At 40.4% G+C, this 57,247-nt stretch overlaps 1 protein-coding gene across 1 annotated transcript; it reads right to left on the reverse strand.

Annotated features, from left to right (window-relative positions):
• Positions 1-3,852: 3,852 nt before the first annotated feature.
• LOC147648892 (receptor expression-enhancing protein 3-like) lies at positions 3,853-26,791 on the reverse strand. Its single transcript, XM_086865606.1, has 5 exons — positions 26,690-26,791; positions 26,074-26,194; positions 24,668-24,781; positions 9,054-9,201; positions 3,853-5,211 (listed from the first exon to the last, which is right to left on the reverse strand). The coding sequence occupies exons 1-5, from the start codon at positions 26,755-26,757 to the stop codon at positions 5,036-5,038; spliced, it is 627 nt and encodes a 208-aa protein (XP_086721732.1). The 5' UTR covers positions 26,758-26,791; the 3' UTR covers positions 3,853-5,035.
• Between the last annotated feature and the right edge of the window lie 30,456 nt (positions 26,792-57,247).

Here is a 57,247-nt window from a genome sequence, read left to right on the forward strand (position 1 = left end):
ATTTACGCCTGCCTGTATCAAAACAGCAGTCAGAGATGCACTTTCCACCCATTATGACATCACTGCACTGACAGGCCAAATTTCACCCTTTCTGTCACCTCACAGATTGAACAAGTCCAACTTACAGTTACTTGAGTTTTGGTAGGGGTGTTAACAGATGACTTGAAGGGAGGTTTGAAAAAGGAAAAGGCCAAATTCACCTGTGCATGTCCTCCTCTGGACTACCTGGAGAACCCTGACTAGGGAATACAGAACAAAATCAGTTTCATGTCCAGCAGTTCCACAGGAAGTTACACTCTTTTGGGACATTTAGCAATTTAATTTTAATTTACTCTGAACCAAGCACCTAATCAAACCAGGTGACACTATAGTATGTTCAAGTTGCCTCTGGCAGGGTACATTTTATTTCAGCCTAAATCAGCTTCAAACTTAGTGGCAGAAAATCAAGAGTAGCTTAGTCATAATTCAACGAGTATTAAAAGTTTCTCCAAACTTCAGATAGATTGTTTTTGTGTTTGAACCATTATAATAAGTAACAGAATACAGATTACATAGTGACTAGGTTTATAATAGTAATTCAGATAATAAAATATCCACTTCATCATGCTCAAAGCAGTATTTATTAAAGAGAGCATCAAGGTAAGTCAATGCCTAATGAAGTTTCTATCCTACAAATATGTAAACAAGTTGACAGCAAGTTATTACTATAATATAAAAATTAAAGCTTACATTGCATTTTTTTAAAGCTACTACCTTCAGTCCAAATGTATATTCTGTGGTTTGTAGCATTTAACAGTATAAGTTCTTGAAAAATGTTAAAGTATTGCCTTTGCACATACATTTTTGTAGAAAAAATACCTTAAAATACCAACTTCCCATTAATAAAAGCAACACCAAAAGTAAAACATATTTTTGTCATGAACAGTACGTTGAATGCGTCCAGAATTTTCTCCACCATTCTCTTTTACTAAGTTATCTTCTATTTTAAAATTCATTATATTTTGCAAATTGTATGTTGGATATTATTTGGTTAGTTTCACATACCAAAGGAATTAGCAATATTGGCAATTACATTGTAATCAAAGTCCAGCCTAAGCTTATTTGCAGCTGAGGCCACCAATTTAATCCTCATCTCAGAGTGGGTATTTTAGAAGTACAGTAGGCTCTTGCTAAGAAAGCTGTCAGTTCAGATATATTTTGGAAAGGCTTCAAACCTTTATACGATTTAAATGGAAATACATATTCCCCTTTAAAACACTTTTAAACCCCAAGTCTTTAAGTACACCAGCAGTCCTGTTGGTGGCAGTCAGTCAGTTCTCAGAAAACACTTTTATCAGAAGATTAGATAATTTGGCATGAACTACATTTTACATTCCAAATCCACAATGAATAATAAACATCAATTTTTAACATTTTTTTCAAGAAGTTTTCTGTAAGAGCTAGACAGATGACTTCTGCAGTTGCTAAGGCAAGAAAAGTTTGAAAATTTCCTGTAACTAAAGTTAAAAGATTGTAATATTTCAAACCCAAACTAAACTAAATTCAGTAAGGAGAACTATTTATCACTGGGATGAAAGCTAATCATGCCATTGTGTGCATTGTTAGCATCAGCTCACAATGAACAGTAAGAGGAAAAAAATTAAGATAATCCAGTGAACAAGTTTGAGGATGAATTCAAAGATCAAAATCAGTCTGAGATATAAAAAGAAAATATTTTTATAGTTGGCTATTTAGAATGAAGACAACAGCTAGGAAAACATTGAAGATTTGATCATGTAAGATCTGAAAGAAGTACATTTTTATGCAAACAGTAATGAATATTAATAACACTGCCAGCTTTCCTAATTCCATACAAGTTCCAGATAGAGGAGTATTTATTTAGTCTTTATCACTACTGAGCTGGCAAGTTAAATCTGCCAGAAGTTACAGCCTCAGGTACATAGAGACACATAGAGCAACTTCCTGACAAGAGTGTGGTAGAGCCTAAAATACTGCAATGATCTCTAGTCCTAGAGATGGGGTAAAAACACAACTCCCCAAACAGGATCTACATGAACTTGTAAGAGGAACTGTAATTCTGAAAAAATGGCTTACCCTACTCCTTCATGCAGGATTATGACTTGTAGAAAGAGGATCTTTTTTTGCAATGCTTGCTGGTAAAACAAGCATGATTAGTTACAGAAAAATGTGTCAGCAAATGCTCAGCTATACAGTAAGAGTGTCCATCTCAGGCCCTGGTCAGTCTACTATTCAGAGACTGGTGAGATGCAAATACAAGAGCTCTAGGTTCCTTAATTTCTTATGTACCTTAACATACAGACAAGCCTCAGGGAAACAGATGAGAAGCACAAACACTCCTGGGGCAGAAGTCCCACACTCCCAGGGAGGTTTTTTTTTTGATCACTCCTTGCCTACAGCTCCTTAGAAAAGCTGGATAACTAAGTACAGTTTTGTTTAGGGGATGGGAGTTTTGCACTGTACTCATTTGGGAGACAGCAGCCTTCCTGTCTTCTGGTATCAAACTGTGTTTCTGAGTTAAGTATTACAAACTCCATCCTTTTAATCACACATGGCCTGCTGGGACTTCTCACTAAAGCACCGAGGTTCCTCAGAGATGCTCTAAGTGCTGTTGCATTTTGAGCACAGCTTTGCACATGGCTTGCAGACATTTCCCACAGCTAGAGAGCAACAACACCAACAGCAGATGATTGTCAATACCTGAGGAAGGTCAGAGATTGAAGGATATGAGGAATCCATGCTATGTTCTCTTTGAGGCAAGTAACAAGGTCTGTCCCAAAGATACATAATAAAGTACTGTCTGCAAGAAATGGGTTGTTTCTCCCTAAAGCCACAGTAGAAATATGGTCACACAGAAAATTAGAATCAGTCTAATTCTCAGAACTGCAGAAAATAATACCAAAGGTGACCTAAAAAAGTAATTTTGACAAATCACTGCATTGAAAGTCATTTCAAAATTAATCTCTGTGTAGATATGCCATGGGATTCTAGGTTATAAAATGATTGACTAAATCAACTAGATCTTTAGAAGGAGCTATTTATATGCAAATATTTTAGTAATAACTTTAGCAATAAAATAAAGTACTACACAGACCATCTTAGAATCCACATATAGTATGAAATATACACTCATACATGTTCTAAAGTACATATATATAAAAACATATTTTTTCTTAAAGCAATTTAGAGCAAAACTAAACCAGGGCCTTACTAACCTATCATATATGACTTTACGGCAGCATGACTTGAACACACAGCTCATGGGCTGATAAGATCCCTGAGGTGCATCACTGGAATTGCTACAAGTTTTACTTACCACAATTTTAACCAAAATCTGACTTAAATCATGTTATATCTCTTTAGAAGGAGGAAGACAGACACGAACAAAACAACCCACAAACAAAAAAAAAAAAAAAAAAAAAAAACCACAAAACCACAAAATCTACACAGCCCAGTAATACATAGAAAGGCACCTGATAATATCATTAGTAGCAGATATCTACAGCATCCTAAGTGTACTTAAGGAATCAAGATGAATTTTAAAAATATCATGAAATACAAGAATTGCTGGCATTCAAAATGTAACTCTAGCCTATGTAGCAAGTCACTAAAATGAAGTGCAGTTGTAAATCATTAAGAGTGTGCAAAACTATACAGTTTTGCATAAAGTGCTGTATGTACCCCAGTTTGCTAAGCTTGGCAATATGACACAAAATGATGAAGTTAAGGATGTATCCTACCTACCTCATCTTTCCTTTTCCTTTCCCACCATCACCCACTGTCCTTTAAACTGTACATTTAAAAATTACACAAAGGCCTTTTCAGGAATTGTAGTTCAGAAAAATGTTTCAAGTATATTTATCTTTCAGTGTAAACTTGGGGACACTATGGTTCAATTTTCACAAGCTCTACATACTTACAGCTTCTCTTAATTCAATTTGATTTGCAATTATTTCAATCTGTTCAATACCTCTGGCAAAGGAGTATTTCCTATTACTCATTTTACTCCTATTTAAGCAGTGCTGAAATCCATGCTGTAACTTGTCCAGATTTAAATCTAAACATGACACAATTATAGAAAAACAGAGTAATACTTTATCTGATCACTTGGGCTTACAAAACCAAGTCCTACCATATCTGTTCATACAGACTCATTCTAGGCATTGTACACAGATCTTTAACACTTGAATTCAAGTTACTATAGTACAGCAGTTTCTCTTGCAGGAATTGTGCAGTACACTTAAAAGTATACAACGGGTCTCTTCTTTACTCTGTATTTTAGTGACCCGTATCGTATCTGAGGGGAAAAACTAAATTATAATGAAGTACTAAGTCACATGAAATGGAAATGTGATTCACCTCCCCACTAATCCTATTTAGCAAATGTCTTCCAATGTGCTTTGGACACCTGGTTTCACTAAGAGAATCTACCTATGACTGAATAAGATAAAGTTTCAACAGAATTGGGCAAGAAGAGTCAGTATCAATTGTTTTCCTGGAATGACCCAAAAACTTTTATGAGACTTCACAGAGATTTATACTGGAGTATCTTTAAATTTTGTGATGCATGCACTAGGATGCTAAGTAGGATCTTCTCTTTGTAGATCACAAAGAGTCAGGCTGTTTGTCTATGGCAACTAAAAAATTCTGAATATTCTTTATCTATTAAACAGCAGATGTTTAAGTGTGCACAACACACAGATAATATTATTGTTATCCATACCCCTTTCAAGGCGAACACTTCCTGAAATTAGGCTTGGTGGTGCCAAAATTAGCATTTCAAATACAGAGTCTGTTTCGTCTCCTCTCCCTTGCTCCTTGCTTCATTAATTTCATACATATATTTCCCCTAAACACATCAAACTACAAAAGCTCCAAACTTAGATATTGTTGTCACATGCTTTCTTCCCCATTTAGCATTCTGGAACCCAGTTATTGTTGACAACTTCTCCAATATTAAAAATAAAAATAAATTTCTGCACTATGAATAATGCCAATATACACTGAAAGAACAAACTCAATTAACCAGGATTATACTTGCCTCTTTACGGCCTTTAATAGTTTTCACAGACTTCATACTCTGAGTCCTGCGAAGGCCTCTCTGAGCAAACATTTCATCCTCTGAATGTGTCCCCTCCATCTCTTCATCTGTTTTATCATCTCCAGGATTTTTTTCCAGTGGGGTTTTGTAACCTTTAGAAAAAAAATATTTAAAAAATAGTAGCTGTAACTTTTTGACTTCTAAGAAAGCAGTGATTTTTATCTTGATTTATGCTTTTAGATGATGTGCTTATTTCAAAACAGAAACATCTACTTTGCCACGAGTTTGGTACTTCTAATCCTGCCACTTGGTTCTACAGGTATGTAATGCAGTGCTTCTTCAGTTGTCAAAACTGAAATCACAAGTTTGCTGACATCTTCTGCTTTACACTGAACTGCAAAAACTTGAGTGATCGTCTAAAGAAGTACCTAAGATTTTAGGACACAATCCACATGAGAAGGTGGTTACACTTATAATAAACCTTTAAAGATCCCTCCCAATACAAACCATTTGATGACTTGCATTCATAGGATCTTTCTTCATACACTCATCCTCCTGCATTTTTAATACCAAAGCTTCTTTCATTTCGGTAACACACCAAAGTACTGTTAAGAGTTGTTAACATACTACAAAACCAGGACCAAGATTATTACCTAAGACTCTCACTAGAGGGCACTAACTGCTTAAAAATACACTCCGAAAGCTCCTTGGGGTCCAACAGCCCCGAATCTCCACCACAGACCTATCGCAAAGCTACCAAATCCAGTCTGATTCCTTCCTCCACTGAACACTCCTTTTATCCCAGAATCTACTGGCTGTAACACTCAGGAACACCTTTTAGACTCTAAACCAAATTTTATCAATGACCTGTGTACATTTTATCTTAAGCCAATATTTTATTTAGGCTTATCTAATTTTTTTCATCAATTTTTTCCCTAGAAATTAGAATCACATCATCCATTCCACAGCTACTTGAGACAAACATTCGGTCATTCTCTTCTGCCATTTTAGAGGCAACATGTCTCTGCTTCCAGTACAGTTTCAATTAATCTTTTTCAATACAGAAGATTTGAATCACATCTCTTTCTCTGTTTCAGAGTAGCAGTGTTTGCAGTGACATCAATACTTTTTTATCTGCATTTGTAATACCTGATGCATCGGCATCCCATCTGCCTTTTTCACAGCAAGAGCACTGCCAGCTCAGCATCATCCTACAATCCACATCCTACAACTAGGCCTTTTAAATCAATTTGCACAGAACTCCTGGCCCAGACAAAAAATAAGATCCAGACAAAAAATAAGATCCAGCTCAGCACAAGAGAATATTGCTACACAGTGTTCCTAAATCTACGTGTGCTTTTGATCTTTTTTAAGTTCCTAATGCTGAAGAAAATTCAAAGAAAACATGAGAGGTGTATGCTAGATGAGACCAGGACCAGAAAAAATTAATTAAGTTCAACCAGCTGTAAGAAAGCTTTTTGACATTTGAGATTGAATCTCACAATCGGTGATTATTTATATAGTATAAACTGAAGAATTTTTTTAAAAAAATTAGAGCATTTTTAAGCTATTTCAGACAGGTAAATAATGCTCTCTTACTGAGGAACAGATCCTGCACAACAGCTGCAGTGACATTATCTCTAGTGCAGCTCTTTGTGAATTCTTGGCTTTCTCTCCAGCCAGAGGCTTCAGTTCACACTGCCCTGCACAGGATACTTTTTGGAAACTCCAATTCAGATTAGGTCCCTTCAGCTGGTCACCTATTCCTTAGAATGGGCTAGCACACTATTCATGAAATTCCTTGGACCCCACAAATGCTATCCCTCCCCAAAATGGAAGGATGAGAAGGAATGACAGTCTTAGGTGAAAAGAAATATGCCAGACCCACTTCTTTTGTGGGAAACAGCAGTTCCTATACATCACAGTCTTGCTATTTAAAAAATACGTAGTTAGCAGACCTTCAGCAAAACCTTCCTTCAAGCATCACAAGCTCAAGGGCAAAGTGATGATGACAATAACAGTATATGTAACATAATAATGAAATAATACTATCTTTCAACAAAACCATATATTGATCACCACACACCATCTTCTGAGTGTTAATAGGCATCAGTCTATTATGACAACTTGATGCCTTTATTATTCGTATCACCGTATACAGTTTTACATTTTGATCTATTACTACAAACCTGGTGTTGTGGTTTTAAAGCAGTAACTAAAAAATCACTAGAAAACTTACTTATTTCTTGCTGCGAGATGTGGATTAGAACAAGAGCAAAACAGGCTTAAAACTTAAAAGGAATAGTTTATTAACAAAAACTACAAGAATAAGAAACCAGAATAAAACCTCCAGAACAACCCTTTTCTGCCTCACTACCCAACCATTCCCTTCTTCACATGACAACATAGAGACAAAAAAAACTCTTTTGTTTAAAACAGTCCCAATTCTTGCTAGAGTTTTTTCATCAGTCTTTGTAGAGAAACAGAAGTCTTCTTCTGCTATCTATGGAGTTTCTCACAAGAAAACTATTTCTTTTATAGCTTTTTATTTCTCTGATGCCAGCTGCCTGGAAATTCTGCCATCGGTTCTCTCCTCTCGTTTCACATCACTCTGAGGTGTGTTATGCGTCAAATGAGTCTAGGGATGTCATTTTTAAGGATGAGTTATTCAAAGGCAAAAGTTCTCTTCATGTGTCTCTGTGGGCTACTCTGGAAACAGAAGTGTTCTCTTTGCCTCTTAAAGGCTGCAAATCTTCAACTATTACTTCTCCCCCTCTGTTCCAGCATCTCACAGTACCACAACCACTTCACCATTTGCTCAAAATCCTCACTTTGAAACACTCCATTCCTCCCAATATACTGTCATGAATTAAAGTTTTTTTTTCAGAACATTACTGTCCATCTCCATAGCTTTAACAGAAAAATATTTCAGCTTATTAAAGCATCTTCTTCTTTCTCTACCTCCTCTGAGGCTTAATTCCTTTCTTCACTATCTTTGATAGTTTATAGGGTCTCTTTTACATGCTGATCACTTTCTCTCTCTGGAAAAAAGGATTAATCTGCAAGTCCCATCTGGGTAATGAAAGGGTTAAAATCTTGCCCAGGCCTGGTAGGTGGTTCTGTTATCTCTGCCAGAGCGCCGGCTAGAGCTGTCTGCGATGGCCTCTCCTTACTTGGCAGTCTCTGGTAAAACTCAGCAGTGGCAGAAACTGCAGCCGAGCCGGGGGAACTGGCCTGACCTGGCCTGGGCCTGCTCACCTCCCCGCCACTCCCCTCCGCGGCCTTGTCTGGCCTGCTGTGGGGGAGGAGGAGGCTGAGCCGGAACCTGTTACTTATTCAAAAGCCAGAAACCAAAGTGAACAAGAAATTCTCGGGTTTAGGTCTTAAAGTAGGTGTTCACAGGTTGATCTCACTTTTCAATGGTCAAAACCACTGTCAGTTCTCAGAAATAGCTAGTTATTGGTCGGAGAAAAAACTCCCATCAGCCTCCAGCAGTTTTAACTTCCCTGGCTCTCAAAGCTAATATTAAAGGTGAAGAACTTAACAGATATATATAAAGCAGGAGATTGGGAATACTAGTATCATAAAGTCACCCCAGGACACCTGGTGAAGTAATTTCTATTAATTTTCTCTTTTATTTACTGAGCTTCCATATGTTTTCATGTTTAACTTCTTTTGCATTTGTCACAGAAACACTACTTAATCATATAACATTTGACTTCCAATTAAGTTTTACTTTGGTAATAAGTTCTTGTTGCCAATTGGCAATGACAAGAGTAATGAATACAGTGTGATTACACTGGGAGTGGATGAGAGAAGAAAGTAATTCAGGAAGAATTGAACTGCCATAATTTACTTTGAGTGTACTCTGTTTAAGTCTACTGCAGTTCTTTGAGGCCTTTTCCATTCAGAAACAGGGTAAATGTATTTCTGCTCTTCCACTTTTGCTTTGGGTGAATTGTTCTTTTAGGCAGGGAAAAGTAAAGATACATACCTGAAGATTCACTTGCAGAGGCTCTGGTTTTCTTTTTAGCTTCTGGCAATGTCTGATAAGGTCTCTGTCCAACAGACTCATCTCCTTGTATAGTAGTCAAATCATGCATACTGAAACTTCTCAGTTTCTCAGTTATTGCACCTTGGCTCTGAAATACAACAACAGTATCTTCGGAAACCAGGCAGAGGTTTAACTTTGCTGCTCAGCTTGGGTTAAGATGTTTAAGCCCATGCTTCCTTGCTGCACAACAAAATACATTGAAGATACACATGCAGCTGCTTTACATCTGATTTAGGTATTACTTTTACCCATGCTTAACTGTACATTGCTTGCAGATGACAAAGTTACACAAGCTAGCAGCTTAATTACAAATGCTGCACTTCACTCCTTTAATCAGAGCAAATAAAGACATGGGCGAGGGCAAGTGTTTAAAAGAAACACACATCAGAAATGTTAACTTCAAACATAGCAGCTCAAGGTATCATGACAGTAACACCTGCATTTTAAAGAGTATGGTTGAAGATAGTTTTCTTCTGCTATTTTATATTTTATCCTCCACAAATCTGAATAAAGTGAAGGGGAAACATGTTAAAAATACACTCTGTAACATTAATTCAAATAACTGAGAAACTGGCAGCACTACAAAAGGAGCTCCAGTTGACAGAAACTTGAAACTACAAACCAAAGAGGTCCAGCCTGGACTACAGGATAGCAAGTTCTCTTACTAGTATAGCTTTACTGACATAATACCAATGCAAAATCGAATGCTACACAGGAGAATAGTTAATCACATATGAACATTAAGTATTCCTTCTCCAATTGTCTTCACTTCTTTTCTGTATGGAACATATGGAAATTTCCCTGTTGGAAAGAAAGGCCATCCAGCAGCTCTTTCATCTTACATTAGATGATGTTACTACTAAAGCATTAAAGATTAATTTATTACACAAGCAACTAAAAGAATATGACCACGAGTAAAGTACTCAAAGTCATGTTAAAATAACACCTAATTCTTCCCTCTCTGGCATAAGGCAAAAAATAACCATTTTAGGGAAAGGTTAACAAGCCTGTGCATGAATTCCACTTCAAGCAAGTGTTAAAATAGTTAATTTCATTCTTACAAATGAAGATTTTAAGTAAAATTCTTTGTTTGATCAGCGTGTTAGCTAGCAGGAGCAGAAACCTGGGTACAATTCCATACAACTTTTTCTGCAACAGCACCAGCAGAAGGCAATTCTGGTGTTGCTGGCCACAGCCGTTTGTTCCCGCACTTATGACAACAACTGTTTGCCATTGGTAGACCAGCATACTGAGTTATTCCATGCTAAGAATAGCCATGTAAAGTGAAGAGACAATTGAATGAAAGCTATTTGAGTTTGCTTGGGTACCAAAGGGCAGGAGGGAAAAGTGGCTGAAACCTAATTTTAATTTTCTAATGACTAGCTATTAGTACAGTATATAAAATTAACATAGTGAACAGAGTGCTATTTAAGCACAAGAAACCTATTATAATTCTTACTCCACCATTCATACATTGTCACCAAACAATAACAAAGAAAAGGTTTCTTGTGAGAGAAGCAGGAGCCTTAACTTTTCTCTCTCTTTCTACAAACTTGTATGATTACTCAGTTCTCAAAAACTTAAGTACAGCTTGCCTTTGAGTTAAAAATGCACTATGAATGCTGTACAGTGTCTGTATTAAAGGTTATAGAAATTCTGAAGTCAAATTTATTTCCCCAAAATGGCTTAAGACAGGTCTCCTAAGGTTCCTCCTAAGGCAGGAAAAATCCTGCCCTTCCACTACTCCACTTCTTGCACTGAAAAGCATTTCAAGTAAAATACATCAGGAACCAGCTATACTTTATCAGCTGCTAGGACATGGAGAAGAGGACTGGAGAAAGAACTGCTTCTTTTGACAAGTAACAGCTTACAGTATATACATTACTCTGCTATAGCATAAAGACTGTTCATCAGTCCATGTCCAATGCTTGAAGAGGACTTAAGTCTCAGTCACTGAATGCTGGTGAATATGTAAAATGGGCCTAGTTGGTTCACAGCAGAATCCATACAAATTCAGCACAATTCCACTCACCAAATATGAAGAGTCTACTTAAAATAGTGACAGAAGCTGGTTTTGGCCAGCAGCAGAAGTATAGAAAGACACTTGTTTAGCTGCCCAGAAAGTTCATTCATCATGTGATATACTACAAAAAGACATTTGGAAATTGCATAGCAACTAAACATAACAACTAAAATACTAAGAATTCACATTACAAGCCTGTAGTTCTTATTCCACTGTAGATAAAGGACTAGATCCAAGCTAGGAACATTCAACCCTATTTTCCAGTGAAGCTTTTGGATACAGAATTTTGTTTTTCAAAGGGAAAAAAAAAGTCAAGTATGTGCCATAAAATAACATAGTGCCCTTAACCAAACTGCATGGTTGAGCTGGAGCTCCTGTGGCACCTCAGAGAGGACATAAATGGTCCCTTCGTTTCAGAACTACTTGCCAAGATGGAAAGTTTTACTCAAGTTACACACAGTTACACACAGAAAACATTGAGAAGTTTGAAAGGATATATATACAAGTAATGATGCAGTACACATGCCTGAGAGTCACAGTAGGAATGGGAGTTGCACAACAACTGGACAGTCCCCATCACACATACTAACCCTATGTAGATACTCCCCACAGTGCCTCCAGTCTCTATCCCACCCCTGGGAACATCCAGTCTAGCCAAATCAAGATTGATATCTACTTTAACTCCACTGCATAGAGTGAAGGACAAATTCAAGGTGTTCTGTGGGAGTGTACATATCACTGTGCTCACACTGCATGTAAGACTTAAGATTCTTCCAACCCCATGCTCAAAAGCACCTGTTAATTGCTTTCTGCTGAAGCAAAGCGTTCTGTGAAGGTCTGGATTACTATCAGCTTAGGATAAAAGTCTGGCTGAAAAATATTAAATTCTTTCCTACTGCAGGAAATGTGTGATTAAATGTTCTCCACTGCAGGAAATGTGAGAGTAACATTCACATTTAAAATAATGCTTTAAGAGCTTTGATATTTTCTTTGAAAAGTCAGAGTTACAGCTTGAAAGCAACATGTTTGCCCTAAAAACTGAAATTCAGTTGTAGGTGGAGCTGAAGAGGACCTCCTGCTTCCACTCCCATGCCATGGATATGGCAGAAGCTGCCAGCTCTCCCCAGATATACACACTCAAAGATGCTGCTCAGGAGAAGATGGCAGAGCAGTTACCACTGGTGGCCTGTTATACTGACAGTCCCTGCCAGTAAGGAAGGTATACATTAGGTTGCACTCAGGCCAGAGGCTGGTGACTAAATTACAGCATAAAAGATTGAGACACATATATTTACAATGCCAGGGGAAGAAAAAAAAATTAAAAAAAAATCACACAACTTAGCACTAAAATTTCTATGTATGCAAACACTGAAGAGGGATGAACTGTGAAGTCTGTGTGTTGTCTTAAAGAAAATGCAAGTCTTTGAGAATGATTTTTCTTCATTATTCAATAGCATTTCCTAAAACATACTAACCATTTTTTGGAGTCCACATTCATTAACAGTGACCAATGTGACCAATTAAAGTCATAATATGTTTTTAAATCAATTTTTAAAAATAAATAAAGCCTATTTAAGGGTCTCCTTTCAAGACTACTCAGCCTCTGGTATGTTATTAGTATGCAGTCTCATCAGCTGACCCTCATAAATGAAATTACATTTTCTATTCTGTTATTGAGCATGTGCTTTTACAGTCTGTATGCTTAACCCAGGGAAGTAAACAAACACCACTTTGTCTGCTTCAGGGACTCTTGGTTCTTTAAATTGGACTTGCACCCCCCACTGGCCAGGATCACTGACAGAAGCTGCCTGCCTCCCTTGGACGAGTCCTCAATGGACTCTACAGCATGCAGTACCCACATTCTCAGCTGTTCTCTCCCTGATCCAATCCAAGCTGACAGGGAATGACTTCTGTTCCCTCTCAACCTGGAGAGGGACTCCTGTCCCGTGAATGACCTCCGCAGCATGACAGGCTGTCCCAGCAGGGAGGAGGATGAAAGCAGTACTGCTCCCCATAGTGATACTGGCTGTGTGCCACAGCTGGCTGCAAGACACCTCCTTCCTCTGCCATGTCCTGAGTGGGAACAAGGGGAAGTGTGAGCAAGGACAGGAGAATAACACTCAATTAGCAAAAGGGCAGCAGATTCAGGATGACTAGAACACATTCAGAAAACACAGCCCTCAAAACATATTATCATCACCAATAACACTTTACAAATTAACACTATTTGTGTAACCCCATAAGCTGTGAAATACCCCCCGAGTATTTCACAGCTTAATTAGCAGTCCCCCTGCTCATAATGATAAAGACACCAGATTTCACTAGTAGCTCAAGAAATCTGAATGCATGGGTTGGCAGAAATTGAAACACAGAGGTGTCAGGAAAATTAATCCACGAACACCAGAGGTTTATGTCCAAAAAGGAGACAGAGGAGTCCTTTTTCTTTATTCGAATAAAGGGAGAGGCCATGGGGCATTCCCCTGGGGTCTCTCAAATTTTTGGAGGGCGCAGCCTCCTTTTTATCCTAATTCCCGGCCGCTTGTCCCTTCTCTCTTTCCCCATAGGCTGAGGTACTTGAGAGGTACAGGCTTCCCGGAACGCCTGATACCTGGGGTGCCTTCCCCCCCCCACCCCCAATGCATAATCCCTTCTTAACTTTTTGGAATTCATAGTGTTCTTTCAGTGCCTCTTTGATCTTCTACTGGAATCCATCCCATTGTTTCTGTCGTCTCTCACTGATAGCTACATCTTATCAACTGACCCACAGCTTGTTTGTAAAGACAAGCTCATCATTCCTCTCAATCCCTCCTCTTTTAATTTTTTGTTAATAATTGTCTTTACAAACCTTAGTTATCATTGACCTAATTTCTTGTTCTTGGGTCTTTTTTGGCTTTGCAATTATTTGCAGTGGCATTACTTTCTGCCCTTTTGTAGCTATCTCTGGATCAGTAGGCAGGGCTACTACTTGCATTCTTTTGATCACATGTTGAATGAGTTGTATTAAGCAAGGGATCATGCATGGTAAAAAGATTAGAGTTGCTACAACACATGAGAGGAAAAAAAGCATTTGTTTGACCCATAGGCCACCAGGTAACCATGAAAACATGTCCCATTCCCGTCTTTTCCACGTTTGGACCGGTACATGGGCTAACTTTCTTATTCTTTTTGTTATTTGTTTTACCACTTTTCTATTGTCATCTATTTGCAAACAGCAGTTTGAGTCATTCACTTTTCCACACACCCCCCCTTTTTCTGCTAATAAATAGTCTAATACCATCCGGTGTTGAAATATTGCATTTCTCATCTGAGTAGACTGGTCAGCGAGAAGGTCAAGAGCTGTAGCTGTCGGGTTGATTATTATTTCAAAGACAGCTTGCAACTTAATTATCCGATTTAGATTATAAATGGGTTCTCTGGCACCTGATATTAATTCATTTGGGTTCCAGGTAGCTGGTCCATAGTGTTGTATGATCCGTTTAGGTGGCCATTCATCTTTTCTCTACTTTTGGGTGCTCCTTCCAACCAGGGATGTATCAATGGACCGCTTCTCTCTAATTAGATCATCATATACTTTGATTTCTAACTGATTTCCTTGAACTTGTGGTAGCAGAAAGAACAATGGTCTAATATACCCCACATAACATATTCCTGGCCAGTTTGGGGGTAGCCTGCGGTAAGCATTTTGACCACAAATCCAGTAATGCCCCTTTAGAGCCCAGGTCCCATTAGCGAAGGGACCTTTCCAATTTTCATCATCAACTGGTGGGTCAAAATACAGCTTGCTTCCAGGGCCTAGTGGTCCACCCACAATAGTTGCCTCGCCATAAGAATCACAATATTTACATTTCCAAGCTCCTACATGAGGTTTCCACTTGCAATCACATCCCAGATCTGTTTTATTAGATCTGGACCAGAACCTGTTAAAAAGGGTTCTAGTTCCATTCCGGTGTTGCCATTTCCACTGATAGTCTCGGACAACATGTGTCTGACTTGTGGAATTATCCCGGGGGCAGCTTAAAAATAAAGGGTCAAAAAGCTTATCCTTCCCCACTGCTTTACAGCCTTCAAAATCTTTTTGGTAATTATGGAAGGAACACCTTACCCAGCTACCATTAGTGAGCTTAACATGCGTTTGATTCCATCTGCCTCTATATCTGGAACAGTCATAAGGAGGGCAGTTGGGGGTCCAACAATCTAAACCCAAAGATAAAGTCCAGTCACAAACGCTCTTTCCCACATATGTGCTTCCTGTTCTGTTTAAGCAATAAATGCCTCTTTCAGAAGAATGAAGCTGCCATGGACTTCCTTCTTTGTCCCAAAATCCAGTTCCATTATGGACTTCACTCAGGGTGCTAACCCACCATTTAGGCTCGACTGGGCTGGCCACCCATGGCCAGCTTTCAGATCCCCCTGGCCCTCCGCAGACCCAGCAGTTTCTAAGGTTAAAGGTCTTTGCTACTTGTTCTCCTAAAGTAAAAAAATTATTTTCCCACTTTAGACCCCAACTTAACTGAAAATATAAAGGTAAAATTATTAAGAGAAACATTCTAATAGTGTTATAACCTAATTTCTAATTTTCAATTTCACATTGTCTTCTACACCACCTGTGGCAAGTGAAAAGCACAAAAACAGCTTATCATAAAGAAAGCAATGACAGCATGGATTGGCTCCCAGTGTCTGGAGATTTGAGAGTAGGGATGCCCAGACTATTTCAGCAGGCAGTCTGTGGGTAGGCACTCAGGGCTTCCCCTGATGTCGACGCACCAGCTACTGCTCCAGTCCACTCCTGCGGAGTGTCAGTCGCGGCTTCCCATCCTTCTCCAGCTGAGATGTCCAAACCTCTGGAGCTTTAGCGACCTTGACTCGAGTGTGATGTGTCCACCCGTGTTCAGCTGTCTTGACGGCTGTTTCTGTGGTCAGCAACACTTGGAAAGGTCCACGCCACTTAGCCACCAGGGGTGCTTCTTTCCACTCCTTAACTAGGACCCAGTCTCCTGGTTGGATATTATGCACAGCAAAGTCCAAAGGCAGGGTCTGTGTCAGCTGAGCTTCCTGTCAAAGAGATTTCACAAGAGACAGTATCCGAGCCACATACTGTTTTAGATATACATCACTTATCTCTACCCCCGCCCCAGGCTGAGAATTACAAGGATAAGGAATTCCAAACATCAATTCAAAAGGAGACAGTTGAATATCTTCCCTGGGTCTGGCCCTGATTCTTGCTAAAGCCAGTGGTAAGAGCCGCAGCCATGGCATTTTCGTTTCTATCACTAGCTTCAGAAGATGTTTTTTTATTTCTCCATTCATCCGTTCAACCCGGCCTGAGCTTTGGGGATGCCAGGGAGTGTGGAGGTTCCATTGTATCCCTAAAGCAGTCATTACTCCTTTAAGAACTTTTCCAGTAAAATGAGTTCCTCTATCTGAGTCTATCGCTTCCACCATCCCATATCTTGGGATTATTTGTTCTAAAAATACTTTAATAACTGACCCTGTAGTTGCTGAAACAGCTGGGAAGGCTTCTGGCCACCCTGTAAATTGACATACTATTACCAAAAGGTATTTAAATCTCCCCACTCGGGGCATCTCAGTAAAATCCACTTGGCACCTCTGGAAGGGACGTACAGCCCAAGGCCTCCCGCCCCTGGCCAGTTTCTTTGTAACTTTGTTATTTGTCTTAGCACAAATCAAACAACCATCAACAGCTCGTTTTGCCAGAACAAAAAGACCCACAGCAGCATACATTTTGAGGAAGGCTTCTGCTATCCCTCGGGAGCCCCAGTGACTCCCTTCGTGGAGCTGTTTTAGCAGTTGTGAGGCTAAAACTTTCGGTATCCGCTGCTTACCATCTCTTGTAAACCAATTACCCTCTCTTTCCTCTGCCCCACTCTTTTTAACTATGACAAGTTCTGGTGGAAAAGACAGCTTCTCTGGCAAGGGGGCAGTTACTGGGAGCAAGGGAAGTAACTTAGAGATTTCTGGCAACAATACAGCTTTCCGAGCTTCTTCATCAGCCAGTCTATTTCCTACTGCCTCTTCCGAGCACCCTGCCTGGTGTCCCTTGATGTGTATTATCGCTACCTTTTTTGGTAAATTCACCACCTCCAATAGGCGGGAGATTAAGTTCTCATGAGCCAACGTTTTTCCTCTGCAGGTTAATAAACCTCTCTCTTCCCACAGTTTCCCAAATGCGTGTATCACACCATATGCATATTTAGAATCAGTAAAAATATTTACTGTCTTGTCTTGGTATAACTCACAAGCTCTCACGAGGGCATACAGCTCGGCCATCTGAGCTGACCAGGTGGCTGGTAACCTCCCCCCTTCCTTTAATTGCTTTCCACTCACGACAGAGTATCCTGTAAATCGTCTTCCTTCTATCACCTTAGAAGACTCATCAATAAACACGTTTTCCCCCTCAGGCCACGGGATGTCTCTCAGATCATTCCTTGCTCTAGTTTGTAGATCTATTACTTGAATACAATCATGGAATTTTCCTTGGCTCCCTTCTTCAGGGCCATTCAAACAGGAGGCTGGGTTAAAACTTTCCTTGCTTTTAAATTCTAGATTTTCTTGTTCTAATAGACAAGATTCATATCTTAGCAACTGAGAGCTGGTCATCTACTTAGAGGCTCTCTCAGTTAACAACGCTTTAATCTGGTGTGAAACTTTAACAATCAGATAACCCCCCCTTGTCAGCTTTCGGGCCTCAGCCACCATCAGAGCTGTGGCTGCGCAGTTCTGCAGACAATGGGGCCAGATTCTGGCTACTGGGTCTAACATTTTAGAAAAATAGGCAACAAGTCTCTGTGTTCTCCCATGCTCCTGAACTAAAATTCCTTTTGCATGTCCCTGTGTAACATCTACATATAATTCAAATTCTTTTTCTATATCTGGAAGAGCTAGGACTGGGGCCTTAACCAATTTATCTTTTAATTTTTTAAAACTTTGTTCTCCTTCGGGTGTCCATACCACAACATTAGGACTGTCTTGTGTTAAAAAGCCATATAAAGGTTTGGTCACAACAGAAAAGTCTTCTATCCACACTCGGCAGTATCCCACCAACCCTAAAAACTGTCGTAATTCCCTTTTTGTTTGGGGTAATGGTACTTGTAGAATTCCTTGTATTCTTTCTGGATCAATACACCGTAACCCTCCAGTTAAAATATGCCCCAAATATTTGACCTGTTTCTCTACCAACTGTGCTTTCTTTTCAGACACTCTAAGTCCTTTTTTAGCAAGAAAATTAAGCAGTTTCACAGTAGCTCTTTCAACCATCTCCTCCTATTCCCCTGATAACAGTAAATCATCCACATACTGCAACAACTTAACCCCGGAGGGTGGAGTAAATTCTCTTAGTATTTTTTGCAAAGCTTGTCCAAACAAAACAGGTGACTCTGTATAACCCTGTGGGAGGACTGTCCAGGTCAATTGCTGTTTTACCGTTTTACCTCCTTCCTCTTGTTCCCACTCAAAGGCAAAATACTGTTTACTCTCTTCTGTAATTGGACACCCCCAGAAAGCGTCTTTTAAATCCAGTACTGAATAGTACTGATGTGAGGAGGGGACCTGGTTCAGGATTGTATAGGGATCCGGAACTGTGGGATGCCTTGATTTGACAATTTTATTTATTATTCTTAAATCTTGCACCATTCTGTAGGTTTCATCTGGTTTCTTAACTGGCAGGATAGGGGTGTTATAAGGAGACATGCACGGTTCCAACAGACCTGCCTTTAGCAGGGACTCAATGATAGGCTGTAACCCCTTCCCTCCCTTGAAAGAGGGTATTGTTTTTTTTGACACAATTTGTCCTGGTTGCTTCAAAGTAATTTGGAGAGGCTCTATGTCTAATTTTCCATATTTCCCCGGGGCTGCCCACACTTCCGGATCTATTTCAGCATAAGCTCTCTCAGACATTTTACACAAAGATATTACAGTGCTGGACTCAGTGTCATTTTTTATAATACTGATTTGCATTCCCATTTTTGCCATCAAATCTCTCCCCAGTAAATTACAATCACAATTAGGAACAAACAGGAACTCATGCATTTCAAACTTGTCCCCCATATCTATTAACAGCGGTTGAATAAAATGCACTCGCTCATCTTTTCCACTTACTCCTTGAATAACCAATGACCTTTTTGACAATTTCCCTCCTTTAGGTATAAAATTTAAGGTGGATCGAGAGGCACCTGTGTCTACTAGAAAACACACCTCCTCTCGATCCGGACCCACCTTAAAAGTTATCAAGGGCTCCTGAGTGGTGGGTCCCTGGTATAATGGAAGCCCCTGACATCCCTAACAATCCATTTCCATTATCCTCTGGACTTCTTCCTCTTGTGGGTCCAGCTCTTTCTGTGGGCATTCCCTTTTCCAATGCCCTTCTTTCCTGCAGATGGCACATTGGTTCCTCCCCAGCCGCTGTTTGGGTCGGTTCTCCCCTGTCGAGGGGGAAATGCCCTGGACACCTCCTTGTGGCCGACCCCGTCCCCTCTGCCCCGGGGGACCCCTTGGACCTTGTGGTTTATTCTTTTGGGGCTGCAAAAACTCTGCCATCATCTTTGCCTTAGCTCTTACTTTTTCTTCATCCCTTCTTACATATATTTGCTGTGTTTTTCTCACCAATTCTTCTAGAGGCTTATTCTGCCACTCTTGATCTTTTTGTACTCCTTTCCTTATGTCAGGCCAAGCCTTAGTAACAAATTGTACTTTCAACAATGTGTCCAAGGCTGGTCCTTCAGAGTCCATCCCCCCATGCTTCCGCAAGGCATCCCTAATCCTCTCTAACCAATGAGAGGGGCTTTCATGTTTCTCCTGTTCTAACGACATAGCCTTAGCTATGTTGTTAGTTCTAGGAGCTGCTGATCTGATTGCCCTAATCAAATAAGCACGGTAATCACGGAGGTGAGCCAGGCTGGCCTGGTTATTTGGATCCCACTGGGGGTCCACCTGTGGGATGGCATCATCTACTGTAGGTACATTAGGTCCAGCCCCCCCCACTGCCTGTGGATGTTCATCCTCCCACAGCTGCCGAGCTTTTTGCAAAATCATTCGTTTCTCTGATGGCCCAAACAAAATCCCCAAAAGAAAATCCCAGTCTTTCCAGGTATAATCTGCATTTCCCAAATATTCTTCTATCTTTTCCCCCACCCCTATGGGATCATCCAAGTATGGTGGTAATTCTTTTTTTAATCCTCTTATATCCTGGGTAGTAAGTGGTATAACTACAAACCCAAATCCTCCCCCTTGACCTCCCAAAGGGACTTGGCGGAGTGGCATTTGATGGACCCCTGTCCCTTGGGTCCAGGGGGCTTCTGATGCTCTAAATTGAGTTCCTCTTCTAGTCCTAGGGGGTGATATGATATGCTGCTCCCCCCCCCCCCCCCCCCCACCATTGTTATTTTCAGGTGGAGCTGTAGGAACAGCATTTCCCTGATCCTTTTGTCCTGGAAGGTGAGGATACAGGGCATCTGCATCTGGCCTTGGGTCAGCTGGTAACACCGGAGGACAAGACGGGGGAAGGTGCTGAAAAACATCCCAGTCTTCACCGTTTTCCTCTTCCCCCCCTTTTTCCTCTTCTCCGTTTTCCTCTTCCCCCCCTTTTTCCTCTTCTCCTTTTTTTCTTAACACATAGATTTCTCCTGTTGCTTGTTTAAACCATATCAATCCACATTCCCTTTCAATCCATCCTTTCCAATTCTCCTCTAGATACCTCCACAGAATTCGGCACAAATGAATTCTATCTGTTCCATAAGATGGCCATATAAGTCCATTCGGCAACTTATACTCTGGCCATACATAATAACAATATTTTACCATCATCTCCATAGTGACTTCTGGGTGATCCATAATCTGTCCCAAGATCTCAGCATTCTCCCCAAGGGACTCTCTGGGGGTATTGTGGGATCGTCATCCCTTTTGCCAGGACCCCTTCCCGGCTGTACCCTTGCAACCCTCCATGGGTGCTCTGTTTGACCTGTGCTACCCTCCATGGGTGCCCTCCCAGGTTTGCCTGTGCTACCCTCCCTGGGTGCCCTCCCAGGCCTGCTCCCCGAAGATCCCATTTTACTCACCGGTGAGGTTTTCAGTGGTCCTTCCCTGTGGACTCTTCACGGACCCGCCCTGGTCCGCCACTCGTCTGTCTCCTGGACAGTCTCGGGAACCCAATCGATCGCCCGGTGCCGGCTGCCACCAAGAGGAGCTGATCACCGAAACTGGGTGAGGCGCGCCTTCAGCTCCGCTCGCTGCCCGCCGCCCCGGACGGTGGAAATATCCCGGACCGATCCCCCAAAAATATGTCAGGAAAATTAATCCACGAACACCAGAGGTTTATGTCCAAAAAGGAGACAGAGGAGTCCTTTTTCTTTATTCGAATAAAGGGAGAGGCCATGGGGCATTCCCCTGGGGTCTCTCAAATTTTTGGAGGGCGCAGCCTCCTTTTTATCCTAATTCCCGGCCGCTTGTCCCTTCTCTCTTTCCCCATAGGCTGAGGTACTTGAGAGGTACAGGCTTCCCGGAACGCCTGATACCTGGGGTGCCTTCCCCCCCCCACCCCCAATGCATAATCCCTTCTTAACTTTTTGGAATTCATAGTGTTCTTTCAGTGCCTCTTTGATCTTCTACTGGAATCCATCCCATTGTTTCTGTCATCTCTCACTGATAGCTACATCTTATCAACTGACCCACAGCTTGTTTGTAAAGAAAAGCTCATCATTCCTCTCAGAGGTAACCATCATCTCAGAAGACCTGAAAAACAGAGGAGTATGAGATGTATCCAAGTATGAGATGTAGCACTGGAACCTAAGCGCTGTGAATATAATTCCCCCAAATCCATAAACAACTGAGCTATTGAGGTATCTTGTTTTTGATTCCTTAACTAATAAAAATTTCCTTATATACAAATTCAGCACAGACTATCATCTCTAAATTTCCTGAAATCAGGATTTCACAAAGATTTGTTTTCTGACATGCTTATTTAACACTATTTTGCTCATGTATTTAGTAGGTTTTGAAACACTACATTTTATATGACCAGTGGCTAACTAGTACCAGCTAAAAATACAGTATGAGAATGTAAGCTATAAGTCAATACTCTTGCCAAATACATTTAAATTTAACTATAGGGGAGAGGGTTTAAATCTATGTCAAATTTCAGTAGACTCACCTGGCTGGCTGCTCCAACCTCCCTAACAGAGCCAGCAATCCTTTTAATGGTAATCCCCTATTCCTTTGACAACCCTTGAAGAAAATCACTCTCTTCCACATTTGATATTCAAAATATTTCAGCAAGTTTCCAAGTCATTTTTAACACCCTCCTAAAGTCACTATAAGCAGTTTTCTTGGACACTTTAGTGTCTTTTGACATAGGTTTAATCTTGCACATGTTTAGCCTCTCCCCCTCTCCTAATTCGAGATCTGCTATGTCAGAATAAGCATGTGTGCTCTATTTTAAAAAAAAAAAGAAAAAAAGAATAGTGATGAAAGTGTGTCCTGATCCCACTACTTCAATTCAATTCCTGAAATCATATAGCATGCTCCACCAGCTCTTGGTGAAGGGATAATAATTTCACCTGCTAGAGGCAGCAGTTAACTCTTGAAAAACAGGGAACAAAATCAAGAACACATGCATTGTGTCCATTTGCTTGCATGAAGCAGGCATGCTCAGCATTTTGGAATGACAAACATAAGAGGCTTAACATGCCAAAATAAAGATTTTATTTATTTTTTTTCAGTGAGTCTTCTCTTTCATCTGTTTAAAAATCATGCCTATTTTAGGTCTTGGTATTGTGGTGTTTATTTTTCCCAAGCATCTGATCTGCACTGAACAAATTCTGTACAAATGTTCATGAGCGTGTTTAACAAGTTTTAACAAAAAGAGCAGGCATCTTGCGAGTCACAGCTGAATAGCAATGAAGTCTAAACATAGACATTTCAGAAAAAGTTATTCATTATTTCAGAAAAGATTGAGGAGATATTGGTGTTATTTATTTTACAGTACTTCAGTTGCACCCTAAAAGTTAACAAAGAAATATCCAACCATAGCCAAACATGAAGAACACACACAAATCATAGGAATCCTTACAGGTCCTTCTTGTAATAAATTTGTAATGCAAAGAACTTGAATTTTAGCATTTAGCAATTAAACTTGATTTCCCCATAGAGCACTTTGGGTGTTTGTTTGTTGGGTTTCCTTGGCTTGTTTAAATAACCTATTTTCACTCTGGATACTTGAATTCCTTTGGAGGTGCATTCTATTGCATTCAAAATTATTTCATGTCTTAAGGCATTATTAAGAATTTGAATAATGAAGAAGAAACCCACAGTGATCAAATGCAATCACTTTCTCAGTATTTTAGGCTCATTATGACCATATTTTAAAACAAAAAGTTACAATGCTATACCACCCACATGCATCTTTAAGAACAGAGAAAATGAGCAAACAAGATATACATGACTACTTTTCCAAAGCTTTTTGAGGTAGCATGTAAAAGTGTAGTTTTTAGGAATGTCTTTTATTTCTAATGCAGAAAGTTCACACAGAAGCCCAGACATTTAAGTTAATGCCAGCTGTACATACTCAACTTTGACAGCCAGGGATCTCTTCGTTGTTTTCTGTTATCTACAGACAGTGTTCAGGTTTTCAGTGCTGTTACTATGAGCACAATGGTTCCATTTATTCCCAGGAAGAAATTAATCATGATTGCCTTAAACCTGTGATTTCACTTGGACATACAACTTTTTCTCTCTATACCTTTTATTTTTTTATTTTTTTCTTTTTTGTGTGTGTGCGTGTGCGTGTGTGTGTTTTGGTTTGAATTACTATTAGGTAGGATACACATGGTCTGAAGTATATTCCCTTCAGTGGTGCACAAATTGGTTACAATCTTACATATTAGCCTGTATTTTGTCTTTCTAGACCCAGAGCCCTCTGAAATATTAAAGGTAGTGAATTTTTGTGGGAAGGTAATCTAGAAAAAATGACAGATTACTTCATAATTTAATGGCAAATCCATGGCAAAGCAAATGTATTCTAAACACCAATGGGCAGGCTTATGCTTAGCATAATAATTTAATAATTCACTCAAGTTGCAAACAGGTTAATTGTGTCAAGATAATTTTTATCGATGGTAGTAGTCCTTCATGCCTAAATTCATTATGTGGCATTACCTCAGGATGATTGGAGAAAAACAGCAGAAAAACCAGAAGTCCTTTAAAAAGTTTATCAGTAAGAAAGCACAACACAGACAGAAAAGAAACAATGGACATCTATGTTAAAAGCCTGCACAGAAAACTGAATGGTAACTTTTGAATTTAGAGTAAACCGATCCTCATAATCCAAGAAATAACTGCAAGCCATCTGAAACAAAAAAACAACAAACGTACTATGAGAAGAGGGCTGCTAGCCTTTAATTGTGTCCCAGGATTTCAATACACTTGCAGAATTTATCTTTTTTATATAAGAGTGGTAAATCCCCAGTGCAATGACACTGTTTGATATCAAGCTCAAAAGCAATTAATGCAAGCAGAAACTTACCTTTACAGCTGCTGTCACTGCAGCAGTTGCTGCCAAATTCAACCCCTGCCTTCCAAAATTCACCATGGTCTCATAGCCTCTTTCTTTGGCTTGGACAATGTACTCATCAATCTCCTAAAAGAAAAACATATTTAAATTTTAGAGGGCTGTTCATAAGAGAGCAAAGTTACCCCACAGTATTATTTTCCCATCAGTAAAGGAAGACAGAAAAAATATTTAAGAAAATATTTAATGGGATATATCTTTGTATACAGGTGTTTTATTCATTACAACTCTCTCATTTAAAAAATTATTATATGTGGTCAAACAAGAAGATAAAGTACATCAGTACAGCTCAGAAACGTTGCAAAATGTTCCTTAGAGAGTGTAAGCTTAACTTGTTGGACAGAAGTTTTTCAAGAAATATCATGCATTTCAAGAAATACCATCATCTTACATGAAGAACTCAGTCAGCTCCCTAGAAAGGTAGAGTCAACTTGCAAAGAACTTCCAAAACCACAGCTTTGAAATAGTTAAGTACCAAGGACAAAACAGTTATGACATTTATCTCCAGCTCTGGTAAATGCCTGGAGTTGAAGATAAAGACTGCAAGGTACTTCCCAATAGTCTGCAGAGTACAGGGAAGTATCCCTCTAGCTCACAAAGTTGCAAGTTGTTTATTGCACAACATTCAGAATGTCAAGATACTTGCTCTGTTCCTATCAGTGACAATCTTACAACCTGCTTTACCTAATAAAGGCCAAGCCTAGCACTGACCTTCAGGAATGCTATTTTCTGTAGTGTGAGGTTTCTCAGTGCTTGTCTTCAGACCTTTGCTAATTGCTCTTTCCCCTCATCCAAACAGGATGCTGAAAAAGAGCTAAGCAGAGCTGTGTCCCTGTCATACTTTGATTAAAGCAAACCATCTTCTGGCTATTTTTATGTTTGGGTATTTACTGCTGCAGACTGGTTTACCCTTTAAACAAGTCTCTCCTCTTGTCAGTTTGCAAACCAAAAAAAGTCATTGATGTCAATCATCCTGAGGAGTGTTATTCCTCATTTATGCTAGAAAAAAATGTTAACATTAACAGCTTTTAGTAAAGCTGTGTTCATACATTCACATGCTTGCAGTAGAAAGTTAAACTGCATCACTTCCACTTAACTGGGCTCCTCAGAGTGCATCAAGTAGAGCAGGGCACACGAAACTCTCATGTTAATAGGAAGCAGGACCTGGTCTGCTCAGGCAAGTTAAACAAAAGCATAGACATGGACAATCATGTGCACTTGCTTCCACTAGTCCAAATTCATGCTGCCTGGCAAGACAGTAACAAGCTGCTCTGCTCTTATACTGTATCTAGCAACAGCTTTTATTTCAGCATATGTTGTTTGCATATTAGGCATTAGAAATCTGAGAAGTTATTTCTTACCCTTTCTTTAGAAGAAAGCAGTGGGTGGAGGAATTTTCTGTAGATTAAATTTGTCCCTCTAGTATATGGGGAAAGGAGACAGATAACAAAAGCTATCTTCAATTCATAGTACAGTGGAAACCTACAGACAAGTTAAAGGTTGCACAAAATCAACAACTGCAGTAGAAAATGCACAGTAACTAATCTTTATAAAGAGATCTATTAAAAAAACACAATTATATTAGCATTTAGGATTCTTCAAATACAAGAAGTTACATCAGACAAAAATTAAATGAGTTACGGATTTATGGACTGTCATTTAAGCAATCAAAACAGTTAATATGCTTGTTTTTCATTATATATTCCTACACAGAGAAATTCTAGGCCATCCTTATAAGAGTTTCATTCTCGTATTCCGTTTCTACAGTGGAGCTAGAAATGTTATAATCCCTACTTCAAGTAACAGTGTATAGCAAATTTGAAAGCAGATGCTGTTCATCTATGCACCAAGATCTTTTTCTGTAAAATGGGCTATTAAATTAACATGACTTCTTTATATAAAATAAATCAATACAACTCCAAAAACATCAGAAACAAATATAGTTTCCTCTACAGTTCATAAAAAGCAGGGTCTTACCAAGAGACTGTTAGGTCAGTTATCGTTTCAGTAACTATATAAAGAGCACACACAATCCAGTACATCATCCAGCGAACCTGAAAATTAAAATAGCATCTTCACTAAGAGCTTTAATTTCACTTTTAGACATAATATACTATACACGGTACAGTTTTTTCAGAGTTAGCACGGCAAAACATTCAACAGTATCTCAGTCTTCATAAACCGGGTATCAGGTGAAATGATCAGGTGAAGATTCCAAAAGATTTCTGTTCATAAGTAGGATTGGTGGCAGCTGCAACAAGCTCAATGAAATGGCTGTGTCACCAGGATCACAGCCTCACATAGGCTGATTTCACAGATTTGATTCTCTCTCTACAAACCTTTAGCGATATAAAAAAAACAGTGCGAGATCAGTAGATTATCCTAAGTATGGAAAACAAATCCCACCATAACACTAACAGATATTTCATTCTCTTCCACACTCAACCATATGTTCATACCATGCACACGAAAGTCAGCATTAGTGAAGCATCCCTTGCTTTCATTTCACAGTATGTGTTATTCAGCTTCACATTGCCATTACATTCCACGTGTGTGATTACTGGTATGGTATTAACATGGAGGCAAGGCAACATAAAGAGCATTTGCATGGAGATTTTAATTCTATTTATATGCCAAGAACTACAAAATTCTTGTTAATTAAAAAGTTTATGTGTTAATGCTTCAGGGATTTACAGGTATAAACCTATTTTTGTTTATGACTTATACTATATATCATTGCTTTGAAATCAGACTTAAAGTTCTTAAAATAGTATAATTTGTTTTATAACAAGTAAGATAATCACTCCTTTTTCTTGAGCATTTGTTCAAATTTGGTTGCATAAGCTGATTACATGTTTCAGAATAAATACTACAGAAATAGTTCCTATGCATTTGTCTTCCCTAAGCTAGGAGATGCCAAATGCAATGTATTTCCAAAATGGGTCACTGCAAACCACCACTGGTTATTTGTACAAACTGAACATCCACATGTTCTTTAAATTCCTAGGAAAATACCCTGCAACAATACATAACCATTTAGAAACAAACAACCCCCCCAAAAAACCAAACCAGCAAACAGTAAAACAAAACCACCACAACTGTTAGAGAACTGTTAGAGACTAGTTTGAGCCCTAAATTCACAGTACTCTCTTTCAAAGGGAGGATATATATATATTCCTTTGAAGGTGTGTGTATATATATATATATATACACACACACATACATACACACCTATATTTTCCATATATATATATATATATATATATATATATATTCCTTTGAAGGTGTGTGTATATATATATATATACACACACACATACATACACACCTATATTTTCCATATATATATATATATATATATATATATATATATATTCCTTTGAAGGTGTATATATATATATATATATATATATATATATATATACACATACATACACACCTTCCCACAGAGGATGTGGCTCAGATTTAATCTTCCCTTTTAAAACAATCTTATTTGTAGTGGACTTAAGTAACTACTCTAAACCTAATGATACACTGCTGCCTATTTCATGGATGTGCATGATCGTTTAAAACCACTTCCTCTGTCAGAACCTGAGACCCATTTATCTTAAATGCTTTTCTGTGTTTCAGTTTGACAAGAAACTCAGTCATGTGATAACATTCTTCAATTTCTCAGAGGATTTAGATATTTTAGGGTTGAATAAACAAAGACAAATGTACACAACAGCTGAAGTCATTGCTGACAGGCCGTGTGATATTTAGACTGGTGACCCTTCCATGAACCAGAGTCAACACCTGAATGAAAATCAAATCTAACCTTGCCCCATCAACTTAAGCAGAATGCAATGCAACCTTTAAGAATCCTTCCAAGACTGTATTTTTCCCCAATATAATTTATCTAGGTTGTTCCTTCTTTAATCAACATCTATTAAGATGTTGATTGGATGTTGTAACATCCAATTAAGAACAGTGTAAGTGGAATTTCTCCTGGGCTTCTAGGAACAGTAAAAATGTCTTGCAGGAGGGCACAAGAGATCTGCCAGGAGACCTCCTGAGGACTGGGCAAAGATTCTATAAACCACAAATCATATTCTAGTTTGCAGTAACTAATGCAGTAGGTACCACAAGTATCAATGATGTAACAAATGAACATGTGTGACTTAGAGGGGTTTTCATAGCAGAAAAAAAGAGAAAAGGACATGAAAAATTGAAGGTCAGATTTCACACTACTGAACACTATCACCTACTTTAAGTAACAGAATCTTCAACCAAGTTTTATTTTTCATGTTAAAAAAAGTGATTACAGATTTGTTTAGTTGAGGGGTTTTTTCCTAGCATCCAAGTGTTAAGCTCATCTTGGTTGGTTTTGTCTGAAGCACATTCTTTCAGGTCAGGATTTTGAAGCCAGTATTTGAAAAGGCTGGTCTGTTCAGACATAAAAACTACATTTCAGATGCTTATTTCAAGTGCTTTGGTGCAATACAGTGAAAAAACATCTTAAATATCTTAGTCAACTCCATTAAACAAGGATAATTGCAAGAACAAATAAATCTCCTCAAAGGCCTAGATTCTAATTTTTAGCACTGAAGTCCGTAAGTTTTTTAAATTACCATAAGCAGCACGACACCTTTTTTCCCCCCTGAAATAATCTTTGACCAATTTTCTACATCATGACCTACACAACAAGTCAAGATGTCTATTCTTTTTGTTTGGTTGGTTTTTAGTGGTGGAAGTAGTGGCTGGGTAAGATATTTTACTGTTACTGATAGTAAAAGGCCTTAAAATCTTAGAAAATTCGGGGACTTAGAAAAAAGTTAGGTTTGGAAAGCCCCGGGAAAAGCAGGCCCTGGAAACGTTAGGCCTTGTGCTTGCTAAAGACCAGGTCAAGCTGCACTTGTGTAGTCAGTATATGATAAATGATACAATTGTTAGATGTGATTAGATATAATTATTGTTTAGAGAACATGGGGAACCATGTTAGGGGGCCAAGGGGGGATTACGAGAAATTCATGCTTGGGTAAAAACAATGTATACAATAGAACAATGTAAGTTTAATAATTACTATGTAAGTTGCATAATGATAGATTATAAAATATGTTCAACTCGAAACCCAAGTGGGGTCAGATTTGGGTATGTGTACCCCTGACACCCAGAGCTCTTTAAATAAAGCACCTTCATATAACCATTCGTGGTTATGTGTGTTCCTGAACGCTAACATTTTGGCAACCCAGATGGGACCTTGTGAGTGCTGGTGAGCAAACTCGCGACCCGATCACGCTCCAGCCGGCACCAAGGGATTCTCGGGGAGCCCATCAGCCGCGACCGTCTCCGCTGCTCACAACGTCCCCGGGAGAGAAAGGTAAGGTGCTTTACTTTGGTTTTGGTGCCTGCCAGTTAGACGTGGCGAAAGCTGCGCGTGGTTGGGCTAAAGGAATTCCTCTTGGTAAAGCCTAGGCGCCGTCCGTAAGACGACTGCGAAAGCGTCGCAGGTTCGGCATTTGTGGTATATTACAGTTATAATATGGAGAAGGGTTTTGGGCTGCTATGCTCCCATACCAGGTACTTCTCCTTTGGGGTGCTTATTAGCACATTGGAAACAAGGTAACTTTGGAGAAGAATTACATAAGACTAAGATAATTTCGGCCAGATCTCCCACAGAAAAAGACCCCAGCAATCCCGTCTCATCTGTTAGTAGCTATAACCTCTTCTCTCTTTCTTTACTTTGCTTTCCTTATTTCTCTCTCTCTCTCCCCTCTATCGCATAACCCTTGTTGTTGGCACTAAAATAAAGGTACATTATTGTTGTGATTTAAACTGAAATCCCTTTGTGTCTTTTTGCACTCTGAGATCAAACAAACCTCTCATGAGCCCCACTTGCATTAGCGAATTATGACATCTAAATTGGCATCATGGACAGGATTTCTGACAGACAGAAGGGGCTGCAGGTTTGTTGTGCAGTCTGTATTAGGGGAAAGACGTTTTGCTCCAGCCGCACCTAGCCCGACACTCCCAAAAGAGTGAGCGGTGTCTAGAAAGCAAGGGGGGCGAGTCGGATTTCCCACAAACTGCACACGCCGAGGTAAAAAGCACCCCACACTCACTTGAGGGCTCTGTCTGCAGAATTTCACAAAAGATCTCTTAGTGCAAAAGGGCTGGATTGTTTTTGTTGTTGTGTGTATCAATTTTGACTGTTTGGTGTAGCAAAGAGACAAAGAGAATTTTACACTGAAGGAGTGCCTTCCAAGCAGATTTGGTCTTTTTACCCATACAGGGAAGCAAAGTTGTGTGTGTGTGTATAGTTTAAGTTTATACCTCCATGTAGTGGTTTTTCTTTTTGTAAAAATGACTGAAAACAGCAGTGCAAAAGTTAAAACTGCATTTTATGCATGTTATGCTCTGTTAGCAAAACACAGTGCCAGACCTTCTCCAGGAGGGAAAAGTTGATGCTCAGTAATTGGTTTAATTTGGAAAATGTGATTGATAGAGTATGTTCTTTACAACATGAAACAAAATTTAAACTGGGAAAAAATGAAACAAGAGAGGGAAACCCCTCTCATTAATCAAATTTACCCACAAAAAGAGCTAACTTGGATAAAATTGTGGGGAACACTGCTGTCCTAGTTTGAAACCTCTAATTAAAAATATAATTTTTAATTAGATAATATAATTTTATAATATAATTATATTATATATTATATTATATATTATATTATAATAGAATATAATATACTATTACTACTATATTATAATAGAATATAATTATATCAATGATAAATATCTTGGTCTGCATATAACTACTAAAATAGAAATAAAAATAGGGAAAAAAAAAAAAGGGAAAAAAGAAGAAAAAGAAAAAAAAGAAAAGAAAAAGGGAGTATGGGTGTCTCCTTCACGAGTCAGAGACAGAATACGTATTTCGAGTGTCTCACTGGAGGTGATCAAATTCGGTTGAGAGAACAGGAATCGAATGAGCACTGGGGACATGAGGTCTTCTTAATAGCAAGATACAGACAGCCCATGGTCCCTAACTCAGCATACAGCTTATTGGGCCGAGGGGCTTAACCCCTTGGAAAGGGGGGACTTGACTGCTATAGTTTGTACCCCCAACCAACTACTGAAAAATATTTAGAAAGCTGTCTGCTTACAAATGATACACAAAAGAAAATTAATTGTTAGTTATGAATCACCGATGCTGTTACCTGTGAAAACTGAAATTATGGACCTGTAAAAATCCCAGAAGGAAAAAATCAGAGAAAGCAAAGGGTGATAGATACATTGGTTCTCTTAATGAAAACCCAAAAAAAAAAAGAGAAAACAAATCTCTAATTGCCAGTATTAGTGGTCACTAGAAATAAAGAAAGGGGTCTCCAAAATATAATGAGTGGCTTATCACTTAAAAGTTGAGTAAAGTAGTCATTAATTGGCACTGTCCCAGGTTCATTGTATCGAATGCCCCATTGTATAACCCAGCATACCTCCACAGGCTCTGGGCTGTCAGCCAAAGCAGTCTCCTTCTCAGCTTCTGGGAGTGGAGTCCAAACAGCTCTAGAATCAGGGAAACTGGTAACTCTGCCTCTCATGGGTGAGCAGAGAGGTGGAAGTTAGTTTTATTTAAAATGCTCACTAGAAATAACAAAACTGGAGACATACTGATTATAGCAATAGTGGGTCCTAAACATGCACCTATTACTTCTGTAGTTAACACTAGAGCCCAAATTTTGTATTGACCAATACAGACTAGTACAGGATTTAAGAGCAATAATAGAATAACTGAAGATATTTACCCAGTGGTAGCTAATCCTTGCACACTGTTAACATCCGTAAAAGAGAAATAGAAGTGGTTTACTGTAATTGATTTAAAAGATGCTTTTTTTCTGCATACCCCTTGACAAAGAAAGTAAGAAACTGTTTGCCTCTGAATGGGAAAATCCAGAAAATGGAAGGAAAACTCAGCTCACCTGAACATGACTCCCACAAAGATACAAGAACAGTCCAACCCTATTTGGAAGCCAGCTGGCGAAGGAGCTGGAAATTTGGACCGAGAATGGGCAAGTACCAGAAAACAATACTTGCTGTTACAGTATGTTGATGATACACTGACAACTACAGAAGAGAAAACAACCTGCATAAAGATAACAATTTAAATTTTAAATTAGCTGGGAATGGGAGGATATAAGGTGTCTAAAGGAAAGGCACAAATTGGCCAACAGACTGTGATTTACCTGGGGTGTGAAATCTCACAAAGGCAACGTAAGCTGGGTACTAATCGTATTCAAGCTATTTGTGCTATTCCAGAGCCCCAGAACCTACATGAGCTGCGAGTTTTCCTCGGGATGACAAGGTGGTGCCGCCTGTGGATCATGGACTATGGACTAATTGCAAAACCCCTGTATGAAGCCCAGAAGGCACAGCTGTTTACCTGGGGCAAACCACAGAAGGAGGCCTTCCTCAAGCTGAAGAAAGCATTGACAACTGCTCCAGCATTAGGATTGCCTGATTTATCCAAAGACTTTCAGCTGTTTGTGCATGAAAGATCACACCTAGCTCTGGGAATACTAACCCAGCATCTGGGAAGCTGGAAAAGGCCAGTAGGCTACTTCTCCAAACAACTTGACAACGTGAGTGCCGGATGGCCTTCATGCCTGTGGGCAGTTGCAGCCACTGTGATGCTGATCCAAGAAGCCAGGAAACTCACGATGGGTAGACATATAGATGTCTATGTACCACACATGGTGACCACTGTTTTAGAACAAAAGGGGGGCTATTGGCTATCTCCAAGCAGGATGATGAAATTCCAGGTAATCCTGACTGAGCAGGATGAATTCACACTAAAGACAATTAATCTCTTGAATCCAGCTTTTTTTTCCTAGGTACCACAACTGAAGAAGGCCCATTAGAGCATGAGGGTACCACAACTGAAGAAGGCCCATTAGAGCATGACTGTGTAGAAGTAATAGAGTGCACCTATTCGGCAAGGGAAGACCTAAAAGACATCCCACTAGAGCAACCAGAATTGGAGCTATTCACAGATGGAAGCAGCTTGGTGGAGAACAGGACCAGATACGCTGGATATGCGGTAACAACAGTCAGTACAATAGTGGAGGCAAAAGCATTATCACCAAGTACATCTGCCCAGAGGGCAGAACTGGTTGCCTTAACCAGAACATTAGAATTGAGTAGAGGGAAATTGAAAAGCAGACTGGACAGCCCGACAGATTGCTCAAGAAGTGCAAACAACAATGGCATTGATACCTTTAAAGACTAATGTTTCTCAATTTAATTTGTCTCCAAAACCAAAATATTCAATAAAAGATGAGAAATTGGGACATTTGCTAAATGCACAAAAGGATTCAGAAGAATGGTATGTAACTGCACAAAGACAAATAGTGTTAACCCCCTTGATAATGAGAGAAGTTCTACAAATGAAACATAACAAATGTCATTGAGGTGCAGAAGCATTGGTAAAATTGCTAAAGCAAAAATTAATCTTGGTACGGATGCTAACAATGGCAAAATCAACTCAGTGGCAAGACACAGGCATAGGTAGGAAAGATTAGGATAGGAATAGAATCAAGATGACACTTAGCAAGAACCCTCTAGTAGAGTGAAATTTGGGTGGGCCCTAGAGCAAATAGCAAACTGTCAGAACAGAGAAACAGGTCAGGTAGATAGACTAGCAAGAGTCACCTGGGAAAGATTTAAAGAATTAAACGTCCAATTACAACTTATTACTTTTGAAAGAACATGGAGGGTGTGAAGTTCTTTTTTTTTAAGGGGGACAGATTGATCATTGCATCCCAATGCAATGGGATTGCAATCCACATCCCAAATGTAACTGCAGATGTAGAACATGACATCAATCAGTTGCAACAAATAGAGCATGAAGCACAGGAAGAGCAAAAGGATTTGACTACATGTTGGTTAGGTAAAATCTTCAAAGGGTTAGGGTGGAATGTGAATTCATGGATTAAATCTATCATTGAGAATGTGATAATTTTACTAATTGTATTTTTAGCAATTTGGTTAGTTTACAGCATCTTAAAAAGAGAAATACAGAAGAAAACGTCCTGGAACCAGAAGATAATAAAGGCACTGACGCGAGATCTACACCCACCATCCTCTAGTTCTCCATTTCATGACAACATCCAGGACAACGTTTACATCAATCGAGTATTTGAAGAACACCAAGTATAAACTCAGAAACAAAGGACTGTATCAAGTGAAAACATTTGCACTTATAGTGAAGTGAAAATGCTTTCAAAGGGGGGAAATGATAGTAAAAGGCCTTAAAATCTTAGAAAATTCGGGGACTTAGAAAAAAGTTAGGTTTGGAAAGCCCCGGGAAAAGCAGGCCTTGGAAACGTTAGGCCTTGTGCTTGCTAAAGACCAGGTCAAGCTGCACTTGTGTAGTCAGTATATGATAAATGATACAATTGTTAGATGTGATTAGATATAATTATTGTTTAGAGAACATGGGGAACCATGTTAGGGGGCTAAGGGGGGATTACGAGAAATTCATGCTTGGGTAAAAACAATGTATACAATAGAACAATGTAAGTTTAATAATTAATATGTAAGTTGCATAATGATAGATTATAAAATATGTTCAACTCGAAACCCAAGTGGGGTCAGATTTGGGTATGTGTACCCCTGACACCCAGAGCTCTTTAAATAAAGCACCTTCATATAACCATTCGTGGTTATGTGTGTTCCTGAACGCTAACATTACAAAGCTCTTATCAATTCAGCAACAAACATAGATGGCTTCTGAGCCAAACAAAACCCTGGAAAGGAAGTTGTGCTTGGACCATAATGTGAGTGGTGGCAGACTTGTGCCATTTCGAAAGCTACATTTAAATCTAAAACCTTTACTGTGAAAGAAGATTACCCAGTTGGGAAGATGACAGCCATGGATCATCCCTAAAACGTATCTGGACAGTCAACCCAATCACCAATAAAATGATAAGAATGCGTCACAAAATCTCCACCGATTCCCACAAAATCCCACAAAATTCCCTAAATCTTCTCAAAACACGACCAAATTCTAGAAAAATCCCACCAAATCTCCACAAATTCCCACAAAATACATGAAAAATCCCTCAAGATCCCTAAATCGCCTCAATATCCCACTAAATTCCACAAAAATCTCACAAAACCTCCACAAGTTTCCACAAAATCTCAGAAAAATTCCTCAAAATTCTTCAAGTCTCCTCAAAAACCACACAAAGTCCTTGAAAAGGCCCACTAAATTCCAGAAAAATCCCACAGAATCTCCACAAATTCCCACAAAATCTAAAAAAAATTCCTCAAAATTCTTCAAGTCTCCTCAGAATCCCACAAAATTCCAGAAAAATCCCACAAAAATACTAAAATCTTCTCAAAACCTTAAAAAAAATCCAGAAACATCCCACAAAATCTACACAAGTTTCCATAAAATTCAAGAGAAATCCCACAAAATTCCCTAAATCCCCTTAAAACCATACCAAATTCCAGGAACATGCCACAAAATTCCCTAAATCTCTTCAATATCCCACAAAATTCCACCAAAATCACACAAAACCACTACAAGTTTCCACAAAATCTAAAAGTTCCTCAAAACTCTTCAAGTCTGTTCAGAATCCCACAGAATTCCAGAAAAATCCCCACAAAATTCCAGAGAAGGCCAACAAAATTCCCTAAATCATTTCAAAACCCTACCAATTCACAGGAATGTCCCACAAAATCTCCACAATTTCTCAGAACATCCCACAAAAATCCCACAAAATTCCCTAAATCTTCTGAAAACTCAACCAAATTCCAGAAACGCCCCATAAAATCACCACAGTTTCCCACAAAATTCAAGAAAAACACGACAAAATTCCCTAAATCTTTTCAAAATACCACAAAATTCTTGAAAAGCCCCACCAAATTCCAGAAATATCCCACAAAATGACCTAAATCATTCCAAAACTCTACCAAATTCTACAAAAATCCCACCAAATCTCCACAAATTCCCAAAAAATACATGAAAAATTTGTGATAATTTGTCAGTTCTCAGCAGAATCCCACAAAATTCTTGAAAAGTCCCTCAAAGTTCCACAAGCATCCCACAAAATGTCCTCAATATCCAACAAAATTCCAGAGAAATCCAACAAAATTCCCTAAATCTTCTTAAAACTCTACCAAATTCCACAAAAATACCACAAAATCTCTACAAATTCCCACAGAATGCATGAAAAATCCCTCAAGATCCCTAAATCGCCTCAATATCCCACTAAATTCCACAAAAATCACACAAAACCTCCACAAGTTTCCACAAAATCTAAGAAAAATTCCACAAAATTCTTCAAGTCTGTTCAGAATCCCACAGAATTCCAGAAAAATCCTACAAAATTCCTGGGAAGTGCCACAAAATTCCCTAAATCTTCTCAAAACCATAACAATTCACAGGAACATCCCACAAAATCTCCACCAATTCCCACAAAATCCCACCAAATTCCCTAAATCTTCTCAAAACACGACCAAATTCCACAAAAATACCACAAAATCTCTACAAATTCCCACAAAATACATGAAAAATCCCTCAAGATCCCTAAATCACCTCAATATCCCACTAAATTCCACAAAAATCACACAAAACCTCCACAAGTTTCCACAAAATCTAAGAAAAATTCCACAAAATTCTTCAAGTCTCCTCAAAACCACACAAAGTCCTTGAAAAGGACCACCAAATTCCAGAAAAATCCCACAAAATTCCCTAAATCTTCTCAAAACTCTACCAAATTCCACAAAAATCCCTCCAATTCTCCACAACCTCTTACAAAATACATGAAAAATCACAGATAATTCGTCAATTCTCTGCAGAATCCCACAAAATTCCAGAAAAGTCCCTCAAAGTTCCACAAACATCCCACAAAATGTACTCAATATCCAACAAAATTCCAGGAAAAATCCCACAAAATTACCTAAATCTTGTCAAAACCCAACTGAATTCCAGAAAAATCCCACCAAATCTCCACAAATTCCCACAAAATACATGAAAAATCCCTCAAGATCCCTAAATCGCCTCAATATCCCACAAAATTCCACAAAAATCACACAAAACCTCCACAAGTTTCCACAAAATCTAAGAAAAATTCCTCAAAATTCTTCAAGTCTCCTCAAAACCACACAAAGTCCTTGAAAAGGCCCACCAAATTCCAGAAAAATCCCACAGAATCTTCACAAATTCCCACAAAATCTAAAACAAATTCCTCAAAACTCTTCAAGTCTCTTCAGAATTCCAGAAAAATCCACACAAAATTCCAGAGAAGTCCCACAAAATTCCCTAAATCATTTCAAAACCCAACCAATTCACAGGAATGTCCCACAGAATCTCCACCGATTCCCAGAAAATCCCACAAAAATCCCACAAAAATCCCTAAATCTTCTGAAAACTCAACCAAATTCCAGAAACGCCCCATAAAGGATGTGCAGGATGAGTGCCGAGGGTGCAGGATGAGTCCCAATGGTGCTCAGCACCATCCCGAGGGTGCAGGATGAGTCCCAATGGTGCTCAGCACCATCCCGAGGGTGCTCAGCACCATCCCGAGGGTACAGGATTAGTCCCGAGGATGCTCAGCACCATCCGGAGGGTACAGGATGAGTCCCGAGGGTGCTCAGCACCATCTCGAGGGTGCTCAGCACCATTCCCAGGGTGCAGGATGAGTCCCGTAGGTGCTCAGCACCATCCCGAGGGTGCTCAGCACCATCCCAAGGGTACAGGATGAGTCCCGAGGGTGCTCAGCACCATCCGGAGGGTACAGGATGAGTCCCAATGGTGCTCAGCACCATCTCGAGGGTGCTCAGCACCATTCCCAGGGTGCAGGATGAGTGCCCAGGGCGCTCAGCACCATCCCGAGGGTGCTCAGCACCATCCCGAGGGTGCAGGATGAGTGCCGCTGGTGCAGGATGAGTCCCGAAAGTGCTCAGCACCATCCCGAGGGTGCTCAGCACCGTCCCGAGGGTGCAGGATGAGTCCCGAGCATGCTCAGCACCATCCCGAGGGTGCTCAGCACCCTCGGGACTCATCCTGCACCTTCTGGAAGGCGCTCAGAGGCGCTCAGCACCCCTCGGGACCTTTGACCCTGTTCCCTTTGATCCCATTACCTTTTTTCCCAATTTCCGTTTCTTCCATAATTCCCTTTTTTTTTCTTTATTTCTGGTTTGTTGTTTTCTTTCCCGTTTTTTTTTTTTCCCCGATTTCCAGGTTTTTTTTCTTTATTCCCGTTTTTTCCCCCGATTCCCGTGATTTTCCCGATACCCAGTTTTTTCTTTATTCTAGATCCCCCCCCCCCCCCCCCCCAATTCTCAGTTTTTCTTTTCCTGATTCCCGGGATTTTCCCTATTCCCCGTTTTTGGTGGTACATAGTGTGTTTTTTTATTGTGTTGTATAGTATGTGAAATTTGGTTTTTGAGTAAAGATAATTTGATGAATGGGTTTGTTTGTATTTTAGGTAGAATCATTTAAAATAGATTTTGTTCTGTATCATTGGGATTTTAGTTTTGTTTATAGTATGTAGGGGTTCAAATTGGGTATTGTTTGTTTGGTTAGCCGAGTTTTGGGTGTTAATTAGGTGTGTTATAAATGCAACGGCAAAAATGTGATTAATATAGGCAGCAATTTATTATAAAACAGTTTAATCACAAATGGCGGAGAAAAAAAAACACAATAAATAGATCAGCGCAGCGCTGGGTGGACAGGGGTCTATACCCAGAGGTACAGATTTACCCAAATCCACGCCTGAGAGTCCCTTGGCCTGGGTTTTTATAGGAAGTTTGTGTCCCGAGGCCAAATTCCAAGCAGGCACCCCTCGCTAAGAGGTTCTTGATTGTTCGAAGAATAGATTTCCTGGCACTGGAGAATAGGGTCAGTAGACGTTGGGCAGAGGCTCCTCATATGTAAAGAGGTCCAGGATGTCTTTTTGATATCATTTTGGTCCGGGCCATTAGGGTGGAGTGGTGGGACCCATCCTGGAGCCGATGGCTATCTCGGCTGTCTCCTCTTCCTTTGTCTAGTTTTTCCATTTCTCCAACACAGGTGGGCAGGGCGGAGGTGCTCAGGCTCGGCGATATCTCGTCCGGGCCCGTTCCTTTGTTTGTTCGATGGCCCGTGTCCTGTCTATTCTTTCTGGGCTGATGTGCCTGCTTGCGATTGTTATTTGGGTACTTGGCTGCAATCTGTTGCCTCTCCGAGGAGAATCACGACCAGATCCGAAGAAGGACTTATTCCCAATACATGTTATATTTTTTATGACATCGCAATCATATATATATTTTAATTATACTCTTTACGAATTTTTACTCATAGATTAATTTATTACAGGTGGCTTTTGTTAGATGCAGTTGTTAATGATCTGAAGTTTCTTATCTACTGGTTTTAAGGTGATTTTTAGTAATTGATTGTTTTATTTTGTTTGTAGTGGCGTATATTACCAGATCTCTTTTACTTATTTCATGTTGTGTTTTTCAGTTTGGGTGTTGATGATAAGTTTGGATTTCTTTACGTTGTGGTGTTTATTATTAGTTTTACTTTTGGGGACATGGGCATTCATACGGTGGATTTCTATAGGTATTTTGGGGGGGATGGTGATATTTTTCAATTTCTTAGTAGTTTAGATGGGTGTTTTATGTTTTTAATTAGCTTTAATTTTTTTTTTATCGAGTATAAGTAACTATCCTTGAAGAAGATTTTTGTTGGCCATTTTACCCCTTTTCTATCTTAGTGTACGTAGCTCTTTGTACCTTGTAATGCTGATAAGAAAAAACAAACAACTGAGACCGAACAAGAGAAAACTGCCTCCCTCTTGTCAATCTTCAGTTCAAAGGGAAAAAGAACCCAAATCCAAAAGTCCTTTAATGAGACAAATGGCTCCCAAACTTGGGGCACCTTGAACTGAAGACTCCTTTTGGGGGAAAAAAAAAAAAAAAAAAAAAAAAAAAAAAAGAGAGAGAGAGAGAGAAGACAGTGGAAAGCTGGAAAACTCCCTGGAAAGGGGGAAAAAGAAGATCTCGGTAATCCCGGTGCTGGTGAGAGCGGACAAGCCAAGCCAGATGTCTGTGAGCTGTGGAACGGATCACGGGTAGAGGAGCTGAGAGAAAGCTGACCCTGAGGTCAGGTAAGCCGTCAAAAGGGAGCAAAAATATGAGAAACATGTCCAAACCTGAGGGGGAGGTTTTGGCTATCTTGGAAGCTATGGTAAAGGAGCACCCGATCTCTGTATCCACGGAGGAGCTTAAAAGCCTTCTATCCTGGGTATACGGGTAGAATTCCCTAACGTGGATTCAGAGAAAATTTTTACCCCAAGCCTGTGGGAGAAGATAAACGTGAGAGTATATGAAAAAAACACTCTTAGAGACCAGGCAGTGACTAAACTGCTAACGGCTTCTGCAGTGACTTATGAAGTCATCGCCAGTAAATGGGACTCTGAAACTCAGGCAAGGGACACGATGGGTCCAGAAAAACAGAAGGGTTTGTCCCAGTCAGATGCGGAATGCTTGTCACCGCACGCTGTAAAGTCTGTGCGAGCCTTCCTGAATTCTACCGTAGTGTTATAAATGCAACGGCAGGTTAAGGATAAAAAAGAGAAATTTATTATAAATTAACAAACAGCAAAACAGCGAGGAAAAACCACAATAAAATGAACAGCGCAGCGCTGGGTGGACAGGGTCTATACGCAAGGTATAGGTGTTCCCAAATCCACGTTCGAGGGTTCTTCGACCTGGGTTTTTATAGAGATTTTGTGTCCCCAGGCTAGAATTCCAATCAGTTTCCATTCACCAAGTGTCCCTGATTGTCAGGTGAATGGATTTCCTGGCTTGGAAAATTGAGTTAGTAAGTGTCCGGGCAGAGTCTCCTCAAATGCAAAGTGATTCTGTATGTATTTTAACATATTTCATCACGGCAGAATCGAGGGATCCGGGCTGGTGCCGATGGATATCTCGGAGGAGTTGTTCCCCCTTTGTCCTTCTTGATTGCGTTACTCCAGCATGGGTTTGGCGGGTGGGGTGTTCAGTTCTAGCAACGACTATCTTCCTGGGACTTGTCCCCTTTTGTTTAACTTGATTGTCTCCGGCAGAAGTCGGCCGGGCGTTGCCCAGGTCCGGAGGTAGACTTTCAGGCTAGCTCTTTGTCCTTATGATGGTCTTTGTCCTGTCTTTTCCTCCAAGTTGATGTGCCTGCCGGGGTTCGTTATCTGGGTGGATTTTGCAATCTGTAACTTTTGTAGAGAAATCCTGCCTCGACCTGGAGGAGGATTTCTCATTCCATATTTTCATCATTTACAATTACATATACTTTATTTAAACCTTTTCTTTCGAATTTTTATTCATCCAATTCTTTATTACAAACCTTTTCTTTCGAATTTTTATTCATCCAATTCTTTATTACAGTCCCCCACCTAATAATTTCATCACATTAAAAATTCGTGTTTGTGTAAATTTTCAGAGGAATACAGACTTATATAATTTCGTTTTCCTCTTTGTCTGACTCTTCTACATTTTCTTGGGATAACATATGTTTGTTCTCAAATTCCCTCAATGCTTTGACTGCATTTCTATTCTCTTTCTCTTCTTCTAACTTCATGATTTTAGAAAGAAGGGCAGTATTTCCTTGTGCCTTTTCTGGGTCTATTGGGAGAGAGGCAATCTGCATTCCTTGAACGACAGAATGTATTAGTCTGATCAGACAAGGAATTAGGCAGGGTAGGAAGATGACTCCGGCAATTGAACATCCTATAAAGAACACTAGCTTTTTCCACCATGCCCCTTGTCCAAAAATTTGATCCCACCAAGAAGCTTGTAAAATTGAATTCCATTTTTGGACCGGTACATGTGCTACTTTCTTTATTTCAGCAGCTAGTCCCTTTATAGTTTCTCCGAAGTCATCTATTTCCATGCAACACTCTGATTCGTTATATCTACCACACACTCCTCCCTCCTCAGCTAGCAAATAATCGAGAGCTAGTCTATTTTGGTATACAAAAGCTCTCATCTGGGAATGCTGCTTTGCTAGGAGTTCTAGGGCTTCTGAAGTGTGATTTGAAACAACTTCTACCACAGCCTGTAACCTAATAAGCCGATTGAGGAGGTAGATTGGGGTCCTGTAACCCCAACTGCCATCATTTGCCCATGTTGCCGGTCGATAATATTGTATGATCCTTTCGGCGGGCCATTCCTCCCCTTTCCATTTGTGGTTACCTCCAGCTATTGGTAGCTCCCGTTTCAATTCCCTCTTTTGTCGGGCTAGAGTTTCAAAGAGGGGAGCGCCTAAAGACCTACTTTCATCTTTAGGTAATGTAAAGAAAAAAGGCCGAATTATCCCGAGTGTGCATGATCCTTTCCAATTTTTGGGTAATTCACTGTATGCTTTCTTTCCGCATATCCAGTAAATCCCATCCGGTGCCTTCCAATCTCTGTTAAATTTTGCCGGGTCCTCCCAATATTCCCTCAGGCCGAGAAAGGCATGGAAGGGATTCGCCCCGTCCTGTTTGTTCCAGCAAAGACCAATTAAATCTACCCATTCACAATTATTTTCCCGAGATTGGCTCCAATAGCCCTCGGGTGATTCTGGCTGCCAGATTTTTATCTTTTTATCTGAATTTACCGAGAGAGTTTTTACACACGGGGTGTAACCAACTAGCTCGGTGAATTCTCTTCCTTCCCGACTGATGCAAAATGTTCCAATGATTCTTTTGTCAATCACCCACCCCTCTGGTCTCCGGGTTGTTTTAGATAATTTCAATCCTGTCCATTTAAGTAATTGTTCCGGGGTTAATCCTTCTCCCTTCCATGGCCATCTCTCGGCTGATTTCAGGCCACCACATATCCAACAATTGGATAATCCTAATTCAGTGGCTATTTCTTGCATCAGATCTATAAATAGATTCTGGTTGGGGCTAGGTAACTTCCAGTTATCGTATTGTTTTTCTAATTGCTCATATTGTTCACTGAGAGAGTTTAACCTCTCTTGCTCTAGCCTTTTTCTTTTATTTTCCATTTCCTGTCTTTTTAGTTCTAGAGTCAATTGTTTTATTTTATTTTCAGGATCTGAACCATCCTCATCCTTTGCAAAACAGATCACCTGGTCAAACTGCAGACACACCCTGTCATCGTCATTTTTCAGTAAATCTAAAACTATAGGTTCATTACTGAATGACACTTTCGTTTCGTGTTTCAGGTTCCTCCCTTCCCAGTACAATTTCCCTCCCATGGTACAATATTTTAAGTTTGCTTTATTGTAACACAAAGGGTTGACTCTGTGATACGCAATGAATGTTGATTGTTTCTTTCCCCCAATCCAGACAGTTTTATTACACTGCCCGCAGACCGAGATTGGGGAAACCCCTCCTATTTCTCTTTTATTTCGTAAGTGGGTCGCTTGGACCTTTCTTCCCTCTGCGATATGGGATTGCCTTTCTCTAGTACTTATCCCCGGGGTGGAGCACCAAATTTTCTCTTCTAATTTACACAGATCCATTTGGGTATCATTTGCCCAGCATTCCCCTGCGTGCAATTCCGGAGGGCAATTGATCAATCGCTCGGTTCCTGTGGCAGTTTGGCACTGCTCACATTTCCCCAGGGAGGTCATCCCCGGAGGCGCCTCGGGGTCCATCCCCTCGGCCCAGCACATGGCTAGGTTCAGGATCGTCAGGATTCCCCACAATCGCATCCCTCTGCCATTCCCTCCGCCCGTATAAGAACATACGGCGGGGATAACCATCTTCTCGGCAGCAAGGACTGTCTTCAGGGGCCCTTGACGTCCTGATGGCAAACCTCCTTTTAAAGGTTGCCCACCGAGATGCCTTGATCGTGCCGCTCCTGCACGGTACTTTTATGTTTCGGCGGCACTCAATTATTAGAGGTTCCGCCTTACAGTCCAAATGACCTCGCAGTCCCTTCTGGAAAAATCGGAACCACTCCGGAGAGTCGAGTTCCAAGAGGCCCACCCGGGTAGCAAGTGCTAGAAAAAGGTTGGTCTGTTCTAATTCTTTTTTGTAGCACGCGGTACACAAACCTCTTGGTTTTTGTCCCACTAAACAATGAGTCACCCAAGTTTGTTTACAATATGCACACTTAAAATGTACAAAAGGAAAACAATAACATTCAAAATTGGTACAACTTATCCTTTCTTCGCTGTTCATTTGCTGTTCCGCTGAAGCCTGATTTTCAATTCTCCCGGAGGGGTTACAATTTTCCACTCGGGGGGATCGCAAACCGAAACTTTCTTCACTCAGGAAGAGTGTGTCCAGCCCTTTTCAGCCGTACGAACCGCGGTGTCTGTAGTCAGGAGGACGAGGAATGGACCTTCCCAGTGAGGACTGAGGGGTTGCTCTTTCCACACTTTGACCAATACTTTGTCCCCTGGTTGAATTTGGTGGATCGGAAATCCCAACGTGCTGCTCTGAGGAATCAATCCTCTTCTCCTTAACTCCTGTAAGTTTTTATTTATAGAAATGAGATATGGTTGAAGTTGCACATCCTCTATTTGAGGATGTTCCACCGGCATACCATGCTTGTATGGCATTCCATACAGCATTTCAAACGGGGACAGTCCTGTTTCTGAGTTCGGCATGGTTCTGATATTCAGCAATGCCAAGGGAAGACATTTGATCCAGGACATTTTTGTTTCGATTATCAATTTGGATATTTGCGACTTTAATGTCTGATTCATCTTTTCTACTTGCCCCGAGCTCTGAGGGTGCCAGGGAGTATGATATTGCCACCTGATCCCTAATGCATCTGACAATTGTTTGATAATTTTAGAGGTAAAATGTGTGCCCTGGTCTGAGTCAATATGGTCTACAATACCATATCTAGGAATTATTTCTTCCAGTAGAATTTTAGACACCGTTTGGGCTGTAGCCTTAGCTCTGGGAAAGGCCTCTACCCAATGTGTCAATTTATCTACTATAACTAACAAATATTTGTTTCTACCAATTTTTGGTAATTCAGTGAAATCCACTTGAATTCTTTCAAATGGTCGGTATGAGAATGGCCGACCTCCCCAATTAGTTTGCCTCAAATTTGATCTATTTACCTTTTGGCATATCACACACCCTTGTACCTCTTGCTTTGCAAGCTCGAAGATTCCTTTACACCCGAAAAACTTTAGAAATTGTTCAGCCAATGCCCTGGTCCCCCAATGGGTTTGTGCATGTAGTCTTTTGAGTATTCCTTTTGCTATTCCCTTTGGGACCAGCTCCCTCCCGTCAGGTAACCACCATTTACCCTCTTTGAAATGGCCACCTACCTTTTTGAAGTCTTCCTGCTCCTTTTCCGAAGGAAGCACTGAAACCTCTGGGGGTTCCTTTGGGACTAGCTCAGAAATACTTACGGTTAACAATGCCGCTCTTTTCGCCTCTTTATCCGCTAAATTGTTTCCCCTTGTATGGAATTGTCGTCCGGTCTGGTGTCCTTTTACATGAACCACAGATATCTCCTGTGGCTCTCTGATCGCTTCTAAAATTTGTTTGATTATTTCTTCGTGTATCAATCCTTTTCCTTTGGTGTTGATCAGACCCCTTTCTTCCCAAATTTTCCCAAAAGTATGCACTATTCCAAATGCATACCTCGAATCTGTATAGATGGTTCCCCTTTTTCCCTTCAAGCCCTTGAGGGCTCTTAGGAGAGCAAAGAGTTCACACGCCTGTGCTGACCAATTTGCCTTTAGGGGACCCGATTCTACAGTCTGTCCTGTCATGCCATTTATGATGGCATATCCTGATTTACGTTTTCCTTCTACCATTCTTGAGGAGCCATCGATGAACCATTTTTCTCCTCCTTCCAATTCCTGATCCTCCAGATTGGGTCTTACTTTAGTCTGTAATTCTACTGCTTCAATGCAATTATAAAGTAGCTTACCTGTCGGTTCCCCATACAAAAATTGTGCAGGGTTTTGTGCAGAGGTGGTTTTTAATTCCAGTCCTGGCGAGCTGATTAACATGGCTTCATATTTCAGAAGCCTTGAATCAGTCAACCATTTCTCTGCTTTTTGTTGTAAGATGTTTCTTACGTCATGTGGGGTGAAAACTACCAGGGGAGCTCCAAAAGTCACCTTTTTTGCTTCCCCAACCAACAGTGCTACTGCCACAATTGCTTGCAAGCAAGTAGGCCAGCCCCGACTGACTGGATCTAGGATTTTGGACAAAAACCCTATGGGTTTTTTCTTTTCTGCCCATTCCTGGGTCAGAACTCCCTGTGCTGTTTTTCCACTCACATCAACAAACAGTTGAAATTCTTTATTTGTGTCAGGTAATGTTAGAACTGGAGCAGTGATGAGGGCATTCTTTAGTTCCTGGAATTTAGTTTCGTCTTGCCCTGTCCATTTCAATCGATCTGTATTTAGTCTCTCATACAGAAATTTCACCTTCTCGCTGTATCCTTCAATCCACTGTCTGCAATATCCCATGAGCCCTAAAAATTGCCTAATTTGTCTCTTGGTTTGTGGGGCAGGAAGTTCAAGAATTCCCGCCACCCTCTCGGGATCTAATTTCTTTTTCCCTTGCGATATCCAATGTCCAAGATATTTTACTTCGGGCTCTGTGAATTGCAGCTTGGATTTAGATACTTTCAACTCTTTTTGTCCCAGAAAATTCAGCAGGGAAATGGTACATTTTTTCACCTGTTCCTCCGTGATTCCGGCGATTAGCAAATCGTCTACATATTGTAATAGTTTTGTCCCTTCTTCTGGAGTGAATTGAGTGAGTAATTGCTCTAGGGTTTGTCCGAACAAGTTCGGAGATTCGACAAATCCTTGTGGGAGGACGGTCCACCGTAATTGCTGATTTCGATTGGTATCCGGGTCCTCCCACTGGAAAGCGAAAACGTTCCTACTCCCTTCATCCAAAGGACATGTCCAGAATGCATCCTTTAAATCAATTACACTATACCATACATCCTCTGGTGAGAGTCTGTTTAATAGAGCGTAAGGATTTGCTACCACCGGAAACCTGGTTCGGGTTCTAGCATTTACAGCTCTCAGGTCCTGAACCAATTGGAAATTCCCATCGGCTTTCTTTACTGCCAGGATGGGGGTGTTATGTTGGGACATGCAGGGTTCGAGGGTGCCTCCTTTGAGCAGTTCGTCAATTATTAATTTCAAACCCTTTCTCCCTTCTGCTGGGATGGGGTATTGTCTGATCCTTATTAGATTCTCTGGGTTTTCAATTTCAATTTTGATGGGGGTAATGTCTAATTTCCCCACTTCCCCTTTTGAGTGCCATACTCGGGGATCGATTTCCTTTTCATCCTTTGAAGTTAAATGTAATATCTTTACTACCAATTCTGAATTTTTTACAACGATATTTATTCCTAAAGCTATAATCATATCTCTTCCTAATAAATTGTAGTCTGCTTCTTCCACAAGCAACAAATTCCCTAAACATATCTTATTTTCCGACTCGATTTCCACCTCTTTGATTACCGAGACTTTAAATGGATCTCCCTTTGCGCCAATTACAACTACTTTTTCTTTACTTGTTTCACACCCCATAGGTAACTTCTGCAGGGTGCTTCTTTCAGCCCCGGTATCAACCAGGAAACTCATTTCCTGGCGGTGGGGACCTACCTTCAGTTTTATCAAGGGCTCTTTTGCTGTTACTGTCCCCATTTGAAAGAGCCCAAGACTTCCCTAATCTTCCTTAAATATTTGTTCATCTTTTATTCGTTTCCTGCAGTCCCTTTTTATGTGTCCTACTTTCTTACAGTAGAAACACTCTGGAGGATCCTTTCGAGAAGGAGTTTCCTCCTTCTGAGATCCTTTTTGTTTCTTAGGTATTGGTTTACCTTGTTTCTGTTCTTGTTTTTGAATTTCCTTTACTGCAGCCACTAGTATTTTGGCTTGAAGTTTCTGTTTTTCGTCTTCTCATATAAACCCTTTGAGCTTCCCTTAGAAGCTCTTGGAGATTCTTCTCCTGCCACCCATCAATTTTCTCAAGCTTTTTCCGAATATCCTCCTACGATTTAGCCACAAATTGAGTTTTAAGCAGGACTTCCCCCACCGGAGAGCTGGGATCAGTCCCAGAGTAAATCTGCAGACTTCTCCGCAGCCTTTCTAACCATTCGGTGGGGGATTCTTCCTTTCTTTGGCATTCCCCAAATACTTTGCTTATGTTTTGTCCCCTGGGGACCGCCTCTCTTATTCCCTGCACGATGATATTCCTTAAGTCTATCATGCTTCTTCTTCCTTCCTCGGTCTGGGCACTCCAACTCGGGCTCACACTCGGCCACTTTTGGTCGCCTGGTGTTCCCTGTGGGTGGCGCCTTTCCCAATCTCTGATGCCCGCCTGCTTAATCATCTCTCTCTCCTCCTGGCTAAACAGGGATCTCAGGATGGCCATGAGATCTTCATAGGTGTAGATACTACTTCCTAGAAAATCGTCTAACCTTTCGGCCACCCCAAATGGGTCATCCAGCAACCGCCCCATTTCTTTCTTGAATGCTCGTACATCCCCTGAGTTAAGGGGTACGTTCACAAATCCAATTATTCCGGGGGCGGTTGGCACTTCCCTGAGAGGGAACATTCGATGCCCATTTTCTGTCTCTCCCCATTCTCCATTCCCTATTTTTGATTTGTACCGAGTCCTGCTTGCAAGGAGGGGAACTGGAGTTTGCGGGAGTTTTTCCCCTCATTGCTTGCGGAAAGTCTGCCGCAGCTAGGTGACTGAGAGGGTTTTCTTCTGATACCTTTGGTGGTCCCAGCTGTGATGGCCGGACCGGTATTTGTGGAGAGGGTAAGCCCCATCCTTGCACCAACACAGACTCTGGAGAGGGTGCGGTGGCTGGGGTTTCTGCAGGTGGGGGGGTAGTGAGGGTTTCCGGCACCACTCCCGGTATTTGAGGAGAGAGTGCTCCTGCCAGTTGCCCTAAGGAACCCTCGGGGGCTGAAGGCACTACTTGATCCATCACCAAAGGCTCTACTGGCCCGCGGTATGGAGGGGGTAAGTGATCCAGGGGTTCCCAGGCCTCTGTCTTATGTTCGTTTTTCTGTTTCATTGGAAACAGCCGCACTCTGGTATTTAACCAGAGTTTGGCATATTCTTTCTCCTCAGTGTCTGAAGAGACCTTTTTCTCTACATGTGCGAGTAATTCTTTGCATGTCCATCTATCAAATGTCCCCAATACTGGCCAAGTGAGACAGTTTCTTAATTCCTGTCCTCCCCAAACCTCGGCACAGTAATAAATCATCTTTGCTTTGGATTTCTCTCGTCTTTCGGGACAGCTTTCCCAATTTCTCAACATCCACCCTAAAGGACTCTCCGGTGGGATGTCTAACAATTGTTTTGGTTCCTCCGAGGGGCCTTTTTCGTTATTCAATTTTTGCATTCTACTTTTTCTCTGCCCCATGTTTCTTAAGATTCTTACCTGCTCTGCGTTGTGTTCGTCTTCCTTCTCGTTTCTGAAAGTCCAAGGTCGCGCTAATACTCACCTCTCGGTCAGCTGTACCGGGGTTTTCTCAGCGCTCCGGCTTTCTAGATCTTTTGGCTGAGAGAGTTTACCAGTTCCAGAGCTCGACTGGACGTTCCTTCCTCTCTCAGCCCCCCTTTGATCGGTCCCCTGAGACTCCCTTTAGCCTCAGGCTTTACGAGTAAGGAAAGAGAGACCCTTTTTCACACAGAATCGCTTCCTTCGCGGCCGGCCAATTCCCTCGCGGGAGGATGGAAACGCGGCCTTGAAGTCCACACTCGCTCCGTGACCAGGTCACGTCTCTCACAAACTCGCCCGATCACCCACTCAACCTTACAGTACTTACAGCTATTTCCTGCAAGGCTGTCTTCGTGCATGTATGACTTTTTATGAGCTACCAAGCCGCGGCTTTCCCGAAGGCTCCTCGCCTTCCCGAGCTCTCTGGATCCGTTTCTTTTTTATTATGGTTTTTCCTCAGCCTAAATTTGGTTCGGAAATCGGAGCGAACTGTGGAGGGTCTCTGCTCCCCAGGCCGCTGAAATCAGCGGGGGTACCCCCCTGGACAGCGAGATTCTCCCACAGTTTCTTCCGATCCGAGTCACGGCACCAATCTGTTATAAATGCAACAGCAGATTAAGGATAAAAAAGATAAATTTATTATAAATTAACAAACAGCAAAACAGCGAGGAAAAACCACAATAAAATGAACAGCGCAGCGCTGGGTGGACAGGGTCTATACGCAAGGTATAGGTGTTCCCAAATCCACATTCGAGGGTTCTTCGACCTGGGTTTTTATAGAGATTTTGTGTCCCCAGGCTAGAATTCCAATCAGTTTCCATTCACCAAGTGTCCCTGATTGTCAGGTGAATGGATTTCCTGGCTTGGAAAATTGAGTTAGTAAGTGTCCGGGCAGAGTCTCCTCAAATGCAAAGTGATTCTGTATGTATTTTAACATATTTCATCACGGCAGAATCGAGGGATCCGGGCTGGTGCCGATGGATATCTCGGAGGAGTTGTTCCCCCTTTGTCCTTCTTGATTGCGTTACTCCAGCATGGGTTTGGCGGGTGGGGTGTTCAGTTCTAGCAACGACTATCTTCCTGGGACTTGTCCCCTTTTGTTTAACTTGATTGTCTCCGGCAGAAGTCGGCCGGGCGTTGCCCAGGTCCGGAGGTAGACTTTCAGGCTAGCTCTTTGTCCTTATGATGGTCTTTGTCCTGTCTTTTCCTCCAAGTTGATGTGCCTGCCGGGGTTCGTTATCTGGGTGGATTTTGCAATCTGTAACTTTTGTAGAGAAATCCTGCCTCGACCTGGAGGAGGATTTCTCATTCCATATTTTCATCATTTACAATTACATATACTTTATTTAAACCTTTTCTTTCGAATTTTTATTCATCCAATTCTTTATTACAAACCTTTTCTTTCGAATTTTTATTCATCCAATTCTTTATTACAGTAGCAAAGGGAATGTCTAAGCCTGATGAAAGTCCAGAAAAACAACTATACAGAGACGAGGAGGCGATTCTAAAACGTGGGCAGAATTTGCAAAAAGGGGGCTTGGAGCTTTTGCAAGAGTGTCTGAGCTCTCTTGGAGCTGTTCCAGTGCTCGGTGCACTGCTGCAGGCAGAAGAGGGAGGGGAAACTTCCTTGGCCGCCTGCGTGCCGGCAGCCGAGTCCCTTTCCGGCCCCAGGGGGGTGGAGGGGACAGCCCTGTCCCCCCCGGAAGGGTTCGGGAGGGTTCGGCCCGACCCAGAGCGGTCCGGGACCTCCACGGGCACGGCGGCCCCTGCGCCCCGCCTGCCAGGGCTGGGCCTGCAGCCACAGCTGTCAGTCAAAGTGACGTCAGCAGTGACGCAACCACCGCCACAGCTCCAGACCCCGCCTGCAGCACCGCACCCAGGCACTGCAGCGCCGCTTTTCAAATTGAATTGGCTTTGCAATACAGCTGCAGCACAGCAACAACAGCTGGGAAAAACAACAGCTTCACCACAGCAGATGGTTTCACTGGATACCACACAAAGCCAAGAGCCTTTTGAGCACAGCCCTGCTCATGCACAGTTCTTTCACTCTACAAATCCTCCCACAGACATGGGCTCGGGGTTACGGGACACGTCAATACAAAGTCCAGTATCTCTGGAATGGTTTCAGAAAAATAGTCGAAAAGCAAAAATCAAAAGCATTGTAAGATGCATTATTGGCTAATCTGCAAATTATTGCAGTCGGTTAAGCTTCAGAGAGAAGCCCTTATTGAAGTGCCTTCAAAAATGGATCAAAAAGTTTAAAAATGTTGCATAATAGAATATATATAGATGATGTATTTCTAATAATACCTGCTGGTTTTGTTTTTACAGAATAACATAGAAAATGATATTTATGCATCCCAAGAAATTTGAAAGATTTTAGTTCAGTTTCAGTATTCTCAATACATGGAGGTTTTGAAAATGTTATCTTCTCTATACATCTACTAATAATATAATATTGTATGATATAGAGTGATCAAGCATTATTACTGTAGTTACAGTTAATTTCTGCAAGATGCATTTCTTTAAAATTGAGTTGAAAGATCATATGATAAACCCTACAGAAAAAAGATTTAATGACAGGTTTCTTTAATTTTTAACCTTTCCTTTCATTTGTGTAAGTGTATTGTGGATTTAGTTCAATACAGCTTCAGTAATCTCAAAGTTACGTTAACCATATATTACCCATTTGCTTGGGTTTTTTTTACAATTTTAATAAAGAAATATTAATGTGAGTTTTTTTGTTAAAAAAAACCCAAAAACATGTATAACAACATATATACCAATTTGGATTTTAAATTTTAGTTAAAAAGTTAGACTTAATGTTTCTGAAAAGTACTACAAAAACTGAAATAGCTGTGACAGAACGCTGATGAACACCTGCTTGTGAATGGAGGTGAATGCAGTCTGTGACACCCTTGATTTCCTTAGAGGTTCTATTGTTTGTTATAATCTCTGCTGTTGCTATATTTTATATATTAGTAAAGGCCTGTATGCACAAACCAGCCTTTGAAATAAGACGTGATATTAAGGGCTAAAATCCTTGAAACTTGCCTGCAGAAGAGAGAGTAAAGCAAAACAATATCCTTGTGTACAAGGATAAGAATGTAAACCTGTGTGTGTTAGCCAATAGTAACTTGCTCTGCCCGCAAACCCTGTAGACCCTATAAAAGGTGTGTTAATAATAGAAATAAACGGCATTCACAATTACTTCTGTGAAGACTGGTGAACAGCTCGGGGGTCTTTCAACATCTGGCGCCCGAACAGGGACACCCCTGCGGGCAGAGGGGCTTTGGAGTCAGCGGAGTGGATCTGGGCATTAGACGTTGCGGGCTTGGATCGGCACCGGATAGGCAGCCTGAGCGCGGTGAAACGCTGAGCGGTAGGACGTGGAAAGTCAGGCTGCTGGGGGGGGCCCAGGAAGGCAAGGGCGTGGTAGAAGGGTCGCAACCTTCCGTCTTGCGGGTGGCCGTCAGCATGGAGGCAGAGTTTGCGGCGGCAGATAAACTGCTTCTTGGTATCCTCGTTAAACGAGGCGAAGCAGCCCAGGAAAAGGATCTGGATATGCTCATTATATGGGCTAATTGTCATGGGCATTTGCAGTGCTCACACTGCTTCTTGCGGTGCAAGAACGGACTGATATATCCGCTCTGATATGGGAAATGGCAATTATGGAAAAGAGCAAGGACACTGCGTCTCTCGGTTGAACTTGGCAGATTGTAATTAATACCTTAAAAGACAGAAAAGTGAGATATGCTGAGGCTGTGAGCCCCGTAATTCTACCTGCGTCACAGCGGCAGATGCCTCTACCTCCCACTGCTGGACTAGCACTCCTATCTATGCTGCCCATGGAGAGAGGGAGGGAGAGTCAGAGAGAAGAAAATAAAGAAAAAAAAAAAAAAAAAAAGGAAAAAAAAAAAAAAAAAAAAAAAAAAAAGTTCCACAGCGAACGCTGAAACAACGAACAGAATCTGTTCAGTTATGGCAGGATGTGATACATCCAGAAATATTTGCTTCATTTTTGGAGTCACTTTTAGCATTACAATCTTATTAAAGTTCCATCTTTACCACCCTGGAAGAAAAGAAGCCAAATTTAGTCTTATTTCCACCCGAACCAGGGGGACATGGGGGAGCACTGAGGTGGGTGCAGAGAACAAAGGCACCCTGGGGGCAGAAGCAGCGCAAGAAAAGTTCCAAGGCCACGCTGATAAGCTGCAATGATCGCCGTTGTTAGCACCTGGCCTGAGAGACTTTTCCTGTAACATCGCCTGCTTTTGTAAAATCGTGCCCTTTTTTCCTCTATCGGCGAACAACATGAGAGATTGAGAGAAAAAACTGCATTTGTTAAAGTTAACTTTGTGAGGTTTTTCTTTTCCTTTCTCTCCGTTTTCCTCGCTGCAAGAGTATGTAGAGAATGTGAAGGAAGATAAGAGCAGAGCTGCAGCAGCAGCAGGGTGGGCAGCTCACCCCCCTGCTCCCTCTCTAAGAAGAAGCACCCAGACAATACCCAGTTTGTTAAAAAGTCATAATTCATTGGGTTTTCAAAATGTTTTTATATGCCATTGTAGAGTTAATTTTGTGTTTTAAGTAATTATGAGTTTATGCAATTGCAGTTTTTAGGATTTCACTAGAGAAGTTATTGTGATTCTTTGAACGTTTAAGAAAAAAAAAAAAAAAAAAAAAAGAGAGAGAGAAAGTGTTTAAACATGGTGTGATTTACAGCTTCTAGGAAAACCTTCCAATTAATGATATCTACAGAAGAGATTTGTGGTTTAAAAAATAATTAGTTAAGAGAACTTTACTGTACAAGACAAAGTTAAGTTAAAGTATATATTTCTATTTGCTTGTTTTTTCCACAATTTTAATAAGGTAATTTTAATGTGAGTCCTTTTGTTATATAAAGCACATATAACTGCATATACACCAATTTGGATTTTGGGTTTTAGTTTAAGAATTGGACTTGATGTTTCTGAAAAAATGTAAATGTAGTACTTTTGAAAAGTGCTACAAAGCTGGATGGCAACTCACCAAATCCTGTGTTGCTGTGTTTTTTCTCTAGAAAAGCTGCACTTTCAAATCCTAACCAATTTAAGCATATACTAGGCAAATTCCTGTTATGAATAAGTATTTTTAGTAACATTTGCAGTTATTGTGAGTTATTCTCAAAGCTAGATGACATAGAATTGTGATGTATTTGTTACATTCTTAAAATCTTTATAGTGAATTCATGTTACTGTTATATTGTGTTTAAAAAGTATATATCAAACTTTTAGTTGCTTTTTGTACTAACAGAATAATATTAAGTTATGATTTTATTTAATATAGGTTACGTGTTAATAGAATTAAGGATAGTTAAGTTTTATAATGTTTAGGCTTAAATGTTTTTAAGTTAAGTTTTCTAACTTAGATATTCTTTTAAGGTTAAGTTTGTTATTTCCTTTTATCATATATAATTATTGTTAGGTTTAAATATTGTTTAATTTACATTGTTTTATGTTTTATTGGAGACACTTGTTTAAACTGCAAAGTATAGTTATTTTCCTAGAGAGAAGAAGACAGCGACAACTGAAACAGCAGTGACGGAACACTGGTGAACACCTGCTTGTGGATAGAAGGGAATGCAGTCTGTGACACCCTTGACTTCATCAGGAGTTCTATTGGTTGTTGCAATCTCTGCAGTTTTTGTTTGTTATAGCTTTTTATTTTTCAGTGTTTCCAGAATTTTAAGAAGATGTATCATTGCTGAGGATCAGCTGCCATAGGAGAGGCTTCAGATTAAACCAACTGCTGCATGGTTTAATTGGTCTGGTACCTGAGGCTTCTGATCATTTGATTTGTACAAATGTATTTTAACAGTTTGCTGTGCTGTAAGCATCTCATAGCTGCTACTATTGAGAACCTTGTTCTAGAAATATGTTAAGAGGCATCTTTCCAGTTTAAAGCCAGGCCCTGGCCAAGCCTTGACTTTACCTGGAGGGAACGTTTGCCATCAGATCCAGATGTTTTCTGTCCCAAATCAGTATTTGAGTCACTTTTTGACTCAGCAATTTGACCCTGTTGATATGACAGCTGGATCAATTTTGAAGTGGGCTTGGAGAATCATTTCCGGAGGTGATTACCCAATCCTTCACTGATTGTTTTGTTTCTGTTTGCTTGCTAACTATGGGATGCTGGTGCAGTGTTTTAGTAATTAATAGTAGTTTTATATTACATATGTTATTAATAATGTTTATGATTTAATTGATTTTTAACCGGTATAAGTTCTTATTAATTGTGTATATGGTTTTGTGTTGCTGTTGATGTTTATAACAGAAGTACATCTCATTTTATTTTTTTTTAAGAAAACGGGGGAAATGGATGCCCTAAAAACATTTGATTAGTGTAATTCATTAACTTCAAGGAGAGAAGTGCCTGTGTTTTGTTGACAGGTTCAAGAAGGTCACCTGTCCATCTGACCAGACTGTCTGTCTCTGAACACATGAGATCCAGTGAACAGAGAAGTCACCACACAGCCTTGGTACTCCAGACATGGATCAGAAGTGGACCTGTCAGGACACAGTTGTGTCTGAACACTACACAGACAGTTGCCAACAGAACTTTTATGTCGTTACTATGATGTTATGTCTCTACCAATTTTTCAGGTATCCTTTGTTTTAAGATTTAGAAGGATCTGAAGAACAACTTGAACATCAAAACCCTCAGTCACCCATCAGCTGCCAGCTGACATCACGGGAGCAGTGAACGTTCCAGGACTGAATCGTGTTAGAGAAATTCTGTAGAAGATCTAAGAAGTGTAGAGACTCCATTTAACTGTATATAAAGCAAATTGTAGTTGTGTGTTTACCCTTTCAGCAAATTGCTTTCACGCTTAGACTACATATATACCAAAGCACGTGTGTTAAAAGTAGTTCTATAATAGGTTAAGATAAAGAGTTTAGCCTGTGTAGTAGTTGTTATGTTAGTATAAAGTATAAGTATTCCCCCTTCAAGAGCTAGTGTAAGCATCTTTGAAAGTTCATTTAACGATTGGAGTTTTAGCTGTGAGTTTGCAAATATGGTATCATTTGCATGGAACAGACTGCTTATGGTAATTGT

The sequence above is a fragment of the Cyanistes caeruleus genome, chromosome 29 (assembly GCF_971803275.1).
Source record: "Cyanistes caeruleus chromosome 29, bCyaCae1.hap1.1, whole genome shotgun sequence".
Classification (NCBI taxonomy): Eukaryota; Metazoa; Chordata; class Aves; order Passeriformes; family Paridae; genus Cyanistes; species Cyanistes caeruleus.

Bases quoted from the DNA above. Each gene is read 5' to 3' on its own strand.
- LOC147648892 (XM_086865606.1), bottom strand. From the start codon at position 26,757: ATGATGTACTGGATTGTGTGTGCTCTTTATATAGTTACTGAAACGATA. The intron at 26,195-26,689 runs GTAAGACCCTGC...ACTTGTCTGTAG, and splicing joins ACTGACCTAACAGTCTCTTG to GTTTCCACTGTACTATGAAT. The intron at 24,782-26,073 runs GTAAGAAATAAC...TTTTTCTTTTAG, and splicing joins TGCTTTCTTCTAAAGAAAGG to GAGATTGATGAGTACATTGT.